The 64,217-nt window shown below is 34.2% G+C and overlaps 1 protein-coding gene across 1 annotated transcript; it reads right to left on the bottom strand.

The window, feature by feature from the left end:
• Positions 1-4,449: 4,449 nt before the first annotated feature.
• Positions 4,450-37,597, bottom strand: LOC108368670 (octopamine receptor beta-3R-like). The gene is made up of 3 exons (XM_017623558.1): positions 36,555-37,597; positions 24,904-25,002; positions 4,450-4,552 (listed from the first exon to the last, which is right to left on the bottom strand). The coding sequence occupies exons 1-3, from the start codon at positions 37,595-37,597 to the stop codon at positions 4,450-4,452; spliced, it is 1,245 nt and encodes a 414-aa protein (XP_017479047.1).
• Between the last annotated feature and the right edge of the window lie 26,620 nt (positions 37,598-64,217).

Raw genomic sequence — 64,217 nt, 5'->3', positions numbered from 1 at the left:
ACTTTTGAAAATCGAACGAACGGTGGATCTGATGGCATTGATTATTAAAATTTTTGAATGCAATTTTTTATCAGGTGGCAACTCCTTTCGAAAAAATAGAACCAGTTTGCACATCTACAGGCTAAGTGCTTTAATTTGACACCCCATTTTTGAAAATCGAACGAAGGGTGCAGATCTTTTATGTGGAACAAAAAATCCCTTCGCGTATTACATATATATAGATATTACTTTTTCCATATTTAAAACTCATACTCTGATGAGTCCGACTGGGAAACTTTGAATTTCGAGACTAGATACATATATATGTATGTCGACATATAACTATATATATATGCTTATGTACATTTTCATGTATGCTAATTTAAGTTTGATCTATAGGTGATTTTTGACAAGGTTTCAATTTCACCTGATACATATTGGAATGTTCCTCTCACCTTTTCTATGTATTTATGTATGTAGGTAGGTACATATGTATGTATGTGGACAATTGGTTAGTTTAGTGATGCTCAAACAAACTCATATGGGTAAGTTGCTCGTATTAGCATGGAAGCATAATATTTTAGCGAGCTCGCAGGTGCCCGCGATGTTGACTGCGTGCACCTCTTCTGGGCATCACCTAGCGGTTAGTTCAATTTGATATACATATATATGTTCATACCTAAGTAAATCTTTGCTTGAGAAATCTCTACGTGAGCAAGCGTTGCAAATTGATTGAAAAAACCGTTTGAAAATAAATTATTTTGAGAATAAGAACTGAGAAATTTAAAGGCTTACCACTCTTGCCAAATTTGGTTAAGAGATTTAGTACTATTGTTTCTTAGTGTAGGTGAATCTAATTGTTTCTATTTGCAATTACTTTTGATTTTAATTTGTATTTAGTATAAAATATATCAACTTTCTTAATTTCGCGAGGTTTTAACTCTGAATACTTTTTCATAAAGTTTTGTGGCTGTGAGTCTTAAACTCAAAATAATTTACCAAATAATTCTTTTATGGATGTTAATGAATTGGACAATTTAGATTTTCATTTCCACTTCACAATTTCATGGCACTAGAATTGTCTCCCGGGTGCAATGCGAAAATAGAACAAAAATAATGTGAGAAAATATTGTTAGACATTCGGCGGTTTGCAGTATGTGACCAATGAATTATGACTAATGAGAAACAAAATTCCAAAGGGTCTCTTTCAGCTGTTGCATGTTTCTATGGATTGCAGCGGCTCTCCTCAGCCCCGCCTGAATCGGTTTGTTCGTCAATCGCTGTATTTAAGCTCAATTAATGATAGGCCCAAGAAGTGAGCTATTTGGTCGGGGTCGGACCAAAAGTAGAGGGGTGTTAGTTGGGTGGGATTGAGCTGGGACGTGAAGAGGTAGTTGGGTTGGTGTGGGCAGTCTCCATATGCCGGACACTCATCAGGGATAATGGAGTCGAGTCTGAATAGGTAGCTGTTGAGACGGCTACAATATCCAGATCATAACTGGGCTAGAGTAGCGTGGGTCTCTCTTGACAATTCGAGCTCCGAGTCTGCGATTGGTGGAGATTAGACTCCAATCACGGCACTCATGGGTCGATGACCCACTTCCTTATGAATGCCGTTGAACCCTCGTCGGCTCAAGTGCTTCGCCAATGCATGATGCGGACGCTCCTTCTCGAGCAAGGGGATGTTCACGTCTGTGACACTCCCACTGAGAATTTCGTTATGCTCCCGTTATGCAGGTGGTGTTCAAGCAACATCAGAAGGCAGCATCCTGTCGCTGTCCGGAGTGCGGCAACACGTCTGTAGCCGCCTCCACCGCGTCCAACTAGTTTCTGGGGACCAAACAGGTGCAGCATAATTGAGAACCGGCCGGTCAATTGTCTTGTATATTTCCAGCAACGTTTCTTTGTCTTTGCCCCAAGTACTTCCGGCGAGCGACTTGGGACCTTGATGCGGCTACATACTTTGTTGATGACAGCAGTTGTGTGCGCAGAGCTTTCCTCGATTTTTATTCTGAAGTAAAGCGTACTGATCTGAAAGTGAACGTAAGGAACAGTCGCCCGACTAGGTCACACTTAACCACTTTAATTTTGAAGATAAGAGAACTTTGCTTACTCGGGTACTACCATTCAAAATGTCCAACTTGAGATTCAACAGAGAATCACGAAGTTCAAAAGGTGCTCCTGTGGACTACTAAATAGGTAATTAAAAGGAAAAGTCTGCCGGTTTAATCATGCCTTTTTAATGTTGTAGGCGGTGATGAAACGGTAGAAACTCTACCTTATTTAACATGCTCTCCCGGTATAACCTGTAGCCACCACCGACTATGGCTCAGTGGTATGAAGCTAATAGAAAAAGTTTGAGGTATAATCCTATCTGTTATCGAAAAATGTATGTTATATCGTCGCTTGGAGTGCAATACCTCGTATCCGAAAAATGCAATACCTCGTATAAGTTAGTCCGAAAACTTCACAAAAAAACGAAGAAACTTACTTAATTCAACACTTTTGAATGGTTTGTAAAGTAGGGAATCGTTGAGACCATGCCAGCTCATACGTGGTATTGCATGTGGCGGATACGAGCTAATGCGCGCCCAGCGATGATATAAAAGTAGTTGGTTTATAAACTGCCATGAATCAAATTGATGGATAATTGAAAACAAAAAAGTGATATCTAACAAAATTGTCTTTTGCTTCACTTACAAACATAAGAACATTATCCTTGAAGGGCTACTTAAATATAGTAATGCATTACAATATTATGGTAATTGTAGAAGTGTATTATCAAAATTAGGCACAACACAGCTAAAGCATCTGTAGTACACATAAAATACACACTAAATGACACAGCGCCGCTGATTAGGTGTGCTAATCAGCTTTCACCAATCACTATGTGAGACCCGAGTTGGTCCGCTATTGAATTTCATAGCAGTATTTTGTAAGTACTCCAATATGCCAAAAATGGACCACATGGTCCAAAGATTTTTGCAGGGTATGTCCACTCAAATACACATGTGTGTTAGAATGGTCTAAGTTTTGTATGGGGATAAAATGCCATCGTAGAAAACGGGCACCCCATCAGTTTTTGCCCTTTTGATATCTGCAACATCTATAATACCTTTCAGTTACTGTAACCAATACTGGCTGCTCAATGGCCTCGAAATGCGCTTCTGAATTCCTTTGAAACTTGCAAAATTATTGGCGATTTCTTTATAAAGAGCCACTGTTGACAAGACAACTGAGCTTGTAATATTTTATAAATTTGAAATATTCTAAATATTCTTAGGTTGCTTAACCAATCGTTTGGCTAAAATGTGTACAATATACTTCTAGAGTAAAATATAAACGTTTCATGAGCATCGTCTAAATTTATACTTAAAAAAGTATAGTTTGCTGCCAGCACCTCATTCGGCAAGACTATAAATTTGGGAAGGTGCCCCGGTATCTGGCAATTTTTTTTGACCACCTTAATGTACGTACATGCATAAATATGTAGGTATACATATACATATGTTTGTATAGATACACATATCCATATATGTATATGCCGCTGTGGTGTAGGGGTAAGCAGTGCGCGCTTCCACTCCGCAGTGCCTGGGCTTAAGCCATGGTCAAAGAAACATCGCAAAAAATTTTGAAAAAAGGTTATTTCTTAACAGCGGTATTTCTGTCATGAAAAAAAGCTTCTCATAAAATTACAATCGCCGTTCGAAGTTGGCGTAAAATTGTAGGTCCTTCCCCTTTGTGTGACAACATCAGCGTGCACGCAACAAATCGGAGGAGAGGAGAGGCCAAACAGGAATATATGTATGTGTAAGCGCATATGCAGTCCATGCGCGCCTACTGAGATATTTTGTTGATTAATGCAGAAATTCTATTCTCTTGCGAATGTGGAACTGTCTATGTGGTTTTGGCAATGACAGTTTGTAGTGGTTACAACAACAGTTGAAAATGGAGTTGCGAAATGTGCCGCAAGCCGGACATCCTTCGAGATTCTCGAAATAGTTGGAACTAAACAGCGAATATGTGGGGCAAACGTTAAGACGAAAGTTTCAATGAGGTAAGTAGTTAAAATTCTGGCAGTCCAATAAGCTACATACATCCCATTAAACAATATTCGGAGTGCTCAGAATTTATGAGTCTAAAATGAGTATTTCTTTCGACATAAAAATGATTCTGAGACCGGTCTGGTTGACTGACTCGTTTCTCATTTATGTACGAGTTGACTCGCCTTTCGACTACACACAGTTGAGTAACTCAGAGTCAGGCCAGAGTCATGTCGGTGTAACTAATACATATTTAATCTCACGAACACATCCAAACCGACTCGCGAGTCAGACGCACCGTGTATGCCGTGTCATACTTCAGACTATAATATGATTCCTAACTTGGACTGAATATTTGTATATGTGGTGACAAGTAAATAATACAAGTATTCAGTGCATTTTTTATATATTTTAGGTATGCAAGTACTCACCTATCCACGGATATGCAGCACAAATGCAAAATGCTCGCGGTTGAGAAGTAGACATCCAAACTGTTCCACAAATCGCAAACAAACGTGCCGAAATTCCAGCTGAAAGGCAAAGTAAACCAGAAAATGATTTACAATTTATGATAGTCAAAACAAATAACTTATGGGTGTAAATGAAAAATTTTTTAGGACAAGTACCTAGGTATAAATTTATATTGCAAATGAATGATGTTTCTTAAAGGTTGCTCTAAATTTCCGAATGCACATTTGGGGTCGGATTGCGAGTAATTATGAAAGTGCCGGAGCAGTAGTCCTGAGGGTATAAATATGTGATTTTTTAGATAATATCAAATTAAGTATCTGCCATCACAGCAACATATATAGGTTACATTTTTAACCAATCTGGTATATTTTCGGTAATGCTGAATTACCACAAGGCATTACGATGGCAAAACGGTATTTCTTTTAAAAAATTCCATGCGGAAAAAGATATAATGACTCTTTATATGTATATAGTGGTACTTGTATTTTCTAATGCCCAATATTGTTACTAAAAATTTTGTCATTTAATGCCTAGTGAAAACTCAGCATAAGAATCATGGCTGCGCAGAAATGCCTAAACGATTTTTCATCAAAATTTAGTTCAGTGTTTCTTTAACTATAAAAATTGCTCCTTTTTAAATCTCACTAATTTTAAAATTCGTGGTGGAAGTGGTTTGTTTTTTATGTAGTACTCTAGTATAGTGCACGGACTTTACCACTTTCTAGGAAGATGTACGTATTTTTTAGCTGTATTTTATTTTCTATAATTTTTGCCAACAAAGACTAAAAATCGATCAATATTTTCTCGAAAGAAAACATACATATTTTAACATGGAATATAACTAAAATAATTATGAAAAGTTAACACTGACCATAACCAATTTAAAAGTGAAATTGTATCTCTATCAACTATTTATGGAAATACTTTTCGTTGTCAATACTTTTTTTTGTGGGAGACTGCCAAACGAATGGTGTGCAAACTTAAAACATTTCAAAACTTAAAAAAATTTTTAAGTGCAGAGTAATTGTTGGATTTAATGTAAAATGGGGCCAGAATCAAGGCATCCGTGATGGAATCAAATTCGTTTCGAAATTTTCTTTACAGCCTTTGGTAGCGAGTTCGCTGTTTTCAGTTCAAAAATGTGTTTTAGAGAAAACAGCTGTCATTTTGTTTCGTTCGATTCGAATCGTATTTCATTCGATCACGGGTGCCACAATTCGGGTCCACATTTATGTATTACATATTTATGCGTTTTTGTTGAATGTATTATTGTTTTAGTACCAGGTTGACCGAGCTTTGCCCGGAGTGCATATACTTGTTAAAGTTTTCATGATTTGGATAGCTTTAAAAAAATATTTTGGAAATAAACAAAAAAAAATATTTCGATATCTATTGAGCAAATTCCTTACTATAAAATTTATGTGGCAACCCTATAGCGAAATACTCTGGAATGGATGGTACATATCTTTTGATCGTATATGTACTGTGTATACATAAAATAAAAATGTTGATTGAAGGTGACAAAATAAATGTTTGTATTACATAGAAACGTGGCAACCCTTTCATTGGAAATTTCTCTGGGTATCTATGAATAGTATCGCCCGAGACGAAAATCCAGCTGCTTTGGTAGCACCATCTTTCGCTTTCATTTATCCTAAATGAGTAAAAACTATCTAATATTGTCTCCTTAAAAAAAATATGTACCAACTTCTACCAATTGGTTTGGGCCGAGACCAAATACCGCTGCCCCATTTGACTTTCTTTGCCGCTCTTCCCGAATACAGAAAAGGTACTTCTACACTTGGATATTCCATTGTATTCGTGGGCGCGCTTGCTTTCATTTTTCGCTCATGTATACTGATAATTATCGCAAATAGTTTGTACGAATGCCCAAGTCAGCACAATCGCACTGAAGATTAGATATATGTTTCTATAACTAATTTCGGGAATAGCCATAGCTTCTACCTTTTGGGCTTTTTGGCTTTTTCCAATTTTGCAAAAGCAAAAACTGTCGAGAAACTCAATTAATATTGCGAATACGATATCGATATAGAAAGCTTAAATTCTGATATAGTTTTGTAGCAGCTGAATCACTACTCGGGCCTGATAAAACCCTGTCTGGTTTAAAGGCATCAAGGTGGCGATTCTTCATGAAGTCATGGCATGAAATATCAGTTTTTTAAATACTTTGATAATTAGGAAAACGCTGAAAGTAATTTTTGCATGGCAAAATGTACGTATGTACATACACCTGTACATACATCAGCTTTTGCTTAAGGTTATATTTTTTCTCTTTTTTCTGTCTGCTTTTGCTTAAAGTTATATTTTTTCTCTTTTTTCTATCTAGATCCCTATCCCTACCCGTGTTCGTTCTAATAACATTTTTGGTGTTCTGTTTTCCGTTATCTTCATCTTTACCTTTATATTCTATTGATAACAAAATCGATAGTAACATCCAACAAAATATTGATAACTAAACCGATAAAAATATCGATAACAAAATCGATGACAAATTGGACAAAAATTTTGATTGCAAATCTATTGGTAGCAAAGTCGATCAGAAAATCCATAAAAATATCGATAACAAAAATCTATTAGAAAAACGATAAGAATTGACTGCAAAAATATCGATAAAAAAATCGATAAATAATCGATAAGAAAATCGATAAACAACTGACATAAAAATCGAAAAATAATCAATAAAAAATCAATAAAAAATATCGATAACGAAATCGATAAAAGATATCGCTAACAAATTTGATAGAAATACTAATAACAAATGCGATAATAAAATCGATAAATAATTGATAACAATACCGATAACAAAATCGATAAATATTGATAACAAAACAATTAAAAATATCGATAACAAAGTCGATAACAATATTTCTTAAAATATCGATAACAAAATCGATAACAAAATCGATAATAAAATTGATAAATAATTGCTAACAAAATCTATATCAAAATCGATAACAAAAATAATAACAATATCGCAAACAAAACCGTTAAAAATATCGATTAAAAAATCGATAACAAAGTCGATAAAAATATCACTTATTATATCCACAATTCCGAAAATATCGATACCAAAAGCGATAACATTATTGATAAAAACTTCGATAACAAAATCAATTAAAACTATTGACTGTTATATCGATAACTCCAGAGAATTACGAAAATCTTTACAATCCCAAAATAGTTCCCAGGTTGAGTAGTAAGCTTTTTTATTAAAGTAGGTCTTTCGCTTTTTGTAATCCAAGTTTTTATCATCGATCCATTTTCGCTGCTTTGAAATAATCTGCCTTATCCTGAGTGTAGCCCAAAAAAAAATTCACCCGAAAATTTTAAATCCCCCATAGTAAATACATGGAAACCAAAATTGAAAAGTGAACCGGTTCGGGGAAAATGAAATTCATGATAAGGCTGAATTTATTCTATTCTCTCTTGTTTTACTCTACTAACTAGATCAGGCAATTTTTGCAGCATTTCAATTGTAGTTAAATACTATGAAATTTCATCTTGAATATCTCTTTTTCATTTTACAAACTCTTCTCTGTACCGTTGTGTTTGTTACAGCTTAAATGCCCCCATTAGTGCTTAATCAATTTTCATGCATAATTTTCCAACTCTTTGAGTATTAACTCATTGATCTTTCAGTTGGAAACTTTTGAAAACGTATGTACATGTGTATATATATATGTATGCATGCATGTACATTTGTACAAAACTAGGAAAATTCGATGAAATTTTCATTAGGTTTCATGAAAATCCAGCTTTTTGACTAAATCCTTTAGAAATATTTTGGGTATACAATTTTGTAGCCCTTTGAATTTTAGCAGAATATGATGACAGTTTGAAGTTCCTACAAATTACCGTAGATTTTAGATTTTTTTTTTTTTTGTGAACTGTCTCCTAAATAAAAATAATGCCACTTTCTCATACACAAAAAAAAAAATTCAAACATTAATGTTAACTTGAAGAAACTTCAAACTTATTTCACTAACATTCAAATTATTTCAAAAAAATCTAATAAACAAGCTGGAAATTTTCATTAATGGATATTTTGTTGAGTATTCCTAGTTTTTGTACAAAGCCTGGAATTTTAGTCAACTATGAATAAAAAAAAACCAAATTACAAAAATTGTTTAACATGAAAGACTTTGCGATTATTAACAAATCCTTTCTTTCGTTTAGTTGCTTCTTTTGACTGGCAGCAACTGTATGTACGCTGAGAAATATTATCATTTTTCATTTTGCCTACAAAGGAAGGACAAGAAGTACACTCGAATATTTGCCATGGCGTTTTAGAATTTTTTCTAAAACTTCTAAATGTTTTGAATACCAGAAATCGAATTTACTTGACATTGATAAAAAGTTACATCTTTAAAGACATTAATAACGAAAATACGGTGATCAGGAGGCACGGCTTTGAAGTTTAAAATAAATATTTTTTGATAATCTAAGAATAAGTACCTTCAGAAGGTTTCAAAAAATAAAATACACATGCATGACAGTTTTATGTTTTAATATTTAACCGGCGCACGGTTAAATATTAGCCGATTTAAAAAAACCAGATCTCCTTATTTTCGATGTTCTTCAATAGTAAGGGGTCCGCTGGCTAGAAAAAATTTTAAATTTGTTTTAATACTCGCGAATGCATTTATCTTATTTTAAGAGAATTTATTTAAAAGATCTGTGATAATTTGCAAATACCCTTTGCCCCAGTTCAATGATGTGTCGCAAAATCAAAGAAGAAAGTAAATCAACCGAAATTTGTATTCGTGCAAGGAGAAATGAAAATAAAAAAATTGAATTTTCACTCAAAAGTGTTGGTTAATTGAATAGTATACTATAGTAGGTTTATATATAGTTACGGTGACCATCCGTCCTGTATTATACGGGACAGTCCTCTTTTTTGACCCATTGTCCTGGTAATTTATTTATTTTATACGGACGCCAAATGTTCTGTATTTCTTTTAATGCCCTGTATTTGTCCCGTATTCGGTGTTCCGACGCCTTAACAGCTCATTAAAATAGCATTGCCAATGAACGAGTTTTAAGTGATGTCGGTATATGATTGTAATTTTCTTTATAAACAGTTATTATTTTCTAATTTGAATGCCTGTGGTTCGAATCGAGGAATACATACAGCGGCCAAAATAGAAATTAGGACTCGACATTTTAGTAAGTTTGGCTATTTTTCCTCAGTTTATTATTTATTTTATGAAAGTAAAGCTCTTTTAGTAACAAAAACCATATAATACCAAACTTCCAACTTTGTGCGAAAACTATAAAAATTAATTCTACAATATTTCGCCAAAATTTCAAATTTTTTAATTAGAATCTTTAGAAACAAATTTGGTTTGCAGTTTTGTAACTCATTAAAATTTAGTATAATAAAGTGCGAGTGGAAAGTGCTGCTCATTTGCTTTTCTTTCAAAAAAAAAGGTCGAACATACATACTTACTTTATATGAAAAAAATGCGTAACACAAAAATTAGTGTTAAACCTTACCGACTTAAAGTGCACTTTGTTATACTAAAATTTAACGAATTTTTTTTAACAAATTTTACGGGGTAAAAATCTCGAGAAAATTATCCTATCAATTTGTGATGTTTCCATAGGGATACTGTTTCAGGGAAAACAGTGTGAAAAAAATTTCCAAAATTATTTTTTGTCCCGTATTCGGCTCTCATAAATATGGTCACCGTATATATAGTACATACAAAAGAGAAATAAGTTGTTGCTTGCTTTGATGTTGCTCATACGCCATGTAGGCGGATGACACATAAAGCTTAGGGTAAGAAATAAATTGAGTTTTCATCTGTATATACGCATATGTACATAAGCGTGTATGTCAAAATAAATAGAACATGAAAAACGACGTTATAAATAAATTAAAACTTGCTTATATAAATAAAACAAAAAATAATTTTAAATAATATTTCGCATTTCAACACTTCGCCGACAGCTATCTAGTTTGTCGTTCTCTAAAAATAACTGAATGAAAAAATAAATAAACGTATGTATGTATGTGGTTATTCATGTACATATTTTCTTTTCATTCATGACTTTTCAAAACAAATGCGGTTTTGGCAGAAAAATATTTATTTTGATTAATAACATACATAACTTTTCTCTGAAAAAATTGTTAATGATTCGAAAATTTTTAATAAATATTTTAATAATTTTTTGTCATCGAATTATTTTGTCTCTGGGTTTCATGGCCATATTTTATTTCGTTCAAATTTTTCAACAGTTATGTACATATTTAGTATGTCTGGGACATATTTACAAAAAATCAAGTAGTCATATTAAAATACTCCAGCGCGCTAGATACTACTTAAATGTAATGTTAAGTGAACCTGAGTAAAGCTCCCATTCAAAAGACTGACGATTCGGGTATGACGCAGATTTTGGAAACTGAGAAAAAGAAGGCCCTTTTTAACTACTTAAACCCGTAGGATTTTTACACAGTCAGTTTTTTTTGACGCCGATGCATAATGTGTTAAATTTCCATTACGATTAGTAATCATTATTTTTTTTCATTTTTTTATTTTAATGATTATTTTAATTTTCTTACATAACTCAGGCATTAATAATTAATTATTAATTTTAATTATTAATTGCCATTAAAAAAATCAAATAATTAGAAATAATCAGATTGTCTTTTTTTTTAAGTATTTCTTTATTTTTAATTGTTTGATTATTTTTAATTATTTGATTGTTTTTAATCATTTGATTGTTTGTAAATATTTGACTTTCTGCAGGTATTTGACTATTTCTAATTATATGATTATTTTTTTATTGTTTTTCCAAATAGATGCAGCTGTGTTTGGCAAGCAAATTTTTATAAGTTAGTCTTAAATAACTGAAACCAAATTCACTGTACGAGTAAATATTTGTACTGTAGTTTACAAGTAAGAAATGATTTCTCATAAGCATTTTTAATGTGAACTGTTTTTGCTATTCATTAATACTTCTAGAAAGAATTTTGTAGAGACCACATTGAAGCAGATCTTCCATATAGACATAGGGATGTATGTATATTAAAATTTTTTGTCTTTATTTTGACCTAAAAAAAGCATACAATGAACTTAAAATAATATACAAAATGCCTTTTGCGGTTCCTACTACCACTGAAAAGGATTCCTTGATGCAGGAACAACAAAAATATCTGTTTAAAACTTTTTAAAGAGTTCATCTCATACTGTTTTCAGTTAAAAAAAAATTAAAACAAATTGAGAACCCCCTAATTTGAAGGTGATTTGAAAGGTGAAGGAACTTTTTTTTTATCCAACGAAATTATTTTTGCTCGATTTTCTATCTAAAAGGCTTTAAAATGCTGTTATTTCGCTAGATGTTTTTGTATTCAACATATTACATTTTGTCAATATCTACACTGTGCGGTGTTTGACAAGAACTTTTAATTTGCTAATTTCTTATATATCATTCACACTACAGCAGTAACCACAGAAATTACATTCCCGAACATTGTACAATATATTATTCGTAAGTTGAAATAAACTAAAAATAATCAAACAATTATATTTATCGTATAATTAAAAGAATCCAAAACAATTCAAAATAATCAAATAATTGTATTAATCTTGCAATCAGAAATAATTAAATAATTATATTAATCGGGTAATTAAAAAATTTCAAAAATAATTGGAAGTAATCAAAAATAACGAAATAATTATGCAATTAAAATTAATTAATTAATTAATTAAATTTTTTTTGAAAGTAATTAATTATTAATCATTAAAAAGGTGCAAATAATCGTATTTAATCATTAAATGGTTGCCCAACAAGAACATGCTTTAATTAATAATCATTATGATTATTAATCATTATTTAACAGGTCCGTTTCCAACTCGTTTGCAATTTGCAATCACTATGCCAATTGTACCTATGAGATATTTGTCTTGCACTAAAATATTTTTATGACTATATTCATTATGCCACCGCAATTTCAGCGCCATTTTCAACTACAAGTAAGTTTTGCTGCGAGTTTCTATGTCCCTAGTTATTCCCTATCTGCTGTTTCCTTTATTTCGTTTTTTGCCAATTTCCCAACAATGTCATAATCATTTCATTTGCCAAACTTTTCGAGTAAAGGAAACTTGTACTGCATTTTTCTACCTACATATTAACATGCATACATACATACATATGCATGTACAAGTATATTAACACACCGTCACAGTCTCTTCGCCCCATTCGTTTTCATTTCACTTATTACCCGCAAACCCGTGCATATTCTCTGTTTGTACATAGTCACTTGAGCGTGGTCGTGCAGCTCATTATATAATCTACAGCAGCGATTCGCGAAACGAGCGAAATTCGCATAAAATTTTTTAACTAAAATAAAGAAAAAAAACATTGAAAAATGAGCAAACGAAAAAGTGAAAAGTGCCTTTGCGTCTTTGGCAAGGGTAAAAAATACTAAAGCTAACTGGAATGTTGGAGGGATCGTGGCGCAATGGACGGTGAAATACTTTCCCAATCACATATTTCAAGTATAAATACACATTCCTGCATACATACATGTAAATATGTCTGAATTACTGGCACTACCACCTGTACAACAACACCTTCGCTCATTTTGACAAGCGAATTTATCACCTGGCGACACCACGGCGGTGATTGTGAACGAAATGAAATGGAATGGGGCGGCAATGGGCAGACAACTTCCTCCCTTCGATGACAACGGCAGTTGGTGGCATAGTGCCTTTCGTAGAGCGATCAACCGTAAGAAAGCGCATACAAGAAAGGTAGAAGTTTTTGGGTAATGGCACATGAAGTCTAGCAAAAAATGCCTTTGATTGCTGTCAGCGCCGGTACAGTTCCTTTCATAATAAATTTACCTGCCAAGAACTGAAGCAGAAAAGAAGAAGAATTTATCAAGGCAAGTAGTACATACTATTTGTGTATGTATGTAAGTAGATAGTCATGATTTAAATGAGTTTTAATTGGGTCGTTGACGGTTTCACCGTAGTCACTGACATTGCTGCAATAGCGACACACTTATTTTGTTATATCTGTCGGTGCGGTTGACTCGTGCCTCAGTAACATATAATACTCACTCGGATACGTAACTGAAGCCTAAATGTATGCGAAATATTTTCGCTTCGTTATCGTTGAGAATTTATTCTGCACTTTGTGTGTGTGCGTCGTTGTGGCATATAAGGATGAAAGTGAATTATCAATATTTAAATTTAAAGGAAGGTTTAAAGCTCTATTTAATCAAGCTATTCGTCCCTGCAGTGTTATTAAGTCATTACATTTACTTGACTTCAAACTAACGTGGAGTCGTAACAAGGGGGAAAAAGCAAAAAGGCGTTAGCAGCATATACATAATACCTGCAAATAAATTAAATACCTGTAACCACAAGTAATTCATAGAATATGCGCCACAGTCCGTCAGCTTTCTTATTTAAAATATAAGCACTATGTATTTAGGTATGTATGTTCCAGGCATTGCAGTGCTCACATATTGACAAGGTTTGATTATATAATTTATTATTTTTTTAATTTTAAATATACTTTTATAAAAATTATAGTTTATTCTTTAACAAAAACCTTTAAAATGCAAATTTCAATCTTTGTCCAGTATTAATAAAAACCATCGTAAAAATGTCGAGCTTTTTAGCTAGACTTCTCCGAAGGATTTCGAGTATGAGTATTTTTGAGGGGTACCACCGAAACTGAAAACAGTATATAGTTGTAAACAAATATTTTATAATTTCATTGAAAAATAAGCGAAAGAACAACCGCGAGCTCTCAAGTGATCTATATGTGCGTAACCCTCCGCCCTACATTTGAAGCTTTTAATGTAGCCTAGCACTTCCAAGGGCGCTTTGCATCAAATTTCAAATGGATTAAGCCTGCAGCAGTGCCCCGTGTAGTACCTAGAGAGAGTTTTGAGCTGCTCTTTGCCTAAATTGAGTAGTTTCGTTGAAGCTTCTTTTGAAGGACAGATAAATTATTTTTACCCTGGACATTTTTTTTTGCCGAGTTACTTATGGTCTCCTTTATCAGTGCTTTGGTGAGCCCGAAAAAGGGTTCCGGACCATAAAATACTACGTTAGCCCACTGTTTCGCAAGGCAGTCAGCCTCCTTATTACCATCATGTCCCTCATGCCGAATGTGGCCACCTATTTCATAGCTCAAAGAAGTACAGGTTAGGTTGGGTTAGGCTAACGTGGCGAGCCAATTAACAAATTTCGAATGCGGCTAATTACGACCACTGAGAGCTCAGTGTTAGTTGAGGAGTGCGAGCCAAAATGCTTCCATCTTAGCCTCGCGATGGTTGGACAGTCTAAAAAATAGTGTGGAGATGATTCCACTTCACCTTGCTCTTGACAGCTGATACCAAAGGGATCAGTTGAAATTCCTAATCTTACCGCAGAAGTCCCGAAACCTGAGTATAGGTAGAGAAGGAGCTGGGAGGCATTTCGGAGGCGCTGTAATCTATGTGTTCAGGGCGAAGCCAAAGCCGCCCGGAAATCCGGAGTGTTACCATCCGGTTTCCCTTAGCATAATAGCAGTTCGTGCTGCCACAATTCTATCTGCAATATCCTCATGGGCCGTGTTCAACATGACGTTAAGCGCCAGTGTCGTTCCTAATGCTCCACTAATTCCTAATGTACAAGCGGGTTCCACCAGACAAGGGCCCCGTGAAACAAGATAATCATAAATCTGGTTCGATAAAGCTAATGAATTACTTTTTACCAATAGCTCCCCGACAGCAGTACAAAACAACCAACGCCTTTTTTACTTGACCCTGTCTGAGAGCCGCAGTCGAACAACCGCACTCCCACTTTTTCCAGTTCCTCTGGAAAGTTGCAGGCGCTCCCCCATTCCGCTGCGACAGTTATGTCACAAAGAAAGCTGCAGATAAGCCTTATTAGGTTAGTTTCAACCACCAGATTATGAATAGACTTCATTATTGCTACAGTGTAGTATCCACCGACCTTGCAATAAGCATGTTGAGCTCTTGAAAGATATTCATCTCTCTTGAGGTTTTAGCGATAACGAAGACAGACTGATAGGCCTAAAATCACTAGGAGAACCATTAGAGTCTTTTCCGGCCTTCGGGATAAACGCAACACTGACTACGCTCCAAGCCTTGGTCACATTACTCATGCCACAGCTCCCATTCTAATAACACTGTAGTCTTTCCTCCAAGAGAATTGAGGATATTGAGGCAAAACAAAGCTTAATAATAATAATGCAAATATTTTGCCGCTTACACCTTTACTAAGTGTTAGGCCGAGCTTCTCCTCCAATTTGTGGTGTGCGGCCAGATATTTTTACACAAATAAAGGAATGTGTAGTTTAACGCAGCCTCCGCTAGGCAAACATTTTTGGAGATGTTGTTTTAACCAGGAATCGAATCGTGGTCCTTTAGAGTGGTAACACGCAGAACCAAACTATTTACTTATATAGTCAATACACATACAGAAGGTTTAATATATGTATACCATCGTTTGGATAACGCAACCCCTTGCTATGTAAATACTGGGTCGTGTACGCAATTTTAGTTGAGGAGTCGAGGAGTATCCTAAGTTGAGATCAGGATGAAAGTTGCAAATACTTTGAGATCTTTCTTGAAAAATAACTATGAGAAATAACTTTAACTATGTTAATAAAATCAATACACAGATGGATGGTTAAGAAATTATATTACTTTTCCAACGAAACGAAATGATTGCAACATTGCTAGCAAGTCTTATAAATCCAGAAATGCCAAAAAATACGATAAATACAAGACTTGGTGCAAATAGATTTTGTGAAGCATTTGGTCTATGCATATATATATTTTCGCCACCGCAAGTGGCAAATGAGCTTTCGTAAGACGCTTTTTCATGGCCGACATACAAAAGTACCTGGATCCTAACGCACTTTAGACCGACTTGTGAACAAAATTTTCCAATTGCATCCCCAAACCTCTTTTTTTAGGGTTTAAAAAATTTGATTTGAGAGATATTTGTGGTCATATATTTAATTTTAAAATTTTTGTTGTGACTCAATTTGAGAGTTGGATAGATCATTGAACATATATTTTTAGTACTAAGCATCCTTCTTTGAGTCTGTCGACCTTGAGATCTTCCTTAGTGTATCTAATTCTAATAAATCCTACCCGACTAATTGCAAGTTTGTTCTCAATACAAAAAGTCGTACCAATAAATTTATAAATAAGAGAGTTTCAGCGACTATTTATACCGGCATACATGCTGAAGTTGTTGTTAAATATGGCTGTCACACATATAAGTAACCGAGCATATTTTAAATCGGAGGGGACTTTTGACATTTAATTTGTTTGCATTATATCAAAACTTAACACCAAAAAGCGTACACTTAATTACTTGCTTCCCTGCTTTAGTCGCTCGCATGCTATGGCGTATGAGTAACTTATTGTTGCGGTCGCAAGTTAGTTGTAGAGAACACACAAAGGCCGCAAATGAAATGATAAGCCCACACAAAAACATACCGCAAAGAGGAACTGAGTATTCTGCCTGAGTATACGTATCCATATGTGTATGCATACACATTGCATCAAGTTGACATAGAGCCAAATGTGTAAGCCACAAAACTATATATGTATGTATGTAAATTTACATACTGTTATATAATAGTAGCAAAAACAATAGAAATTAATAATAGTCAAAAGAATCATAGTGAAACTTTATATGTAAATAATCAAAAAGTTAGCCTCCCGGAAGTTTTCAAATAGAGATTTATAAAACAAGAAACAAAATTGGGGAAGGATACTGGAGTTTCTGAATTATAGTAGCTGGGACGAGTTAGTTTAAATTTAAGCGTTTTGAATAAGATAATACTTTAAAATGTCTTTCTTCAAAACATGGCCAAGTTGACGACAGGAAATTAGTGAAAACTTAAAGGTCTTTCCAAGAAGGCCGTGCCAAGTTTTATATAAATATATTTACTGGCAATAAACCCTTCCGCAAATAAATTATAAAACTTTGTGCATTTATTTCATGACTCCTACAAGTTCATATATAACTTAAAACTAATTGAATATACGATCGAATACATATTATTAAAGGGAAGCGTTTAAACTATTTTTGCATAGATTAAAGTAGTATTAAGCATGTCAAACTTTAACTTGATGCATTCCAGCTTTAATTTTTACTTCTATTTAAAAGTGCGTTAACCCTTGTGTGCCCGACCGGGTACTTGGGTACCCATCGACACATATTACATCAAATAACTTTTTTTTCTTGAAACAGTTTTTTATAATCCTCTCGGATCCACACGATCAGATTGATTTTGCATGGAGAAATGCACTTAAAATACTTTATATTTCTTTTCAGCCCAGAAAATTTTGAATTTGAAGAATTTACATGAATAGTTCTACCGGGGTACCCACTAGCGTTGCCAAATGTCCTGTAAATGTCGGGACGTCCCGTATTTTGCATTAAATTTGAAATATTCCGGCGGAATAAAATTTTTCCCGAATTTTCGACAATTTCATTATTCATTTCAACCTACAAACTGCTACTGAACATGGTCAAGCTTTAACGCGGCTATTGAGAAAATGTCATTGCATGCAACCCTGTAAGAGAAATATAGCTACAAATTACCATTGATTTTTTATCGTATATGCTATTATCTCGAAATAGATCTTATGATGCAAATTTGTTCTATATCCCACAACGCATCCTCTGGTTAAATATTGCAGCTGAAATCCTTATAGTTACGCCAAAAATTGACTGTATATAAAAAAAATCACAAAATTTTAAAAATTAGAAAAAAAAAACACTACAGTAAAATTTGGTTTCTGGCATATACGATAATTTCGAACAAAGGCGTCGATATAAATAAGGCATGAACAAAACTAACTTTTATATGGAAGAAAATGCGCCACACCATCCACAAAAAAAAACCTAAAAAATCAATGGTAATTTTTAACGACCTTAAGCTTGCATTTTGTGATATTAAAATAGAATGGGCTATAAAACTGCACACAAGAAATCTTTCTAGGAAATCTAATTAAAAAATCGAAGTTTTGATGAATATTTTTTAACCTTAGTTAGTTTTTGTGAACCTTGTGCAAGCTTTGAAAGCTTTATTTATGTTGTATCTGTTATACTAGTTCGACCCATATTTATTTCAAATGAAAATTATGAACAACAAATACTTAATTTTTAATAAATAAATAAAGTTGCCAAGACCATCATTTTGAATTTTGCAGCGTTTGTCCCGTGTGGCTGAAAAAAACTTCTGGCAACATTAGTACCCACATACAAAATAGGCGAAAGAATGTATAAATAAATACATATGGTATAACAAATAATACTGTTTTTCAATTGTTTGTTTATTAAATTGAGTTATAATGAATAACAATAAAAATAATATTTGGTTTACTAAAATAGCAAAAACAATTTTTTTATTATTTCTTAGACAAAATAAAAATAAAAAATTGTGAATTTTGAAAAAATGTACATTTGCAATTTATTTTTTTCGAATCTTTAAATTAATAAAAAACTAACTGCTTTGAAAATCTTTTCGATATCATATTCCAAAAGGGTTTTGATAGCGAAGAATTTCAAGAAAACGTGTTAAAAATTACAAGTTCGGGCAAAATCGATAAGTTTATCGATATACACTTATTTAGTCTTAAGGCCCATTTTAGAAAAGTTAATAATCTTGTGTCTTGTTAACAGTTTGTTGTAAGTCCTTAGTTATTGAATTATTGTATTTCCGTAAATTACCGTTATATATCTGATTTCAAAAAGTCCCAACGGGTTTCTTAGTGAGGCTCTAGGCGATGTTCACACCAAGTTTGGTGGGGATTGGTGAAGGGATTACAGAGATATAGCCATGCCCATTTTCGAAAAATTTTTAACTGTCTTATTTTATGCAAAAATTTAATGTTGAAAACCAACTTTCCACAATTTTGTTCCAGTATTTTTGCGTATTTCGAAAATACCGTTATATGGGAGGTGGGCGTGGTTATTGTCCGATTTTGCCCATTTTCAATCCTAACCTACCCTGGTACCAAATTTCCTTGAGATATCTCAATTATTTTCTCAAGCTATCTTCTGCACGGACAGATGGCCAGACGGAAGGGCGGACAGATATGGCTTAATCAATTTCTCTTTTCGTTCCGAACATTTATGTATACATTTATCTATATCTATCTCGATTCGTTTTGGCTGTTACAAACAACCGTTATGTGAACAAAGTTATATTTGAAAAAAAAAGTGTCCTAAGAGAAAAAAATTAAAAAACAGAAAATGTGAGTCTCAAAAGCTTACACATATTAATGTATGTCAAAAGCCAAATCCGATTTTCGGACAATTTTATTTTGCCTAGGCAATAGATAGGAGAAACGAGTTAAGTTTGCTAAACCGCGTAGACGGAGTTGGAAGGATGGGGGCTATTTTTTTGAAGCTAACTGAAATGTAAATATTCATACTAGAATCTACTAGTTCTGCTTAGGCCTAATTGGTTTCCGATAGCGGGCTTAGGCCAGTCCAGTTTGATCTAGGCGGTTTATTCTATCGTATGTAAGTAGAACTAGTTTAGCCTAGGCAATTTGTTTGTCAATAGGATTTGGCCGTTAAAATAGATATATGTGTGGTACATTATGTACATACTCGCACTTTCAAATGTAGCAGGAAATATTTCAAGCCCTGAATGTATGCATATGGGGCGTTCTATACCAAAAGTGACCGGGTTCACACTTCATGTGTTTAATTTGTTTCAAATTTTTAGGGGTTGATGCATAAACATAAATAATAAATAAATATTAAATTTGAGCTTGAGTAATATATTTTTAAAAACTTTTCTAGCACAAAAACAAAAACCAAACGATTTAATAGTTTTCCAAATATCTCAAGAAAGGAGCGAAGAAACAACTTGAAAAAATCACACATACACAAATCAAAATTATCTATGAAAACATATATTGAAAAAAAAAGATTTCTTGAAAAATTTTTCACATACAAATTGTATGATAAAAAAATAGTTTTTGAAAATACGTATATTTGATTTTTTTTTTCACCGAAGTTGAGTAAAATGAGTACACTCAAAGCATAACAAGGTAGAAGTCATGATAAAAACATAGCAAGGTATAACCGTTCTCTCAATTTATCGGCCATGATTTTTTTTTGAAGTTTGCCAACATTTTAAAATCATATAAAAGTGAAAATAAAAAATTGAAATTGTTCGAAATTGTTGTTGCTTGAGATTGAAAATGAAAATGTGTGTGTGTTAAAAGTGACTCTCAGCGGTTCTACCTTACTATATTTTTATCATGGTAGAAGTGATTTCGACATTTCTCTCTTTTGAACTGCGACTGAAATTTCCACTCTTAACCCTATACTATTCAAAATTTTTTCTTTATATAAATTTTCAATAGGGGACTCTTCACGTCTGGTCGTGACTTTATTTGTTGCCTATCGCAGCCGAGTATTTATAAGTGGACGCGTTTGGTCCCAGTTGCAGGATTTATCATGCTGAATATGGAAAGAAAATCTCCCTTTCATATACATTAATGGATAGGCCAAATTTCAAATATTGGTCTGATATGAATGGAAAGGAAATTTCGAATAGCAAAAATTTAATATCTAAATTATTGAAGTTAAGTTCTGATGTAAATTTAGAAGAATCAAAAATTTTTTATATTCTTTAGAATTAAGTATTTGAATAAAAAGATAAATGCTCAAAAACATTGGGATAGTAAAAGCAAGAAAATTGTCAAAACGGTTTTATAAATGAATGTGTTTCATTTAGTGTGTAATTTTGTGTAAGTATGCATTCCCACATTTACATTAAACCGAAAATTCAATAAATAAAATGAAGCTGATTCTGATGAGATTTTAAATATTTTCATATTTACAAAAACTTTAATTTCAAAGATGTTGAGTTCAATCAAATATGGTAAATGCATAACAAATGGTTAACTTCTTTATTTACATTTTTTGACATTACAGTCAGGTATGAGAGAGCTCGACTGAATTGTCACTTCTACCTTGTTGAATATGCCTTGAGTACACTCATATAATTTTCTAAAATTTTTTTTTTAGTATACAGTCTTGTAGGCCATTAATTAATTAGTATAATAAGCGCAAGCTTTAAGCGATTGCAAAACTGGTGCAATTTTTTTTTTAATTCTTTGAAAACAGTTTTGCGCATTTTCTTCCGTAAGAAAAAAGTGCAAAATACCGTCACCATAAAAAATATTAAAAATCGACGCAATTTCGCCGTAGCTTAAAACTTGCTCTTTATTATACTTAAACTTAATGAGCTACAAGATTGCATACTCAAAAAAATTCTAAAAAAAAATATAAAAAATTTTAATGTACTCATTTTACTCAACTTCGGTATAAAAACAAAAAATATAACTCAATTTATTGTTGAGTGTACCCCATAATACTATGCTCAAATATGGCGCAATACTCCAAGGTACCAATGTGATTTTTTTTTTAATTTTTTTGAAATGAAATATTTTCAAAAACCAATTTTTTTTATCAAAAAATTTGTATGTAAAATATTTTTCAAGAAAAAAATATTTTTTTTTATCATAATTTGTATGTAAAATATTTTTCAAGAAAAAAATATTTTTTTTTTTATCAGAGAATTTTAATGTGTGTATGTGTGATTTTTTTTTAAATTTCTTCCTCGCCCAGTTCTTAGCATATTTGGAAAACTATTAAATCGATTAGTTTTTGTGTTTGTGCTATGAAGTATTTAAAAATTTATTAATCAAGCGCAAAGTTCATATTTATTTATTATTTATGTATATCCGTCAATCCTAAAAATTCGAAATAAATCATACACATGAAGTGTGAAGCCCGTTCGTTTTGGTATGGAACGCCCCATATATATGCAATGGCCTTGTATCTTAACTTGAGCTCATTTTCTAGTTGTTGTACTCATACGCAAAGTTTACTCTTAGCTGTATGGGTATTTGTGTTGCGGAATTGTAAAGGACGCACTTGCAGCTGTTTGCAATTTGCATTTTTAATTTTACCACACCAACGCGACGACGACGGGATACAAGAGACGGAACCAAATGTGTTGGTACTATGCCGTGATGCTGTCGAAAGTGTTGGCTAAACGTACAGGGAGTCTGTGATAAAAGTTATGAATTTAATGTACAATTTTTGTATGCATGGTGGAGTGAGGGGTAAATATGCTTTTGGAGGTAGATGAGAGCTTAGCAAAAACACACACACACATACCCATAAGCACGTTTGTACGCATTCAAAAATACTCGTTTTCTACGGTATGCAATGCAGTTAAACTCACAAAGCGAAGAGTGAATTTATACATGTACATAAATATATATATATAGATGCGTATAAGTAAATACTTTCTCTGGAAGCAATTAAATATTATAATTAAGCTATGCTAAAATATTATTTGGATTTTAAAACTTTGTAGTTACACCAATTTCAGATTTGTTTAAACTGCAAGCAATTTTATTTGAGTTAAGTTAGATTAAGATATTAAAAGTTTAAAATTTGTGGTAATTTCTGTTTAAAGATACAAGAAAAAAATTTAATTAGTTAGCGTACATCGTTTTGCATCAACCTGTCGTTTTGTATACTACTTCGTTGCATAAACAAAGCAAAAACAAGTTATTATTTCGTATGCAGCATTTTGGGGAAAAAGTAGTATAAATTTTTGGAGCTTTTATAACATGCATAAAAAACAGTATATTCAGATACGAGCGTTAGTCTTTCCGGATAAAAATTATTAAAAATTAATAATAATAATAAAATTTTGGCGTTTACAGTTTTGCTAAATATTTAGCAGATTTTCTCCTCCACTTTTTGGTGCCTGTCGAAGGGCGACTGCCGTAGGGATGCAAATTTTGGGATTAAAATCAATAAATATATGTTTATATGCATTGAAAAAATCAAAATCGATTATCAAACACATCGCAAAAAACATCGATATATCGATGGTTTCCCATGCTCAACAATTTCTCAAACCCCGGAAAAATGCAATGAAAAATTTAATAACTTTTAAGCCCAAACAATGTAGTTTCTTGAAATCTAATAAGAAAAAAAAAACCCACTTATGTTTGTCTGTGTGTTTAATAAGTCTTCCTGCACTAAAACATAAAATCAACCGAAAATTTGTCAATTTTACCAAATTCAAACTTCAAAAGGAATCAATGTGATTTTGATTTAATATTAAGAATGCCATGGTTGATATTTTCGACAATGACTTGGTAATATTAACTACACTCTTGTTTACATTAAAGAAATTTTGAATACGCTCATACACTGCACTCCACAGATGCTTTTTCATAATTCGGAGATACAAAACCAACAATTTTTATTATCATATTAACATGTCACCTCTGACGGGATTTGAAGATTTGAACCCGGACCTTCAGAAAGGTAGCAAATATCAGCAAACATCTCTGCACTTCTTCTGCAAATTTTTCCTCCAATGTTGCACTTGAATAAGTTTTATTCATGGATTGATTGTGTTCTGCACATCACAGACGCAATAAACAAAATCAAATAACATAAAATAAAATAATAAAATAAAATAAAATAAAATAAAATAAAATAAAATAAAATAAAATAAAATAAAATAAAATAAAATAAAATAAAATAAAATAAAATAAAATAAAGCAAAAAATACACGTCGTTCCTAACGACAATCGAACCCGCACCTTCCGAAAGCTAACAAATGGGCCTTCAAATCTCCAACTTCAATCATATTTCTTTAAATCGGTGTATTTACGATGAAAAAATCAAAAATTAACTTGATTGTAAAAACCATTGTGCTTTTGGATCAGTGTGTATACGCGTTTAAATTGTATAAAAAATCGCAAATTCGCTGGGGTTTAAAATTTCAAGGCTATGAATAAAAAAATTCCGGTCACTAGGAAATAAATTTGTCATAGACGAAGGGTCGGTTATTTTTAATAACTAGGTTAGCATTCTCAATACTTAAAGTTAAGAGGTCTACGATTTCAACTTCTACTTAATATAATTCACCTTATTATCCAAACTGCAATGACTTTTTTTAGAAGATTTGATATGCATATTTCTAAAGCATTTGCACACTATATGCATATCGAACGCTGAGTGCAGTCATCTCATAAAAATTTTTAAATATCTTCCTAGTTCTAAATTTGGTTGAAGGACACCCTATATTAAAATTCGTTTCAAAAGACCCTCTCGCAACCGAAAATATGTATATAAATATGTACATATATTGAAAATATGTTGACTGGGGCGTTTTCCAATCGACTGCCGAGATCGGCCGATCTTCCACTCTAAACATCCACACAATTATATTGCAAAAAGTCAACTTTCCACTTTTTTTTGTCATTGCCCATTCACATGTGTTCTGTGTTATTTCAAAAAGTAAAGGATTTTCTTCAATTGTATTTTGTACTTACCGTCCGGTTACTTGTACACTGAAGTTGAACGTCATGGCCATCACTGCCACCATTATGTCTGCCATGGCTAAAGATACTACAAAATAATTCGTTATAATTCTGTAAATAGATAAGAAGAAAAGGTATGTCAGTAAATTTTGAGAAAAGCCTAAAAATAGTAAATAAGTGCATAATTTTTATTGAAAACATATTCATAATTATGCAAGAAAAATCTCGAGTTTCAAATTACACAAAAAGCGCCGAAATAAGTTAACTTAATTTATAGTTGTGGATTACCAATCTGTGCCTATACTGTTTCTCGAGATTAAGACAAGTTTTCGAAATATGCATTTGCAATTTATCGCTACTGAACTAAAAAAAAATATTCCACTTAAAAAATCGTCCATAAACATCATAGGCATAGTAGTTTCTGAGAAATTTATTAATCATTCCAGATTTTGTCTAATGAAAAAGTTATTAAACTTAACAGGGAAAAAATTAAAATATTAAAAAAATTTTTGTAAATTTTTTCATAAATAAATAAAAAAGGATTGAATGGACAAATGAAAATGCGCAAGGATTTTGGAAAATGGTAAATGGGTAAGAAGGAGTGTACATATTTCATACCAAAAATCACTGCGCATTTTCATTGGACCTTTCGAAACTTTCTCTATTTATTCATCGACTTTCCTTTTTAGTAGCTTAATTTTTTGTAAAAGAACAGGGTTTTTCCACAATAAAAAAAAATAAAAAGAAAGAAGTTAAATTTTTTTCATTCATAATTTAACTGAACTGGGAGCAAGTAAAAAAGTCTAAGTATTAAAAATATTTTGTTTATCTTTGCGAAAACTACCGTTACATGGTAAGCAGGAGTAGTTTTGCCCCTATCTGAAATATTTTCGATGGTAAATAGCTATTTTCAGTTAGACTTAATGTGATAAAGTTGTATAGTTATAAGTGGGCGGTACCACGCCCATTTCCCAAAATTCCATAACAATGTTACTTCTTTTCAAGGGATTGTGAGTATTAATTTTGAGTAAACTAGCGCAATATAATTTCGACATATCGAAGTTTCAAGTATTTCGGAAATTTACCGTTATGGGCGTAACTTTAGTCCATTTTCAAAAATTTTCAAGGTCTTGCTTTTATCTGTCAAGTACAATAATTTGACCAAGTTTGGTACAAATTTAACGAATGGTTACCGAGATACACATACAAATGTGGTCATAAGTGCCAGTTTTCCAAAATATTGTTAGAAATTTATTTTATATACATTGTATAATTGTGCCATGTTTGGCCGGAGTTGTTGGTTACCAAGATATATACATGTAATCATAAGTGGGCGTGGTTATGCCAATTTTCCTTAAAATTATACTATTCTTATTTTTCGCCTAAAAAATAATTGTACCAAGTTTGAGTGAATAAGGTTCAGTAGTTACTAAAATATATTAGTTTCAGTATTTCTGGAAACTACCGTTATATGGGAGGTAGATTATGGTTATTATCCGATTTTGCCCATTTTCAATACCATCCGCCTTACGCTGAAAAGAAGTACACGTACCAAGTTTTGTTAAGATATCTAAATTTTTACTCAAGTTATCGTGGCACAGACGGATGGACACAAAGTCAGCAATGGATCGTTTTTCTTTTTCATTCTGAGCATTTATTTATACATTTGTCTATATCTAACTCGTTTCTGTTTGGTTTTGACAAACAAACGTTATGTGAACAAAGTTATAATACCCTTGCGCTCGGGTATAAAAATGACCTGATCACGAAAACCAGATACGTTATCTACTATCTTTTTTAAGCGATTTTTATGTCATTTCCACATGAAATTTGCATTCAAAAATTTAATGCGCTATAACAGTCCATATATTTATCTAAACATTTTCTAATATATCTGAATAAAATATTTCAAGTTTGAATGATTTTTTTTTTAATTTTTATATTTTTTTTTTTTGCCAAATGTGAAACGCGCATTTGAATGCAGTTTATTACAGATATATATAATGAGCTGGACTTTTAAAAACCAAATAATAAACGTTATATAAATAAAAGAAATATAGCCAAAACTGGTAAAAATAAGTTCCAAGTTAATCTCTTAAAATTAAATAAGATTTTTCGAAAAGGGGATTAGAACCACCCACTTATGACTGCATAGGCTTATCTCGGTAACCGCATTATCGATTTCTATAAACCTGGTTTCAATTATTTAATTTCGTCTAAAGTTCTAAGCACATTGAAAACGACGAGCTACTGGCCACAGCTTCCAATTTGTTATCTTCATTATCTAAACGCTTTGTCGATGACGACATGATTTTTTGAACGCGACAGCCACATCATGAATTTGTATGAGTTTGACATAAAAGAAGAGGAAGAACCTTATCTATCGCTAGAAAAATAGAAATAGATCAAAACTGGCCACAACCACAGTCGTCGCGTAGTCCGGTCGTCGCCAAAATAATTACCTGCATAAGAGTACGTCTTAAAATAATTTGACTGATGTGGTCCGTAGCTCGTCGTTTTCATTGTGTTCGGGATATAACTGGGCATATCGTAGAAAATATTTTGAATCGGCAAAAAAAACCACCCCTGCTTATCATGTAATGGTAGTTTACAGAGAAGTAAAAAAATAGATATTTATAACGTGGACCGGGTATATAAAGTTCGGTTTCACTTGAATTTATTTTCTTTACTTGTTATGTATAACATAGCTATAGTCACATATGTACATACATATATTCTTACATACATATGTATGTTCGTAAGCAGAAGTAAAGTAAGCAAACATATGTGCATAGTGCAATGGTAGTGTTGGCCTTTGCAAGTTGAGCATTTAAGACACCCATAACGACATGTCTAAGTTGGCTGTTTAATGTCTTGAAAAATGAAAAATGTGAAACAATGAAAAACTTAAGGACTAAATCGTTGAGAAGAAAGTTGCTTGAAGCTAAAATTCTTCACTCTCGAATGCGTTGTTAATGAGCTCATAAAAGTTAAATCAGTTGATAAGTGTGCGTGTTGTAGCCTGTGGTAGGATATGCTACGTATAGCGAGCACACTCGTTAAAGAAGCACCAACGCAGAGCGCTCGTGCATAACCGTGTGTTCCACCGCATCTATAAGTATTCTAAGGAACTGTGTAATATATGTGTATGTAATAATGTTAAGGCGACTGTAATATGCTGCTGTCTTTATGCGCTTTAAATCGGCGCTCTTACTTACTTAGCACTTTTATTGTGCTAAAAAAGTAACAAAAAAAAAACATGCTGCCATTACAAAAAAATATTTAATTGTGCTAACGTATTTGAAGGAGATTTCATAAGAAAAGTTAATAAAAGAAATCATAATAGGAAACGCATTCCCGATATTTACACGCGCAGCCAGTATAAGTCTTTTTTTCTTTCATTAAGGTTGGTACTGATACTCAAACGAGGTGAATGCGAAATGTCTAGTATGTAACGTATGTATTTATGAACGTAATAAGGCGCGTGTGCTGGCGTATTTACGGCATTAACTAATGATAAATTGACACTTGCTTTCTTTTAATTTGCTCCTCATTGGCTATAAGCGAAATATGTATATACTTATGTATGTATATGTACATACATATATGTATATAATAATAATCACGTCACATAATGCATATATATTTTAAATCTTCCACTTGCTTTGATATGTGATTTATGGATTTTTTCAATTTTAAGCTTGATAGTTTGAAAAAAAAAATTATTTAATATTCCACATGCTGATATTAAATATCTCATTTAATACTAACATGAATTTATGTATGGCGATATTTTGTATAAAGAACTTTTTTCAGCAGCACTGTATGGGATGCTTTCCTAAGATACTCTCTGCATTATTCTTCGCTTTGGAGTTGCCATCTACATAGTAATAGTAACAGTTAAAAAAAAAAAACTGTTCTACACATTTAATTTGAGGTTTAATTAACCATTACAATAAGTCGTTAACGGTTTTAAAAGGGACATTTTTCTGAGTTAATAAATAAATTAATTTTATTGCGGATATTTATAACAATATAACAAACTTGAATCTTGAAAGCATTTTATAAGATAGCTCCCACGTTTCCAAAATTTATTAAATCAACTTTTCCACTTTTTTGTAGAAAAAAAAGTATGTAAGTGCGCCTATCTATTTTGTCTCATAGCCAATATACATATATAATATATATATGTACATACATACATCTGCTTTTGCTTAATGTTATATTTTTTGCCTTTTTTCTATCTGGATCCCTACCTCTACCGCTGTTCGGTCTTATTACATTTATGTTATTCTGTTTTCCTTAATCTTCATTTATGTCTTTTACTCTATCGATAACAAAATCGATAGTAACATCCAACAAAATATGTATCCATAACAAAACCGATAGAAGTATCGATAACAAAATCGATGATAAATTCGATAGTAAAATCGATAATACCAGTAGCAAAATCGATTAAAAAATCTTTAGAAATATCGATAACCAAATCCATAAATTATCGGTAACAAAAATCAATCAGAAAATCAATAACAAAATCGGTAAATGATCGATAAGAAAAATCAATTAGAAAATCGATAAAAATATCGATAAGAGAATCGATAAATAGTCGATAACAAAATCGGTAAAAAAGTCGATAAATAATCGATACAAATCTATAAAAAATATCGGTTAAAATATCGATAACAAATTCAATAAAAATTTCGATAAACAAATCTATAATATTGATAACAAATTCAAAAACAATATCGATAAAAAATATCGATTACAAAACCGAAAACCGAATCGTTAAAAATATCGATTTTTATATCGACCCGAAGATATAGATAACAAAATCGAAAAAATTTCGATAACAAACCCGATAAAAATATCGATTATTATATCGATGTACCCCGAAAATCTTTAAAATCCCAAAATAGTTCCCAGGTTGAGTCTCTGTGTCTCTATCTATATCCATTTGTCTATAATTACCTTTCTTTTAATCTTTCTTCATCTATCTTCATCTTTATTTTTATCAGTTTCCTTATCCTCATCTTTTTCTTTATATTTATCTTTGTTTTTATTTTAATGTTTATCATTTTCTTCATTTACATACATATTTCCCTTTACCTTTGACCTTACACAATAAGTAAAGTGTTTAAATTTACCTTGGTCTTCTTTTTTCCTTTATCTTTACGCATGTTTGTTTTTGCTTTTATCCTTTTCTTTTACCTTTACTTTTATTCTTGGATTGGTCTTTTTCTAAGTGTTATTCTTTAACCTGAAAGTTTTTGTTAAATTAATACCATGTGCATAGGCTCAAGAAGTACTTGTTTCAGTCCTAACTATTTCTGTTGCACCTTTTCCGTGTGCAATTACCATTGAACTTGCCAATTTACTCCCAACCAACCAACCGCCGCTAGAGAAGTTTCACTTCAAAAAAATGAATTAGGTATGTACATACATATGTATGTATGTTATATGCCGTTTTAAAAAGTTTATTAGAGCAAACCAAAATTTATTACGAAAAGTTGACATCATATTTTTTGTTAAGATATTAGTAGGCAGTTTCTGATAGTTTTAGAATCGGTAGATGGTGGGTAGTTTCCTAAGCTTTTGTAATAAATCTCAAACAAATTATGACGGCATGTGTAAATATGCAGCCTGAAAGCATACATACATAGCTTGCAAATAAAAAAAAGTGGGGGAAATCAAAATTTATGCGCATAAATGTGAAAACAAACCGAACCCATACATGCGTACATCTGTCTATGGAAATTCTGATACAAGAAATATAAGTAGGTATCTATGTACATTAGACCGTATACCGATGTATGCCAAAACAAAATTAGAAATGTGCTCCTCGGGTTTGAAAACTTAGCTTGTGAGGATTTCCAAAATGGGGAAAATTTTTCTCGGCATCCTGTGCTGAGAAAATAGTTGAGTTACAACAAATATGTACTTATGTTTCTCTCAACACGTGATTTGGTTATAGTTATACGATTTGGATACAGTTACCAAATATGTGTTAGGAAAAATATATTTAGCTAACTCTTTTCTAGGTCATGTTGTTCGAATGAACAGAAACGCTGCTGCTCTGAAAGTGTTCAACGCTGGTCGTGATGCTGGTGACAGAGGGACCTCTACGTTGGAAAGACCAGGTGGAAAAGTACTTACCTTCACTTGGCATTTCCAGTTGGCGTCATTTGGTACAGAAGATAAATTACTGGCGTGCTGTTTTGGATTTAGCCAAAATCGCTTAGGCGGTTACAGCGCCAATAAAGAAGAAGAAGAATAACTCTTTTCTGAGTGTGTAAAACAGCTAAATTGGTTTTTTGTTACCTATAATTTCTCTATTTGATTATCGAATTTTATGAATAATAGCCCTTGTGGTCAGCTGATTAAATTAAGTCACATTTTGGTAAATTTTGGCAATTCTTCTGCTAATTTAATGTTTATTTTTTTTTTTTTTATAAAAGTCTAGCAAATTACATAACCAGCACAACATATATCCATATTTTAAACTTCGCACAAAAACTATAAAACTCCAACAAACTTTTACAATTACAGCCAAAAATTTTAAACCTTTATTCAGTTTTTAGCTATTAAATTTATAAGTGAAAATTTCAGAACGCTTGGAAATCGCGTTGATTTCCAATATTTTTTCTAGCTGACGATCTTGTGCATTTTCCTCCATGCAAAATTATTTGTCGTGTAAAGTATGCGAAAATTATTGCAGCGCTACCGAATTCCCCAGCATCGAGTAGAAAATTCCATATTCCCAGAGGCGTTATAGCTTTTCCTAGTATTTTATACACTCAAAAGATCGACTGAAGCAAATTTAAAATTACGGAGCCACCATATTGGCAATTTTACGCTAATGCGGAATTACAGAAACTACAATATTCGAATGTAGTTAGAAAAATTAAAGAACAGCAAAAACCAAAAAAAAAACAGCATCACGTAACCGGCTGTATTAATTATCCTTCATGCTGCTCACTGCCTACTTTTTTTTCATTAGTACATATTTGTTGTATATTCCTACCAAGTTGCTAATATAGCAACAAAGTGAAGCCTCCCTTTGAATATTCCTGCTTTAAGCATTATGCTACAGGCAACATCTCTAGTGTCTGCCTGCACGAATACAAGAAAGAGCCACTATGCTTACGGCATACACAGTACATGCCTTCTTCAAAGCATTGGCCTCAAAGCTAACGAAGCAGTTTTTTACTCATCGAAGCGCATTTAAAGCGGTAGTGCAGCTTAACTAAATTAAATCTTTGCTCCTCCGGAAGCTTTGATAAGCTTGAAATTATCTTTTTTGTTTTACACAATTAATAGGATTTCTCTTCAAATTCTTTAGCATTGAGATTGCATAAGAAATTGCTTTAGCAGTGTGTTGTCTGTGTTTATATGAGCTCCAGTTTCCTTAATTAACGTTTATTTGTTTAGGAAGCGGTCATCTGTAGCACTCACTTGAACTCCAACAAATTTAAAATGGGATGTGCTTAAATTTAATTACATATTGTGAAGATTATGCTCGGGATAATAATAGTTATTCCATTGACGGATTCAGTTGGGGGAAAAAGTCGCCCCATTACCCAATAGGCTCGTTTTCTTAAATAACTTCCATCTTCTGCAAGACAATTAGAGTTCTCATTTGACCATTCCTAAGTAAATATAATAAATTTATTACTTGAAAAAAATTTAAAAGCTAAGTCGAATGTGCCACCTTGTTAATAGTCAAAAATAGTGCCGGTGATGTCTGTAGAAATATACCAAACATTGTAAATAATCCCAAATAATGGATGTGAAGTTTAGATATGACCCTGAGCCAAAAAATTAAAGTAACCCATATTAATATGTAGGAAAACCTCCAAGTGACATCCTGCCATGTAAAAGCTTCTCCTAAAACCTAGTTGTTCCACGCAGTGAGGCGGATGTAACTAGCTATTGGCCTAATTTAGGAGCCCTAGATTAAGAAAGTGACAGCAAAGCGGTGTTCACATGAGTTGATTTTAGAGGCGATTAGTTTGAACTTCCCTTGTTCAAACCGCTTTCCTAGATGGGAGGAGGCAAATTTCCTATTGTCAGAGAATGACAGTTTGTCTATAGAGGAATTTAGAGTATCATATAGCCCAGCAATGTACATATGTGCACATGGGCGTACGCAGAACATAANACACATATGTTAGTGTTTGGCCGTGCTTCTCCTCCGACTTGTGGCGTGCGCCTTGATGTTGTCACACAAAGCGGAGAGACCTACAGTTTTACGCCAACTCTGGACAGCGATTGTATTTTTATGAGAAGCTGTTTTTAATGGCTCAAACACACTCGGAGGTTTGCCATTGCCTGCCGAGGTACTCCATAAAAGGAAGCAGATAACCTCGGAATATTTGTTTTTATGATTGCGATAATTCTATCGGAAAAGCGGCACTTCAGAAGTAGCCCCATACTAATTTGGTTTGAATCCCATCGCTGGATCATGCAGAAGTTAACGGTACTTCTAAATGTTTATATGAGCATTGAAGTCGGTTTTTTTTAAACAATAGTCTTCGCGGGTCTTCTGCAAGTCGATAAATTGTTTTAGTGATGATTTCAATTTTCTTTTATTCTACAAAACCGCTGCACAAAATGTTGACGGATGAACCTAACAAATAAGACTCACCTTTCAGGTAAATTGGAAGCTAATGTATTGAAGAAGTAGCTTTCAACCGCTAACACAAAAATTTTTCTTAAATTTGTTTAATTGATGTATGTGGATAAAATGCGAGTCTAATATAAGGTCTCGGCGAAAAACATAGAAAAACGTGTACTTTGTGATCCTACTTATACGCGTAAAACAAATTTTAAGAGTTTAAGATCAAAGCTACCTATTTTTATGGAGAGTGTAGCTTTGAAAAATAAACTCTAAATCACGCCTAGTCAAAACGAAATCAATTTTTTGAGCTCTTTTTATTAAAGTAAGTTTATTAAGAACAAGTAAGTTAAAAAACCATTTTTTAAACGACAAGCTAGTAGTGGTTAATAAAAAAATCTTAATATGAAATAAATCACATCATAAGTATGGGTTTTCCAAAGATCTCGACTCCTGCGCCACCTATCGGGTAAATGTTTTTTTTTTGTAACCATTCATATACATTCCAAATATAAGCCATATCGGTTGATAAATACGGGGCACAAGGTGCTGCCTCATAACTTGGATCATATATGAATCCTAAAAGATTCATATAAGAGTAAAAAATTTTTTGCATTTGAAACTCATATTTCTTACCTACCTAGGACTCCTTTCGGTCTCATATATTCTGAACGCTCAGAATATGTTTGAGGGGGTTAACCGATTTCTATGATTCTTTTTTTAAAGGAAAGGTGGTACCTCAGAGGTAGTCCGATCATTGGATCATGAGGAAATTAACGATAATCTTAAATTGCATTGCCTGATAGGAATCCACGTCACTAGGATGGATTTGCAGTCCAACGACTACTGTCGTAGCTGCCATGATGAGGAGGAAATCGAAAGCATGGAGCGCTACCTATGCCACTGTCCTGCTCTGGCGAGTGTTCGTCGATGCTCGTTCCTTCATTATTCTTTTGAATGTCTTGCCTAACTGGATTTACCCAGTACTATGACTTTGTACAGCCATTTTTTGTGGGCAGCCATTTTTTTCGGCCATTTTTATTTTTATAATCTCGTATCACATGGTTAGTGACGTTTCGTGATATCAATTTCCAGCTTAATTGGGCTAGCCGTTTGCGAGATATTACATTTTTTCCGCCTTTCATTGATTTGAAACCACTGTGCGGTGGTCGGTAGTCGGTTTGAGTTGTAAACAAAGAAAAGTTCTATAAACAGCATGACCGAGACGCATTTGTCTATTTTCAGGTACAAATACGTATGTACTCGTAGTCCGTACCCAGTAGGAAAGTGTAAGGTATAGTAATAGAAAAAATAATCAGTAAACCAGCCGTTTTCACATTCGAAAATACATTAGTTTTCCTAGTAATGCAGGCCTGAATGACAGTTTATATGAATTTTTTTGACTTTTTCGATACATTAGAATGCTGATCACATATATTTAACAGTAATATAATCTAGAACTCATAACAACTACATTACAATATTTATGTAATGAATTATTACTTTTCGCACTGGGTATGTTTGCCGTAATAAGTCCAATACCTACCCTGGCGGAAGGAAGTGATTTTTTTTAAATCAACTAATTGGTCCACAAGAAGGACGTTCTCGCCGTTTGCGCCAATCATCGCGGAATACGCCTTCTTAGTATCGCATACAAGGTCCTGTCGACGATACTGTGTGAAAGACTGAAGCCATTCAGAAACCTGCTGATTGGACCTTATCAGTGTGGCTTCAGACCTAATAAGTCCACCACCCTGTAGAAGACACTAGATAAGCAAATCAACACAGACCATCCTTTTGTCGATTCTAAAGCCGCTTTTGATAGCACGAAGAGGAGCTGCCTGTTATGTGGAGTGACGTTGAGCACAACCTTCAGTTCATAAGTTGAAGGCCGTGCCTAAAGGCTTGAGTAACTTTCGGTATACTCCTTAGGCGAACTAAGGCCAGAACAGTTTATTAGGTGACAAAATTCGTCTCTTGCATACACAGCAGAAGTAGGTTTTTGTTCAAGAGTAGGACTTAGTACCAGCTAGGAGCATAATGGTGCCCATTCTAGTAGAAATTAACGAGCCTAAATGTAAATGTAGAAAATTATTTTTCTATTACAATTTAATTACCACGGATTCATGCAAACGCTTACTCGTGAATTTTCGTAATATTTTATCCTTAGACAATCTTATAGAACCCTAGATCAGTGCTCGTCAAACTTTTGAGTGTGACGGACCGGCTGCAGTTTTTCTATTACGTCGGGGACCGGTACCTTTTTTTATTGATTATTTTTCGTTTACGATCATCTCATATATGTATTAAAATTTGTTTAAATGAATTTCTTTATTAGCCGGGTGTCTATATATGACCTATTACCATTTAATGATAGCAGATATTAGCGATTTTTTATGAATGTTTAACAAATTTAAGTTGTTTTTATTATAAAAGTTGTATATAGCCTCATTAAACAGTAATATAAAACATCACAAATGTAATAACTGTAAAGTTATAATAATAAGACATATTATAAGCACGTCAAGTTTTATTAAAATTATATTAATGCTATTGGAAGGTGTCATTCCTTGTAAAGTTACCAAAGTCGATGTTTACTAATGCGAGAGGTGAGCCTGTTCATTATTTACAAGCTTATCAAGTCGTGGCTCAATTGTGGACAGTGCGACACGCAATGGAGAACTAATATTTAAACTGTTCCTGTACTTTGTCTTAATAATACTCATGGTTGAAAACCCAGTCTCACAAAGGTAAGATGAAGGAAATGGGAGTAGAGCTTTCAGAGCAATTTCAGCAAGTTCCGGGTATTCTGCTTTGACATGAATCCAAAATGACGCAAGTGATGTCCATTTCGCGACGCCCTTTGCGGACCGGCGACTTATGGCTTACGGACCGGCACCGGTCCGCGGACCACCACTTTGACGAGCACTGCCCTAGATAATAGATTTTCAACTTTGTATGAAAAGTTGTTAACCAATATTGTAATATACATACATATTTAACACATTGATAAGTTATGAATTATATAAACAAAAAAGCCTTCACTTACCTTAATTTCCTAACCCGCATCACAGAGATAATGACAAGGAGATTTCCGAAAATGGCGGCAATAATGATGAACAGCATCAGCGATGCCTTCAGTACCAGCAATACAACATCGAACCACTCGCTGCTACTCGTGCTGGCGCCATCAACACCTTCCACGCCGTCGACGCCAGCCTCCTCAGACAGCGAACCATTGGCCGTTGTTGTGACAGCAGTCATTGTGACACTAGCCACGCCCAACAACGCCGAGGTCGCATTGGCATCCAACTGCGACAGCATGCCACTATCCAGTACAGCCTGTGACTGCGGTATCAGATGCTTGACGGCGATGCCATGATGATGCAGTTGGGTGTGCGTCGATACGGCGGCTGCAACTGCAACACTGGTATGCAGAAGCGCCGCCGCAAAAGCGGTGCTAAGATTGAAGCCCAAGCTGGGCGCGCGCGGGCGTGGTGATGACACTGGAGCCATTGTTGGCGTTGTTGCTATTGTAGCCCGTCGTCGACAGTGGTGTTGCTGTGTTCTGATTGCATCTATTGCAGCTGTTGGTGATGCGGGCGTTAATCGTGGCGGTGGCGGTGGCGGTGTTGTGGTTGCTGTGCGCGATACTGCGGCTGCTGTGGCAAGTTGCGACGGCGCTGCTAATGTAATCGTTGGCGCAGTTGCTGGTATTGCAGTTGCTGGTGTTGTAGCTGCTGCTGCAGTTGGTAGTGTTGCGTGTTGATAGTCTATAGTTTTTGGCTGTGTTGAGTCGGCATAATTTGCCGATTTGCTGATGGCAGCTGTCGCTGCAGCCAGCTCGTCTCCTGTTGCAATTGCTGGTGTTGCCGCTGCCGTCCGACTACATTTTCGTGGTTCAAGTTCACTGCACAGATTTCGTCTTTTTCGGCGTTTCGCGGATGCGTTTGTAGTTCTTTGCACTTTGGAGCTAACTATTTGAATTGTTTTGGTTGTTGTTGTATTTATATAAGTTGTTGGTTGTGTTGTGTTGGAGCCTTTAAGGTGCATTGTACTCAATGGAAGAGTAGCAAGAGTATTGGTGGACATTATGAGTGATGTTGGTTTTGCACTTAGCTTTTTATTTTAAATTATATACATACATATGTGCATTTATATTTCTCTTATATTTTTTTAGTATATTTTCCACATCACTTTTTGCAAACATTTGCAGTTTAGTTTTTTTGTGATTTTAATAATTTTTTCATTTCATTGCACTAACAAACAGTGAGCTCGCTTGCCTTGGTATAAACCTGCAAATTAAGATTTTTTCTATTGGAAGACTTTTCGAAAATATTTATTTTTCAAAAATATTTCTTTCGCCGCCACTTGGACTCGTCCCATTGCTTGTCGACGACACCACAAACACTTTCCGTTATAGCGCGTGAGTTACGTACTCTACGTCCCGAACTGTACTGCGGATATATTGGCGGAAAGCGGTCCGTCGACCGTCGACCGTGCACCGTCGGCTTGTCCCCGCCGTTGTCACACGTCACCAGCACAGCCATTCGCGCCGAAGCGCCCTCACCATCATTTCAATCGTCAAAAGCGACCATCAACAACACCAACGCCAAAAATGCTTTGGATATTAATTGCTGTGGTTGTTGTCTCTGTTATTGGCTATTTGTGTGTTTCGTTGTCGGTGTGTCGATGTTGTTGTTTGTAGCTGTCATTGTCGCCATCACCTTCACCGCGAACGTGGCAAAATTGCGGCTAGGCTAGGCGCTGGATGTACTTTGTTGGCTGTGTTGTGTCTTGTGTTGTTGTTATTGTTGATATTGTTGTCTATATATTTGCTTTATGTTCTTGAGATGTTATGGGGTTATTGTTCTTGTTATTGCTTTGGAAGATCGCCGTCTCTTGGATACTACTTGATCGCTGCTAAAATTTTTATTTCATTGTTTTGTTGTTTCTGTTGTTGCTGTTGTTGTTGTGATTTTTCTCTGATTTTCATATTTATTTATGTTCTTGCTAATTCTGAAATCTAAAATTTGCTTGTGTTTTATATCGTTATTTTGTTGTTGTTCACGAGCATATTTTTAAAATAAAATATTTTTCCATACATTTTATATAACTTAAATATTCGCCATTAATAATTAAAAAAAATAATAGCTATGTACGTATTTTGTTATTCCGTGGTTTCTGAGTGGTTATTTCTTCAGTTTTCAAAGTGACCGCTTTGCTTACATTTTTGTGCTAACCTCGTTCTTACTACTTTCGTATTGCATACTTGAATACTTGCATACTTAAAATATATTGAGCTTGCCGGGAAGTTGCTGCCTTTAGTATTTTTTTTTTAACAGAATGTAAATGTAATTATATAGCATCTCAGGGTACTATGTTTTATGTAAAATGGGTATGTAAAATTTTTTAGATTTTTTAGAAGTTTTGGTGGGTAACGTACCAGTATTTAAAAAAGTTTCATGTCCACTAACAACGCAGTGTTAAATCTTTCTACATTCTGAAAAAATAGCATCAAATATAATCTACTCGATTCAGATAGTACTTGTTGTCGTATTTTTTTTTTTAAATTTATGTCATACTGTTATAGAATCACATAACGCTGTTGCAAGTGGACTTATAGTGGACATATAAGGAAAATTTGAAAGTCAGGCTCAAAAACCTGGCTACGCACATGGCCATGGGATCTACTCACTTGCATCGAAGAAGTTTAATTCATTTTTAACTGACTTCAAAAAAAGGAGAAGGTTATCAATTCGTCGGAATATTTTATTTTTAACCGACTTCCAAAAAACGAGGAGGTTATCAGTTCGTCGGAATATATACATATGTTTTTTTTATGTATGTTACCGCATAACTTTGGACCACGTCAATATTTCATGATCCAATGATCGGATCTAAACCATATTACTATGGAACCACCTCTGAGACTCTACCTTTCCGAGGCAAAAAGAATTATCGAGATCGGTTGACGCGGTCCAAAAGGATGCGGTAACATACATAAAAAAAAGAAAAAAAAATGTTCCGACGAACTGATAACCTCCTCCTTTTTTGGAAGTCGGTTAAAAATTTAAGATAATCGTTAATTTTTTCATGATGCAATGATCGGATTTAAACCAAATTACAATAGGACTCGAATCAAATTCGATTGGGACCACCTGTGAGGTAAAACATTTCCTTTAAAGAAAGAATTATAGAAATCGGTTAACGTGGTTCAAAGTTATGCGGTAACATACATAAAAGAATGTATATATATTCCGACGAATTGATAACCTTCCTCCTTCTTGTGAAGTCGCTTAATTTGTAATTTTTTTGGTTGATTCGCGATGTTTAAAAATTTATTATCCACACGTTTTTTTAGTTTTATAAATAACTATTTTAAAACTCAACTAGAAAATAGTTGACAGCTACAAATAGTAGCACCCTGTTCGCCTGCGGTTTGATTTATTCTGAGCAGATGCTCAAATTTTCACCAGGCCCTGTCAGTTGCCACGCAGCGCAAAGCGCGGCGTCAATGTGGCAAGCGGAGTACTTATAAGCGGCCCGGTCCATAGCAATCAGAACATAGCGGCAAGTGTTTGTGTTGCGGAGAACGGCAAAGTGTCAGACTGTTGCTTCCACATTTCGTTATTTGGCAAGGTTTTTTTTTTGTTTTATTGGGTACCCACACGTTTTTGGCGCTGCGTTGCTGCGATATTTTTATAATACATACATTTTTTTTATATCTATCTTAAATTGAGATTTACTAAGCATTTATTAGCTTTTTTTCACGACCTCACCAAATAAGTTTGTAATAAAATTTGCAACTTTTCTTTTTGAGCACTTAAATGCCACTCCAACCTTTTTTTTGCTTTTCAGTCAAAAATATTGCTACAAATGTAGTTTAATAACTATAACAATTTCAATTAGTTTCGAGAGGCGCTGGATAATATGCACCTGATTTTGAATGATTTGTTAGGTCGCTGTTTCTTTTTATTTACATTTCATTTTGAATTTCGAGGCTGTTGCAATTAAGTGGCAAANTTGGCGCTGCGTTGCTGCGATATTTTTATAATACAACAATTTTCTAATATCTGTCCTAAATTGAGATTTACTAAGCATTTGTTAGCTTTTTTTCACGACCTCACCAAATAAGTTTGTAATAAAACTTGCAACTTTTCTTTTTGAGCACTTAAATGCCACTCCAACCTTTTTGCTTTTCAGTCAAAAATATTGCTACAAATGTAGTTTAATAACTATAACAATTTCAATTAGTTTCGAGAGGCGCTGGATAATATGCACCTGATTTTGAATGATTTGTTAGGTCGCTGTTTCTTTTTATTTACATTTCATTTTGAATTTCGAGGCTGTTGCAATTAAGTGGCAAATCAAAAGCCGCCCACTGCCCGACAACGTCAACGCTTGAACTGCGAAATTTATTCGTAAATTCAATTTCATCGCTGCTCTTCGCATGCATGATATGCTCCCGGTTAGCACATACACATTTTAGATATTAATATTTTCTGAATGATTTTCAAAACCAAGCAACGAACGGAATTCGCGTATACAAAAAAAAATAAAAATAATCATTTGCTTTATATGTTGTTGTGTGCGTGGATTTTAATTAGGATATATTTATGTATTGTACAAAACTAAAAATTGGGGAACGTGGCTGCGGTTATTGTAGTTGGTTCAATGCATATTTCCTCATTGTTTGCAAATGCCTGGTTTGTTACTCTTTACAAAATGTTTGTTGTTGCCAGTGTTGCTAAACTTATTGTTGCGCTGCTGCTCCAACTATAATTTTAGTCGTTGGTATAAAATTTGTGTTTGACTTGTTTTGCTTTTGCTGTTGCTATTACTATTATTGTTAATGCTGTTGTTTTTGTGGTGAACGTAAAGTATTTGTTATATACAGTTTTTGTTGTTGCATTGAACTTTTCCTTTTTATGCATAACAATTATTTCATTTCTTTGTTGAAATTGCTGTTTGTTTTGTTGGCCATTTTGATTTTTTCATTCCCATTTCCATGATAATCAACATAGAAATTAAGTATTTAGCCATCGCCAACATCTTAATAATCAATATATGCAGCTCACTTACGCGATATTTGGCTATTCTGGCAGCGTGCCAAGGCGGTGTCATGCTAAAAGAGGCAGAAAGAGAGAGAGAGAGAGAGATAAAAATTAAAATAAGTGTTGTGAGTAAAATGTGCTATTAATAAATTGTATTTTTTATTATTTTTTGCCATATAAATATGTATGTATGTGTAGTTAAATAGCTATGAAATTTTCATAAAAAGACAGCATATAAAATTTCGGATGGATACTCCATACTTTCCAAAACAACTGTTTACGATTACAGTCAGTGTGAAGGTCACTGCTTATAAGTTGATAACAGCTAAAATTTTGGCATAGAAATTTTCAAAAATTAATATTTTTTATGTACATATATATTTTATATATTACATATTGCAGGAAATAGAATTTTAAGATATGAATTAATTCCGGCGCTATCTATTGATATTTTTTCGATCGAGAAATTAGTGAACCAAATAGGACAGTTAGCACTATTCTTTGGAAGAACTTGATATCAGCGCCACATACCTGCTTTCTGAGAGCACTCTTCAATCAACCGACTACGCGAGTAGAGGAGCCATAGGGCCATGCTGCAATCGGGCGCAACGTAAGCCATAAGGGACCGTTATGGGAAACTGAAGATTGAAGGGAGACGTTTTTACCGTATTAAGAAGAGAGAGACCGAAATACGTGTGTACGAAGAGCACAGACAGGAAAAATACCCAAAAATTTTATCAGAGAGTTGGGCGACTTACGCGAGGTTTCAAGACCAGGGAGAACTCCTGTAGAACAAAAATGGCGACCTAGATACCGATGTCCAGAACGTACTTAAATTATGGAGGGAAAACTCTTCTACCCTATTAAATGGCCGAAGCACTGAAAGTAGTGGAGCACACGAACCCGAATCCACAGTCGATGACGACGGAGTCGATGACGAATTGCGATTACGCGGCTGAAAAATAACAAAGCTGCCGGAGTTGACGGTCTGCCAGCCGAGCTTTTCATGTACGGCGGCGAGGAACTGGTAAGGTGCATGCATCAACTCTTACGCAGAATACGGTCAGATGAACGCATACCAGACGTCTGGAATGTAAGTTTGCTCTGCCCAATCCACAAGAATGGCGACCCGGCCATTCCTGCAAACTGCCACGGAATAAGTCGTCCAAGCATAGGTTACAAGGTCTCATCGAGTGTATTGTGTGACAAACTAAAGCCCATCCTCAACGAACTGATTGTACCTTATCATATATATATATCAGGTATTCACAATACGCCAAACTTGAAAAAGACCCGCGAGAATAGGATCGACACACACCATCTATTTGTCGATTTCAACGCCGCTTTGACAGCACGAAAAGAAATTGTATTTATGCCGCGATGTCTGAATTTGGTATCCCCGCGAACTAATACAGCTGCATCGGCGTAGCCAGAATGAAATTTAGGGTAGGGCTCGACCCTATTAAGCTGGCATTTCAGGGTACTATTTTATATATATATAAGGAAAATTTTAAAGTTAGGGGAGGGAGGGGCTCAAGCACCCCCTGCCCCTACCTGGCTACGCCCATGTACAGCTGTGTAAAATGACGTTGAGCAATACCATCAGCTCCGTCAGAATTGGGAAGGACTTCTCCGAGCCGCCTGATACCAAACTAGATTTCAGACAAGGAGACTCCCTTTCGTGTGATTTCTTTAATCTGAAGATAAATTAGAGCTGCAGAACTGCACCGCTCCGGCACAATACTTTAACAATTGTTGGTGTATGCTGACGACATCTATATTATGTTCTGCCTTCTCCGGGTTAGGTAGAGAAGCAAAGCGAATTGGTCTTGTGGTAATGCGGGCCGCGATGTTGGTAAAAAAGTAAGGCCTCGTCTGCGTTGGAAAGACCAGATGAGAAATGACTGGCGTGACATTTTGCACTCGGCCAAAATCGCTTAGGCGGTTTCAGCACCAATAAAAAAGAAGAAGATCTCTTGTCTGTAAAAATTAAATTTAGTAAAACATCTTTTAAAAAAGGTTGCTTTTTGAGTTAATCAATGCCAGAACGGCAAGTTTTGATTATATTTTTCAGAGGTCACGGCTAGGTATTTAAATAACCTAGTTTAAATGAGCCTTTAAAATAGCCGTTCCACTGAGTAATAAAAAACGCAGACTGTAGAATTTTATTTATTTAGGAACTTTGCCTTTAAAATTATACTATATTTGATCTCCTTTAATTCTGGTGCGGAATTAAAACCTCACGCAGCCATAACAAATTTATGTGCGACAGCAAAATCGGTTCCAAAGATAAACATCATGAACACTTTTGTGCCGAGCTTCTCCATTATACATACATACATACATATGTAGTATCCATCTTGGTGTCGTAAAGAAAGGGATGAACCTGCAGTTTAACGTCGCCGCCGAACGGGGAATGGCTTTTTGTGCGGTACCTTTTCATGGCAGAAATACACGGTCGAGGGGCGACCACTATTAGAAACAAACCATTTCGATGTTGGTCGGTTCAGGAATCGAATAAGGGTCCTACCGAGTATTTTGATATGGGACGGAAAGAAAAAATAGTCGTTTTATTTGAAACAGTCTAATGTATATACATGTGTACGTATAATACAATACATACATATGCATGTTTATCCATACGGGTACACACATATATTAGGGGTATTACCGATTCGTTGCGTACTGTCTAGCGTGGTGCATATGTAGACAGCATAAATACTTAGCATGATTGGATCGAGAATGCCCCTATTGTGTTAACCTGAGCATTTCATTGCGATCAAACAGCCAGTTACGCACTTAAATTTGTGCATGTATGTACTATATATAAATATATATATTTACATATCTGTGGATATTTGACCGGACAACTGAATTCTGTCTTTCACGGACAAACCAAATGCATATGTTGACAAAACATATTTTACCGTCAAAGAGAAAAATGCAATAATTCGAAGGAAATATTAAATTATTTAATCGCTATTCACAACCTCTTAATGTCTTTTTTGTTTTATATAACTGAATGCTTTCTTTTAAATAAAAAAAGAACTTTTCCGACATATGCTATTTAGTTTGTCCGTGGAAGATATACTTAACCCTCCGATGAGTGACAGTGCCGATGACGTTAGATTCGTGAGAAGGTCCTTAGGGACCTACAAAGAGTTGCTCGATGTTTCGACTGTACATGTGCAACTTCTTTGGTATTTATGTTGTCTTTTGATTAAATTAACGTCCTGCATATATATTAGGAATGAAATAATTTGAAGAACAAGTGAAAAAGAAATCAAAACATGAAGACAAGTAACTTGTTATTTCTTCTAAAATTGTACAAGGTCCCTAGGGACCTTGTCACTAATCCCCGTACTATATATGTTGAAATCTCAATAACACTCGAACGTGATCCCGTATCCCTTCGAAACTTATTTTAAACGATTCAGCTTAATTTATTCTTGGAATACATGTATAAATTCTTTTCAAAAATGCATTGAACAAAAAGATATAGGCACATGAAATACGAAAAGGTCCCTAGGGACCTTCTCACAAATCGAAGGGTTAAGCTGTTCTGTGAAATATCGGCAGATATGTATGCTCCCAGTAGAACTTGGGAGCATCGTACGATTGCTCCGTGAGTACTCCCTGAGAAGTATACGAATACTCCCCATTGCTCCCTATGCTTCTGTGTATAAGCATGTAATTTCGTATACTCCCTTTAACATTGTATGTCCTAGGAGGGGGAGTAATCCCTTTTACCTCCTAAACGAGCGATCGGGGAGCACACACAGAAATATCATCCCACAAACCTCCTAAGGGAGCAATACGGGAGTACTCCCATAAAATCCTCCCCTATACCTCCCAAAAACACAACAAGGGAGTGCACATAGAAAAACATCCCCCATTCCTCCCGAACGATCAATAAGGGAGTGCTCCCATGAGAGGCATCTCGAAAGCCTCCTGTACGAGTAATAAAAGAGCTTTTCATTGCCTCACATATAAGCTAAAAGATTTTGCTATTTACGCAATCGATTTATTTAATTTTTTAATCTCATGCATGTATACAATATTAAAAGATCTTAACAGATACTATAAGTACGAGATCAGACAAAACATACATAAGTAATACTTATTACATTTTTGATTAATATTGGAATTCTAATGCGATCAAATACATTCAAAGTAAAACAGAATAATAATAAAACGGTGAGATAACTACATGATTTCCTAGTGTCAGGGATGCTTGGGTGTTCAGAAGCTCACGCCAATAGGGAGAGTGTATAAAACTTTCTTGTTCTAACCACNAATAGGGAGAGTGTATAAAACTTTCTTGTTTTAACCACGCTCAATGTGATGGTTACTTAGCCCATCTGATAGCTATGTCCCCCAGTAAAAGCTCTGGACCGGCACTATATGAATGTTAAAACCAGGTGGTCATACGTAAATGCTGACACTAATTTGATAATCTGAAAAGTATTTAGCGATATATAACACAACATTTAATCAATTTAAACAGAAGTTGCAATACATACCGATGAACCTTCATTTAACTGTGCGCTATCGTCATTCAATTATTGCATCCTCCTTATATTGTTTCTATATGAAATATTTTCTGTAGTTTTCCTTATGATAAATTTTTCCAATAATACGCAATTTCTTTTGAACGAGGTGCTTATAGCTCCCATATCAATCAAAAGGAATACTCCAGGATTACTCTCTTAGGAGACATCGCGTTTTGCTCCAAAATCATGGCTCTGGGAGTATTCTTTTGTTGCTCACTTAGGAGATCTTCGATTTGACTCCTAAGCGAGTTATAAAGGAGGTCAGAACCAAAAAATCCCCCCTATTGCTCCGAAATCAGGCCAAAAGGAGTACTCTTTTATTCCTCACAATGGGAGATCTCCCTTCAAGTTCTAGTGGGCTGGTACATCTCTATATGTACATACATACATATATGTAGATATGTGCGTACTTACGTCTGTTCTTATGTACATATGTGAGTATATTAACATCGCCGAAGCACTAAGGTGGCAATTAATTAAGTAGAATTCGTATGTTTACACAGCAATAACAGCAGCAATTTCGTTACATTTAATTATCTTACCACACACATAGTGAGTGAGTGAGAGAAAGATTCGAAAACCGCTAAATTGCAATAACAAACCATTAAAAATAAGCGATGAAAATGCGATAAGAGAAATTTGCATTCATTAAATTTAATAATTTCTCTACGCTACATTGGCATTAACATTGAAAATTACAACACATGGTGTTGTTGTTGTGCGTTTAAGAATAAATAAATGCATGATCTGTATGTTTACAAATTATCCACATATCGTATGCATGCATAAGCGTGTTCGTAATAGTAGTGCATTAAAAGCCACAGCCGGAAAACTAATTTATTGCAAGTTCAATTTGAATTTTTAAACCCTCTCAAATTCCGATTAGAAATAATGCCCGTATAAAATTAATGTCATATTATAATAGTTCAATTAACTTAATAAAATATTTGAATTTAATTTAATATTTTAACATGTGGCAACCCGCCACAAATCCCAAAACAAAAATTTTTAAATATTCCTTAACCCTCTTTAGTTTTAGTATTTCATATAGCTTGTGTGTAAGTTAATTTAATTCCACTTTTCAAACAGGTGGGAACCCTGTTCCAAATATTTTTAACCTAAAACCTTCTTAAACCTACTTCGTCTGACACCCACATCGTGATAACATATTTCAATTTCCTAATTCCCTTAATTCAAGTTTAACTTGATTTTTTAAGTTTAGTTTGTATGGGAGGGGCCACGCTCCATTTTCCAATAACACCTATTTTTCTCCATGATTTTTGGTAGTTAATGTGTGAAAGCGCAACAAACAAACAAACTCACTTTCGCACATATAACATTAATAATAATACGGATAATTAAGGATGGATGCGTATTGGGGCGGTTTAAAAAATTTTTTTGAAACCCATTTTTTTGTGCCCGCGTACAGTGTGCATTTTTAACACTCATGCGAATAAATAGTGATATACAATTGGGGGAAGGATGCACACCTACATGAAAACAATTCTATAAAAAATGCATTTTTTAAATTGGGGTATTAAAATTTTGTTTTCGATTTTTAAACAGTGAAGTGTTTTCTGTCTGGAAATCTATAATATTACATACATAAAACATACAAATTTTTTATTTTTTTTTTTAAATAACAAATCATGCATATTTTTTTTTGAAGAACACAATTTTTGAGCAATTTTTTTAAGGTCAAGGAGTAACTGTGGCTCAATGGGAATATCTTTCCGTGAAAGGAGATATGTAACAACAGCTTTCAAAGCCATTTGATTTCATATCAAAATGTTGCTTCCGTCGAAAGCGCTGTGATTAATTCACATGGAGTCCGTTGGACCGTAACTTTCTAGCAAATCTCCAAAGGAATCCAGCACTTAAAAATTTAAGTTCCGATTGTCTATGATGTGTATTTATTAGTGCCCTTTTTTAAGCGCACATTTTAGAACTACTTCCATTCCTCCTTGCGGAGCATAAACATCTAGTTTTTTTTTTAGTTTTCGAATCCAGCCTCAAAATTAACCTGCTGTCAATTTTTGTATCCTTTTTGTCGTTTTAAACTTGCTAAAGTCCTCTATTCAAGAAATGTTTTCAAATTTCACATTTGCAGCAGTGGAAAGTAAATGTTATTATACCTTTCATGAGCATGAAATGGTATTATAACTTTGGTCCGATGTTTGTAAGTACCAGAATAAGAAGAGATAGACCCATCAAAACATATACTTAAATGATCACAACGTCGAGCTGAGTCGATTTAGTCATGTCCGTCTGTCCGTCTGTCCGTCTGTCTGTCTGTCTGTCTGTCTGTCTGTCTGTCTNTCTGTCCGTCTGTCCGTCTGTCTGTCTGTTTGTATGCAATCTAGTCTCTCAGTTTTCGAGATATCCGGATCAAATTTGGTAGGTGGGTGTATTTTTATAATGTATTAATCATTTGTCGGAACCGGAAGAATCGGACCACTATAACATATAGCTCCCATACAACTGATTGTTCAGATATGAGATTTTTCGTTATAACTTCTACATTTATGCAGATAGAAACATGATATGTTGCAATACTTCCACCCATTATCAGTAGAAAACTTAGAGTGAAAATTACAAAGATCGGGTCACTATAACCTATAGCTCCCATACAACTGATTGTTCAGATATAAGATTTTTATAATAAAAATAGTTACAGTAAAAATGGCGAAGATCGGGTCGCTATATGTATATATTCATACAAATGATTGTTCAGATATGATATTCTTTGTTATAACTTCTCCATATATGCAGCTAGAAACATGAAATTTCGCACTATTTTCACTCATTATTAACAGAAAGTTTACAGTAAAATTAACAAAGATCGGAACACTATAACATATTTATTGCCTCCATAAAACTGATTGTACAGATATAGGGCTTTACTGTAAAACTCCTTTATTTGGACAGCTAAAGTCGATAAATTTCGTTATCTATTTTATAAATAATAATACAAAGTCTACTGAGAAAATCGGTTTACATATCGATCACACAGCAGTGAAAATCACTTAGATTGGTGCTATATAAGGTATATCTTCCATGCCTCTGATTGTTTAAATATGATTTTTTATACGTGTATATATCTCCTCTATCTATGTATGCTGTGAATATATAAATTTTTTCAATTGCAGTAATCGGTTAAAGTAAAATTTTCAGATGTTCATGAAAGGTATGAAGCCTTCGGCATAGCCGAAGACAGCCCTGCTTACTTACTTACTTACTTGTTTGCTTATAATATATGTATGTATACTTATGGTCTGCTGATAAGTTAAGTGATACTCTGACCAGTTTTGGCTATTTTGCTTTTGTTTATTTCATGTTTATTATTATTTTTTATAAAAGTCTAGCCCATTACACAACCAGCACCATTCAAATCCACATTTCAAACTTCGTAAAAAAATTTAAAAGATTCAACAAACTTTCAAAATTACGCCAAAAATTTTAAGCGGTTTACAGCGCATTAAATTTAATCAGCTTAAAATTTTAATTTCAAGAAGCTAGAAATTCGCGTTGATTTTCAATACATTTTTTTTCTGAGGGTACTTTTATACTTTATATTGTCACCTGAAATGCAAAAAGACGTAAGAACATCGTAACTGAAATGGAAAAAGTCGTGACTAATATATATATTATTATCATAAAATGATAAGGTAGTTGTTATTCGATGAAATCCGTCATATCAATCAAAAACTGAATTTGGATTTTTTTTATTAGTTACGTCTTTATGCATCACAGAAAAAAACGTATCAAAATGGTGTTATCAGCACTAATTGGGTCCTGTGGGCATTTACTCAGGCGACGCTTCTACCCACCAACCATTTTCACTCGGGTTCGATCCTTAGTTTGAGCAGCATTCAAAAATTATAGAAAAAGTTTCTCCCAATAGCAGTCGTCACGCGGCTTGATCTGGACGGCGGCCCTTGTATATCTGTCATGAAAAATCTTCCCATGAAAAACCTAATACCTTTCGCTATTGGCATAAAATTGTAGGTCCCTTGTAGTTCAACCAAACACTTAACAAAAAATTTGAGGATCTTTTGTTTTCAGAAATTGATCTTCAGCAGTTTTTTTTTTGCAAAGTACTGACTTATCCTAATAGTACCGTAACCTATGTAATATACGCAAAATATATATCCACATGTTTGTATGAGAGTATGTAGTTGTGCCTGAGTATACATATAAATGTAAACAGAAAGGTAGAAGTGGATAAATTGTCGAATTGCATTGCAAATAGCCTCACGCACGTTCAAGTGCAATGCCAGCCGAGCGAAAATTTGGCAGCTATGAACAAAAGTCAGCAACATCGGCGCAGCAGCAGCGGACACTCACTGTCGTCATTGTCATTGTCATTGTATAAAACGGAAGTTTGTGTGTGTCTGGTTATTTTCTCTTTTTTTTATTGTCGTTGGCACATTTTTCCTTGACTCTTTGTTGTTTTGTGCAAATTTGTGAATTTCAGAATTTTCACTTTGTGAACATGCATAACATCGTTTCCTATCTTTTAGATGTATGTTCATTAGACTGGGTCGTAAAAAAAGTTTTAGGATGTAAAGTATTTAAAAACGTATTTTTAATATAATATATCACACTCTGAAATCGAGTCAAAAAAAAGTTGGCAAGAATTTTTAATTTCGACTGTTTTTAGGACTCGCCAAGGGCGAGAATATTTATGACCCTATAATCTTCTCAAAGTAATCTTTCCAACTAGGTAGGGTAATTAAACATTTTTTTCTTTTGTATGAGAACTAACCAACTGTAATGTACATACATATGCATGTTTTTTGCTCATATACAAAAATACACATATAAATATGTATGTACATGCGTTTGTATGCGCATTTATTTTTTTCAAGGACACGCCTACCTGCTGCTGATGGTGAATATGATTTCGGTAAGTGTTCTAGAGTATATTTTACACACACACATATGTATACGTACATATATGTGTACGAATGTTTGTGCAGATGCTCGATTTGTTTGCGTTTTGATTTTTGCGCTTTTTACTGCATGTGAACGCAGCCAACGCGAAGCAACCCACTTCTTTTGACTTCAATGCCAACTTTTTTTTTTTGGATTTTCTTTATTTTCAAGCTTCATCTATTTTCTGTCCAAGTTTTAGTATTTATTGCTTTGCTGTGTTTTTCTTGGCAGAATTTGTTTTTCTAAACTTACTCATATTTTCTTCTAATTTATTACAGAAGACAGGTTGTACTTTCCCACATTTAAGGAAGCATTAAGATGTCCAAAATAGCCGGTCATAAATAAATACAGACTAAAATGCTGCGCTGCACTATGACCGTGCAAACAATATTATTGATTGAAATTGTAAAAACGGAAACTTAAGGTGATCAACCAATTGTAATTTTTTATTTTTTTCGTTTTAGTTAATGGGCCATATGTAGTAAAAATAATTCGACTACGCTTACTTCAATATTAGAGTTATTCGAGTTCGAAATTTTTAGCGTTATTTGCTTTCGAAGACTTCAGCCTGTTTTCCACAACACCAGTGTTTGAGTCCCTGATGTCTCTTGGTAAAAACGATTTATTTTAACATTGGCTCGGTGAAATGCTGTGCGCCTTTTTTTAGTATGTATTAAGGCATCCACTCCCGGACCGGGATCGAACCTGCGTAATCGAAGTCTAGAAAAAAGAAGTCTGATGAGGAGATGTGGTGATCTCCGGAATAGCTGCTATAACTTCTGCCGCTTAGACTTTGTTGCTTTTCAATTTTTCCTAATAAACGATCGTGGTACAAAGCCCAATAAAAATATTAAAAAATAAAATGTTAATAAGCCACAATAACACTGACAAATAAAATTAATTATATTAATCAAATAAAATTAAAAAAAATTAAGTAGCAAAAAAAATAATTTTTTGGGCAATTGCTCAAACAGCGGAGCGAACCAGGGCCCTACAGACTTGTAGTACGCAGCCCTCACCACTCGGCTACTGCGGATGAAGTAGTTGGCTGCGTATTTGTTTGCTCAGAGAGCGTACAACACAAAGAAAATTCAAAACTAGCATGCCGTCGGCAATGCAGTCACCGTATTAATTCAAATAAGTTCTTATTAAATTTCAATTGGATTCCTATCTAAATTAGTTAGTGACTGCATTACCGATGGAAAGGTATATATATGTCCATGCTAGTTTTGCCCTTTCTCTGTATTCTATGCTCTTTGAGATTTGGTCAGTGTTGTCATCGAATATTCCCTTGATCCGAGTTAAGTTTGGGAATTAACTTTAGGACTTAATCCGGATCCCGAGATAATGGTTAAATAATCAAGTGGGTATTATCAGCAGTTTTCTTAGGAGAAACAGAGTTTTCCAATCGAAAAATATTGATTTTCAAGAATTCTATACCATTTCTATGAAAAATTGTTATTTCCCATATAAAATACTTCAAAAACTTTGAGCGACCTCTAAATAATTTTTGCTTTCAAAATAAGAAAATGGTTTTATTGGTATAGGACGATCCCAGGGGATAAGTGCATTCAAATTCCAACTTTACTTTTTCCCCCACATGCGTTTTTGGACCACCCTAATGCATATAACATGTACATAGTTTTATTATTATTTTGGTTTTTAAAATCTCCCAATTTGGCGTCTTAAAAATTAAGTAAAGTCTGTTGCCGACATTGACAATATAACAGACTACAACTACATTTTTCTCTTGACATTTAATTTATTATGGAAATAATAGACCTGTATTATTTTAAATCGCAATGCATGCACGCACTTCACTTTCAATCGTTTTCAATAGATTTCTTCTCATCCGGCGAAGAGCATATCCAGGAACAGATATAAAAGGGGAGGGGGCAAAACCAAATATATTTATTAATTTTTTTTTTATATTTTTACTTAATAATTTTTAAGCTAATAACAAACGTCTCGGATTTTCAGCAAACTTTTCGATTATTCCCTCCTGAATAATCTCGCGGCTTTTGGTAACGAGTTTTCCTTTCTTCGCCTGAGCCAGGATTTTACTCTACGAAGTGGTTCGAACGATCACTCCACAGCCGCTGTTGTGCATGGAAAAGCACTCAAAGTAGAGTGCACCAGCACTTATTGCTGGTAGAAATTCGTTTGATTCTTCAAATAGATCTAAAATTTAAACATCCTTAAAGTCTTCTTCGGAAAACTTCTTTTTCTTCGATAAATTGTACCAACTAAATAATGTGTTCACTGCCCATATCTAGATCATAGATCTGTTGAAAATGCTTCGCGTTGTTTTGTACTTTTTCTCTGGAGCTATTAATGGAATACAATGGGTGCGAAAATGCTGGAGTACTTTCACTGGAAAAGCGTAGTTGTAAAGAGGCCATTAGTGAATACGGATATAGTATTATTATAGACCATCGCCACTACTCATTCCATTGACCGATGGGGATTACTTCTCTTTTTTGTTTACCTGCCATAGAGAAATTTCTACTCTTAGGTCTGCTGTAATAATACGATATTTGTTAACCAACTCTGTAGTGACTCCTTCTGCATTCTTACGATCATTCCTAATGAAGTCTTCATTGTCTTCATTTGCAAAATCTTTGCTGTAGGTCCCAGCAACATTGAATTTAAGCAGATGTTATTAAAGAAATTATGAACATCGACCTTGTTATAGCAGCACACAATTGATACGCAGACTATCTTGTGGAAAGTTTCCCTCCATTAAGAACTTTTTAACCCTCCGATGAGTGACAGTGCCGATGACGTTAGATTCGTGAGAAGGTCCTTAGGGACCTAGAAAGAGTTGCTCGATGTTTCGACTGTACATGTGCAACTTCTTTGGTATTTATGTTGTCTTTTGATTAAATTAACGTCCTGCAGATATATTAGGAATGAAATAATTTGAAGAACAAGTGAAAAAAAAATCAAAACATGAAGACAAGTAACTTGTTATTTCTTCTAAAATTGTACAAGGTCCCTAGGGACCTTGTCACTAATCCCCGTACTATATATGTTGAAATCTCAATAACACTCGAACGTGATCCCGTATCCCTTCGAAACTTATTTTAAACGATTCAGCTTAATTTATTCTTGGAATACATGTATAAATTCTTTTCAAAAATGCATTGAACAAAAAGATATAGGCACATGAAATACGAAAAGGTCCCTAGGGACCTTCTCACAAATCGAAGGGTTAAAAGCTCCTACAACTTCAGGGACATTTTCTTATATTTTTCCGACCATCTTATTTCCCGCAAACGTGATACATTAGGAGCATGATTCTTGCGTGTCGTTGATTAGCGAAAAAAAATTATTCAAATTTTTTAGCGTAGAAATAGTATTTCTTATTTCTGGAGCCTCACCTAGGTCATTCACAATACGATTTAATGGAAGAGGAAGTGTTTTTCTCGTTGGGTTTTTCCATCCTGTTCATCACAGAAACTCAAATGGGTGTCTCATTCAGTTCTGTACCAATTCAATGTTTAATGCTGTGCTTACTCCATTGTATCAATGATGAAAAACGTAGACCCGACCTTATGTGGAAATTGTCAGCATAATTATTTATTGATTTTTAAAAATTTCTCCTTCGTTTTGTAGCTGTAGGGGGGCGGGGGGTTCTGCCTTCCCCCTATGTCCCTACCTGGCTACGTCCTTGCGTAAGACAAAGCTTATTTATGCAATTTGCAAATTTCATTTAAAAGCAATTTCTCTTTTCAACTTTAAATAAATAAATAATACAAATATTTGAATTTTAGACATGCACATCTCACTGCAGGTACGGAATGATGGACAAAGACATAACTAAACGAAGTATAAATTTTTACAAATCGAAGCTGAGCAGATAATAATTTATTTAGATTTAAAATAACCAATGGAAAGCGTAAATATTTACACACGAACACAAAGTAAAATAGATTTATCACTCAGCAATCAATGCGGCAAAATATTTGGTTTTAATTTACTAAGTTAAAATACATTTTGAAATTAAATGTAAATATTATTGCTAAATATGTTATAATATGTAACAGCTGGAGGTTGAAAATGCCAACGCTCCAGTGAAAAAGTTTCCGCCTTAAGGGCTACGTTGCGAACACGCGCTACTCGAGCTATGTACATAAATACAGGATGGTCCATATAGTGGCTTCTTTTTTAAAATTAAAAAAAAAAAAAATATTTTAGGTAGCGCAGTAGCGATCCTTTTGACCCAGTTTTCCGAGAATTAAAAAATCTAAATTGGATTGTTCGCATTACATCCCTGCAGTGAAACCCGCAGGAAATTTTGAATCATTAACTTATATTCCATTTGATGCAGAATGAACTATATTTCTATTAAAAATTAACGAAAAAAATTCATTATGAAAAACATTGCAAATATTAAAAAAAAAAACCCTTTACGGAAAAATATTCTGGTTAGTGCATAAGCCCATGTACAGTTTTTTATTTGCGCAACATCATCGGACTTAGTAAACGCTCCATTTGGTTCGCCTCTTTCATCTTGGATATAAAAGCGAAGCAAGCGAGTCCCTAGATTTTTCGGTTAGCAGCACACCACATGCTTCTAAGCGATTTCCGTTCTAGCCTTTCCCGTTTGTTGCCTATAGTGACACAGAAAGTATTCAACTCGGAACCCGCTGGTGGTAGCAGAGGAAGAGGGAGGCCCCCACTGCGATGGAAGGACCAAGTGAAGAGGGACTTAGCTTCACTTGGAATTTCCAATTGGCGTCAGATGGCAGAGAAGAGGAGCGACTGACGTGTTTTGTTGAACTCGACCAAAATCGCTTAGGCAATTACTGAGGCAAAGAAGAAGAACTACACAGCCTTACAGAAAAAAAGAACGGTGTAAAACTTGACAGCACATATGTGTCAGTCCCCTGAAAATGGATGCTGTCAGAAAAGCGTCAGTTATAGTTATGTCATACAGACAACCTTAGGTCTCACTTTTATAAAGTAGTACTTAATCGGTGGTTCCATACGAGTGATTTCAGGAGGGTGTAGATTAAATTTAGCGGATTAAAATCCCGCACACCGGCTTTCGGGCAAAAAAAAAAACCACTCACCATGATCGATATAAAAAATAAATAAAAATTAATAAAACGGGAAATAACTGTATTCAAAAAGTGCTGCTTAAACCACACTCTTTAAGTTACTCAGCGTGCCCATATGTTAGGCGGCATCAAAGTACGAACATAGCCATCATCCAATCCAGCATATTCGAGTATTTGAGAAAATTTTCCTTTGCGTTGTTCCCTTGCTAAACTTGATAGTTCTTAAATAAATTTCAAATATTATTCTTTTAGGGTCTATATTTAAACTTAAAGGTGCTTAACCATTCACCTTTTATGGGTAAGCTAAGGATTTTGTGGTGTTTCAACATTTGAAGCAAAGTTTTGCAAATGTTCTAGCTGCACTGAATCATTTTAAAAACTCGTTCAGTTTTCCTTATTTTGTTGGAATTCAAATCTGTTCAAGAGGGGTTTTAGTGTTCATTCAAAGTCATTAATATGTCGAGTTTTTGTTCAGCTATTATCCTCGAATTCGTATAGCCGCATTGCCTAAATTGAAATATCTACTACTTTTGAATGCATTTGTATGAAACAAAGAACGAGCATATCCAATGCAAAAAGAAGTGCACAAGAACAAAGAAAAGCAGTAAATTTATCCTCGTCAGCGCATTTTTTATGCAAATGTCAGCCTTAATCGCAATTTGCTATGCTGCACTCACTTCAAAAACGAATGGAAGCAAAAAACAAAAAAAACCAAGTAGAAAATAATTTTTCCATAGCTTTGATTGAGGTTACTACAGTTTTTGTACGCTTTTACAATTCTGTGCTTTCTGCGCTATTGTTACAATTTTTTTTTTGTTTTTGCAATAAAGTTATTCTGGTCGGTTTGTAACGAAAATTATTTAATCAACCAAAGTGTGCAACTCTGATTGGATGAAGAGCAGCAATACGTAAATAAGTAGGCGAAATAAAAGGTCATGCAAATCAGTGAAATAGCAGAAGAAAAAAATACGAAAATGCGTCGAAACGCTGAAATAATCTGTTGGATGTAGTTTTTGGTTTTGAGTTTTTCATAGTATTCCTTGATTTTCCGATTGCGTTTGTATGGTGTGCAAATTCAATTATTATTTTATATATATTATATTTTTCAAACTATTTGTCGAATTGATTTTCATTCTACTGTCAGCTTATTCCTGTACACAATAAGCGTTTGCAATATCATCATTTGTTGTTACTATTATTTGTCCTTTGTCTGAAATTGCTAATGCGAAGTTTGTGTTGTTATTGCGGCTGTTGCCATAGTTTGCTTACAAGCCAAATGTTAATTGAAATGCAAACAATTACCTTCATAGGCCTCCGCCTATACACACGCAAGTGCAAGTGCATCCCCACATGTAAGTATGTATGCGCATATGTATGGACATATGTATGGACATACCTACATACATACATAGTACATGCGTATATTTCCGTTCGATTATACTATTAGCGCGTGTGTGTGCACGTATATATGTACATATAAGCAATTTGTGGATAACAAGATTAACCTCGACCTCCAATAGGCAATTGCCCGTCTTTTGTATTTGTGTAGCTTTGTCTTTGTATGCGGAGTATTTGATTTACATACATACATACCAGGGTTGTTGCGAATATTATTCGGAAATAAAAGTCCTTTCCGGATAATAAAAAAACCGCCTGACAAAATTAAGCAAATTTGGTATCATATGAAAGAGGACTGAAATAGCCTTGAAACAGAAATAACGAACGACCTCAATTTATATTTTTTTTATATTCCAGAGAAATTCATACACCTGACACAAGTTTGGTACTATGGTAATTAGTTACAATTTTTTATTTTTTCAATATATGGCTTTTCTCGTTTAGATATTTCAGTTAAAAAGCTATTTAGGTCCTCTTTCATTTGATACCAAACCTGTTTAATTTCGATAAGCGCCTTGTTTATTATCCGGAAAGGACTTTTATTCCGGAATAATATTCGCAACAACCCTGATACATACATACAAAATATGGCATCGCTGGTGGTCAAGTACTTAACGAAATTAGTGCTTTTTTCTAAAGCTCGCCCCTTATATAGCCAGCAGCAAACTGCCGTAGAATACTACCTAGAAGGTATTTAATGAAATTTTAATTGCATTAAAAACAACAGAATAATATATTTCCGTATTTAAAAAACAGGAAAACGTACAAAGAACCTACGGCAGGCAAAAAATATGTTTAGACAGCATAAAAATGAATATTAAGTTAAAGTTGGAAATTGTTAATATGACCTGTCTGAAAGTGTGAGGACAAAGTAAACAAAACATATATAAGTGAAATACATAACCGAGCGCTTTTCCATAGTTCGTTTGCTTCGAAATCATCTAAAATGTGTAGGGTAGATGAGAGTAGTATTTCGTTGTAGAGATTAAGTCTTTTTGAATCACAGTGAAACCATACATATGACGAACAAAGATAAGACGGCTTTGGGTGTTTTCGTCAGAACTATTCCATGCAAGATCTGTGGCCCTGTTTGCGTGTGCGACGGGTACCGAAGAAGATGAAATGACGAACTGTAATTTTTTGACAACAGGGATATAGTTCAGCGCATAAAAATACAACGATTGCACTTGTTGAGGCTTAAGCAGTGTTTGCATTATTCAACTTTGCGTTCAACAATTGCGTTCAACTCAACGCAGGGTTGCACGAAAAAAAAGTTGAATGGCTAAATGTTGGCTGGCGACCAACTTTGTTGAAAGCGATTAGTTGAAAGGCCATTCAACCAAAAGTTGAATGCAAAGTTGAACAATGCAAACACCTTTTTATGGCGAATATTTTGATATTTTTTCATATTTTGATATTTTTAGCCGTTCAACTTTTTTTTCGTGCAACCCTGCGCTGAGTTGAACGCAAATGTTGAACGCAAAGTTGAACAATGCAAACACACTTTTACTGAACGCATGAATGGAAATACCGGAAAGATCTGACAATTCTGGCATAAAGTGGAAAACTTCGAACTTTTTTGGTCTAGGTCCAAACCGCTAAACGGTTTTAATGACAAATAACAATGTTGTCCCTTATTCTAATTACCTTAAACGATATATGTATATGTATCCATAAGTTTCTCGGCAACGGCTCTAACGTAGCACAATGAAAAATCGTTTTAAAAAGACCTTCGAAGTTTTATTTCTTCCAATTGTCAAAAACTTTTTATTTGTCACGGGCAAAATACCGTAAAAATTATTTGTATCATGCGAATATCTATAGAAATTATCAGGGTTTGAAAAACTGTTAGCACAGCGACAACAGCCGCAAATGCTTGGCTTGCTTTTATAAATTGTTGTTGCTTTGCTAACCGGCAATTACAAGTACCTGATGAAGATCTTGCAGAAGCAATGAGCTTAGCTGACGACGCTTTAAAGGAAATTGAAGAAATGCGACAAGATGTAGAAAAAAACTTCCATTTGCTTTTCGAACACGTAGAAGAAGTATGCACCAACCTAGGTACAGAAACAAAGTACCGCGATACAGCAGTCGCCAAAAGAATCGCTTTAATGTAAAAACCGGAGACACCGAGGCATACTATCGCATTGCTTTTTACATTCCCTTCCTTGATACATATATTGCTCATTTGAAAAGCCGGTTCCTAAACCATAAATCAGTTTTAAATAATTTTAGTGTTTTGTTTCCAAAGTATGATTTTAACGAAAAAAAAACTGAAGAATTGTTTGCTTTCTATGAAAAAGTAATCAACTGCTCGTAACAAAACTTTCTTCTGGATGTAAAAATGTGGAAAAAACGAGTTTCACACGAACATTTTCGAAATGCTCTCGAATGGGAATTGGGAATGTTTTTAAGATCTTACGTATATTGGCACTTTTACCCGTTTCAATAGCCACACCTGAACGAAGCTTTTCATGCCTGAAAAGAATTAAAACCTACTTGAGAAATACAGCATGTCAAGAAAGACTCAACGGTCTAGCATCTATGGATATTCACAAAGATAAAAATTTTTCAGTTGACGAAGTTCTAGAAGAATTTTTCATAGGACCACGAAAAATTTGAAAATTCTTCGTTTCATTGATTTACAAGTAAAAAGAAAAATTTAATGTGTGTTAAATTATCAAAATGTTTTATAAATAAAGCGAAAAATTGAATATATGATTTTAAAAATTCGTGTTTTGATACTTTATTACGCATACTTTCTTCTAAAGAGCTTTTTTTCTAGACCCATATTAGTGAAATATTATTCTTTGACTTGAGGGGGGTTTAACCCCCAAAATAGTTTTCAGGAGGATGCTGTCGAAGCAACAAGATATCTGCGAGCGCTGCAGTTCTATAAAAAAATTAAAATCCGTTAAAGCGAGGGAGTTCCAAGAACTACTTTGTATAGTAGTCCTAAGGCTTTGAGGGTGAAAAAAAGTGTAGCAGCGGAAGGATTCCATTGACCATGAACTATCCACTCTTAAGGATAAAGACGGCATAAGTCAACATGAAGCCGCTGCAGAAATGAATTTTCATCAAAGTTTTTCTATACCCGTGGCATGGTGGTTATGACGGCAATCACCGGGGGGAGCACTAAGAATAGGTAAAAATTATATTTTGCTCAGAAAGAGCTTCGTCCTTATTAAAATTAAGAAATTATAGTGTTTCTTACCTTTTGTTTAGAAGGGTAACATCTTTTGGCAACAGTTGCTGCTATAAGGAACTTTGGTATTAAGTTACACATGTACATACAATATCGTTCTTAACTGAAAATGTCTGTGCAATTGGAATTTGTTTTAAACATCGCTTTCATAACTACAGCCAAATCTATCTATCGTTGCCGTTAATGTTTTGGTTAGGTTTCTGCTGACTGCCCAAAGTAAAAATATTTTACGTCAATTTATATTATGTATTCTTGTTGTCTAAAAAACCAATATAATTTTTCTTATTTTTTCTTATCTCCCCGAAGAAATTTGCTCGAATAAATACTTGTATGTTTATATGTTTTATCAAATACTCATAGCGAAATAAATTGAAATACATTAGTAAATGTTCTCATCGCGCCTTTAATTCACAAAGGGGAATTTATATTTTTTCAAATTGGAATTCCATTAACACTTCTTTGCCTCTTTTTTTTACGAAATGGAATTCATAAATATAAAATATCAATTTGTAATTTCCTATCTTTATCCCTGGGGCAACATTAAGTGTAAGCATATTTTTTAAAGCTTGGCCTATGTACAGTACAAACAAATAAAATTTGTGTATACATATGTATGTATACACAAATGCATATATACTTACATACATCTACGACTACATACTAAATACATATACCCAGCCAGCAAAGAAACGCACGTTTTGCCGAAAATGCGTTTTTCGTACAATTTTCGTATCCGGAAATGTTTGGAGGATGATTCAATTTACGATAACTAACCGGAAAATGTCCGAAAATCTCCGTCTAATTTAAAAACAATAATCATAAAGTATGTGATTCTACCCGAATATTTCAAAACATGTACTAGGTAATAATAGCTGTGGCTGACTGCGCAGAGACGTGTGCGACTCACTACATAACTGGTAGCTTCCAGAAGACCATTTTTATACCCGAGCGCACTTGTGCACAAGGTATATTAATTTTGTTCACATAACGGTTGTTTGTAACAGCCAAAACGAATCGAAATAAATGTAGACAAATGTATACATAAATGCTCAGAATGAATAGAGAAATCGATTAAGCCATGTCTGTCTGTCCGTACTTCTGTCCGTCTGTCCGTCTGTCCGTCTGTCCGCCCGTCCGTGTACACGATAACTCGAAAAAAAAATTGAGATATCTCAATGAAATTTGGTATGTAGGTTTCCCTTAATCCAAGGTAGGTTGGTATTGAAAATGGGCGAAATCTGACTGTAACCACGCCCACTTCCCCTATAACGGTAATTTCCAGAAATACGAAAACTGCGATATTTTAGTAACTACTGAAGATAATTCACTCAAAATTGATATTTGCAACAATTTTTAGACGAAAAATAAGAATATTATAAATTTTTGGAAAATGGGCGTAGCCACGCCCACTTATGGTTACATGTGTTTATCTTGGCAACCGCTCCAAACTTGGCACAGTTGTTGGGCTTGGTACAGCATTTTTAACATCGGACAATAACCACGCCCACAGTCCATATAAGGGTAGTTTAGAGAAATACGGAATCTTCGATAAATCAGTAAATATTAAAGCTAATTTATTCAAAATTGACGCTTGCAACAATTCTTTACCAAGAAATACGTTTCTCTTAAAATTTTGGAAAATGGGAGTGGCACCGCCCACTTATGATCACATATATGTATCTCGGTAACCGTTCCACCAATTTGTACAAACTCGGTATGGTTATTGTGCTTGCCTCATAAAAGCAAAACGTTGAAAATTATTTAAATAGGACTAAAATTGAGGCCGCTTTTCATATAACGGTAAATTTCAGAACTGCTTAAAACTTCAAAATTTCGAAATTTAAGAACTCTATTTTACTTAAAATTGATACGCCCCAGCTTAGCATGTAACGGTAGCTTTCGGAAAGGTGGAAAACATATATTTAATACTTGCGCCGGGTATTTAATGTTCGGCTCCGCCCGAACTTAGACTTTCTCACTTGTTACACTTAAAATTTGCACTTTAAATTGAATGCGCTACAAAACTGTATACTCAGAAGAAATCTGCTTAGTTTAAAAGCTCAAAATTTTTATCGATCTTTGTCGAATTTAACTAGTTTTTGTACATTCAAGCTAGAATCGTTTCATGAAGAAAAAACCAAACTTAACAAATACTATAAAAGCCTTTAAAAATTCAGGCAAGAGTGATAGACTGCAATATACCTAAGTAGACTACCAGTTTGATCGAATAAAATATGTCATATGTTGTTTGTGATAACGAAGGTGCTGCTGCTAAGTATTTTTAGGCCAGAGTAAAGGGAGGCTCTTATTAACACTAATAAAGAAAATACTGAAAATAGGGACTTAAACAGTACAAATATGAAAAATCGGGACCCTTGTACGTCCATCACCGTAAGTATCGGGACCTAACGCAGACGAAGAGCTTGAGTTCGTTCTTGGGGCTCGTGATACTTTGACACAACTCCATTCCTGATTCAGATATTGGCAATCTTATCCTGCGTCAAATTAAAAGCATGCCTCAATAGTTTTCATTTCAGATAGTCAAGCAACCATCCAGAAAACTTGTTAGACACCCTTCGAATCTCGACATGCAGAAATATGGTAACATTGTTTCGAGTATCAGGCTATCGTGCAATTGGAGACAATGAGATCTCTTATGAGTTGGCATGGCAGATGGCATTCAGTGCTTTCGTCGGACATGGTCTCATCGCCCCAGTAATCACAATGCTTTATGGCTTCCACAATACCAGGGAACCGTATGCCGTAATTGGGCGATAACGACCTCGTAAATCCACAGCATAAGGTTGTAGGCCCCACTTTTAAATTTAATTTATGTAATTTTATGGGAAACATAATTTTTTTTTTATTAAAAAAAAAAAACAAATTTTGTTTGTGGCTGTCGTACCTACAATGTGGTGGTTTTTGGCGTTACGTGTTCGGCTGTAAGTATATAATTAATAGAACTAGAAGTATAACCTTTTTTCGAAACAGATTAAAAACAACGTTTTGGGCCTCTAGCAGAATTAGCCGCTTGTTAATTCCGAAAAGTAATTTTCTTCAGATCTTTTGGATTTTAAACTTCCTGGACTTCTTTTCGATTGAGCTCAAATTCCTGAGAACACACATGAAAAAGTTATCAAAATTGTTGGCATTAAAAAAACTACACTAATGCAAATACATACATACGTATATTCACATATACGCACATACATACATAAGTTTGTGTGCTAGAAAAAATGCTCACATTAGTTCAGTGAGTTCAAGCAAACGTGAAATGTGATAAAAGTCAAACTTTGCAACTGTTTACTACTTTCACCAACTGCAAACAGCGCAATGGATTGGCGGTTGATATTATCAAACGCTGCGTTAATTTTTTCACGAGAAACTTTTGCTTGAACTGCAAAAAATAGAATTGCACATACATATATACAGATGTGTATCAGGAAGCATGTTTGCATTTGCAATGAAACAACGTTTTTGCGGTAAAATTTACAA

Source organism: Rhagoletis zephyria, unplaced genomic scaffold, assembly GCF_001687245.7.
Source record: "Rhagoletis zephyria isolate East Lansing unplaced genomic scaffold, Rhagoletis_zephyria_1.1 Rzeph_scaffold_03244, whole genome shotgun sequence".
NCBI classification, from domain to species: Eukaryota; Metazoa; Arthropoda; class Insecta; order Diptera; family Tephritidae; genus Rhagoletis; species Rhagoletis zephyria.
The sequence above is the reverse complement of the archived record's forward strand: the minus strand, read 5'-3'. Positions and strand labels throughout refer to the sequence as shown.

What these genes read in the sequence shown, in the direction of transcription:
- LOC108368670 (XM_017623558.1), bottom strand. Translation starts at nt 37,597, where the DNA reads ATGTCCACCAATACTCTTGCTACTCTTCCATTGAGTACAATGCACCTT. An exon ending in ATGCGGGTTAGGAAATTAAG is followed by an intron (nt 25,003 to 36,554) that starts GTAAGTGAAGGC and finishes ATCTATTTACAG; the next exon opens with AATTATAACGAATTATTTTG. An exon ending in AGTGTACAAGTAACCGGACG is followed by an intron (nt 4,553 to 24,903) that starts GTAAGTACAAAA and finishes TTTGCCTTTCAG; the next exon opens with CTGGAATTTCGGCACGTTTG.